At 32.4% G+C, this 60,948-nt stretch overlaps 3 protein-coding genes across 4 annotated transcripts; 1 reads left to right on the forward strand and 2 right to left on the reverse strand.

Annotated features, from left to right (window-relative positions):
* Positions 1 to 3,243: 3,243 nt before the first annotated feature.
* On the reverse strand, positions 3,244 to 5,204 carry LOC110111200 (U-box domain-containing protein 25-like). The gene has a single exon (XM_020842965.2). It carries the CDS (start codon positions 4,631 to 4,633, stop codon positions 3,437 to 3,439), a length of 1,197 nt encoding a protein of 398 aa, XP_020698624.1. The 5' UTR covers positions 4,634 to 5,204; the 3' UTR covers positions 3,244 to 3,436.
* A 27,900-nt stretch (positions 5,205 to 33,104) lies between these two features.
* Positions 33,105 to 56,145, forward strand: LOC110111209 (SAL1 phosphatase). 2 transcript variants are annotated; one of them, XM_020842983.2, is made up of 8 exons: positions 33,105 to 33,448; positions 36,035 to 36,110; positions 36,936 to 37,009; positions 37,102 to 37,304; positions 52,606 to 52,816; positions 52,899 to 52,997; positions 53,074 to 53,227; positions 55,821 to 56,145. In XM_020842983.2, exons 1-8 carry the CDS (start codon positions 33,143 to 33,145, stop codon positions 55,847 to 55,849), a joined length of 1,152 nt encoding a protein of 383 aa, XP_020698642.1. In that variant the 5' UTR covers positions 33,105 to 33,142; the 3' UTR covers positions 55,850 to 56,145. The 2 variants fall into 2 exon arrangements, with proteins under 2 accessions (XP_020698642.1, XP_020698641.1); XM_020842982.2 differs by lacking the exon at positions 55,821 to 56,145 and adding an exon at positions 54,928 to 55,342 and having other exon boundaries at positions 33,107 to 33,448.
* Positions 56,146 to 59,360: 3,215 nt separating this feature from the next.
* Positions 59,361 to 60,532, reverse strand: LOC110111207 (NAC domain-containing protein 104-like). Its single transcript, XM_020842980.2, has 3 exons — positions 60,059 to 60,532; positions 59,688 to 59,959; positions 59,361 to 59,612 (listed from the first exon to the last, which is right to left on the reverse strand). The coding sequence occupies exons 1-3, from the start codon at positions 60,225 to 60,227 to the stop codon at positions 59,466 to 59,468; spliced, it is 588 nt and encodes a 195-aa protein (XP_020698639.1). The 5' UTR covers positions 60,228 to 60,532; the 3' UTR covers positions 59,361 to 59,465.
* Between the last annotated feature and the right edge of the window lie 416 nt (positions 60,533 to 60,948).

The raw sequence follows: 60,948 nt of genomic DNA on the forward strand, positions 1-60,948 counted from the left end.
GAAACCCGCAAGACCAGCATTCCAAAAGAGACTGCAACCCTTGGCCACAACAACCTCCCAATAGTCAATAATAAGAAATAAAAGAATCTCCAACTAAGACAGAAGATAGCCTTGACCCCCAATTGCCAGCATAGACAGGCCAAAAAACAAAAAACTACTACTCGTGAAGAACCACCACATAGGAAACGTAAACCAGCCCGTAAAAAAAGAAGACAGCCTCAACCCAAGGACCAACTCAGACTAATACACAGGCACCAGAACAAAGAAAACACAACCATTTCAAATGTAAGGTAAACCAGCTTTATCCAGTAAAATCATACCCTTCAAGATCGGGTGTAAATTCTGCATATTTTTCTTTTTAATCATTTCTTTGATCTCCCTTTATATATCTTCTTGTTGCCATTTTTGTTATTGAAATAGTCCCATTTTATATGACCTAATTTTTACAATCAAAATAAATAATTTAAAGTTTTATCTTATAAAATATGTACCTTTTTATTTTTCTTTCTTCATGTCATTGGATTTTTTTCTTGAGAGAATTAATGTTTTTAGTGGTTAACAACCATGTTTAGTGATTCTCTCTCATTGTTATATGTGCACTACGATTAGTTCTTGATTTTTGGATTAAGCTCTTTTACTTGATTTAGGTTTTATTTGGGATAACTTTCATACTGCTTTTTAAAACGATTTTATAATATTAAAATTTCTTTTTTCAAAAAATTTTGTACTAGAATGCTGCCTTAAAAAATAGTAAGAAAGCTATCTCTCAAACTAAACCTTATTTTATTTGTGAATAGTGATCTTATCACCATCTAAAATTCATTAAAAACATGATTCACAAATTAATAAAAAGGAATGACTTTTGGCCTCTTCTTGCTGTTGTGTTCTACTGCTTTATTGGTTGGCCTACCAATGTTATAGTCATCCTCTTGGCATGCAGACCATCTTCTATCTTTCCTTTCTTTTTTATTTAATTTCTCTGTCATGTCTCATTTAGATTGACCGAATCCTTCATGTGGTGAATATGATTTCTCATAGTTATGAAAGTTTTTAAATTTCTCTCCAGTCTCAGTCAGACAGTCCGCTTTAGAAAATTATTGCTAACTTTTCTTCTTGGAGGCAAGTAGAAACGAGGTGCTGTAAACCTCATCCGAGATCAAAAGAAGTAAACGGATTCTTTGTTTATTCAACGATCCATTGTAGAAAATGCATTAGTTATGTGCGATAACGACCTGTACTGAGTCGGCCATATTGGTTTTAAGATTCGAGAGATCCATCTCTAAAAGTCCAGTCAAAGTTCCCATCAATGTGACCGTTTAATCTCTGATGCACTCATCCTAGTTATGCCCCACTCAAAGGAGAGATTACTCTGTGAGGACGTCAAACACAGTTCACTGTTTGGAGACCAATCAAAATGCGTCACGTTAGCGGTACTGAGCCGCGGTGCTGAGCAGTACGGATCCGGGTACAGAGGATTGGGCAACATGGAGCATTCTGATTGGCCTACGGATAATGTTCGGCATCCGTACAAAATAATTTCACCACTCAAAGGGGAACTTGACTTGGCTAGATTCAACAAGAGTAAGAACTTGCCCTAAAAAAGCTCACCCAAAAAAGACTCGACCAAAGAAAAAAAATGCCTCGGATAAATTTGAGTGAGATAGACTCACATCAACAGGCTTCCACCCAAGATAATCGTCTGAGACAAAATTGCCTCTTCAACGCTAACATCTCAGAAGTGCTCACCTCCACCACTAACCTCATCACCAGAAGAAGGAGATATTATTGTGTACGTGCAGAATCTGAATGCATTCGGAGACGAATCCGGATGTGTCACATCACTAGATGCACTGGGCCCCGAAGTGCATCCGGTGACGTGGAATGCGCTGATTGGAATCCGAATGCACGGATTCCACACACAATAATTTCTCTCGAGAAGAAGACGCTCACCTACCCAAACTTAGTTGTAGTGACTATAGCTACTTAGTCAAGACGTTGATCTAGGAGGCACTAGCTGAATGTACTAACCAGAGGCATTCATTGCAATTTAAGCCAAGTCCTAGTTAGTCCACTTATCTATAAGCCAAATATTATATTTTTTTATTACTATTATAGAAATATCCTCTTATTTAACCTTCCTAATTCTATAAATAAATTATTGGGAGGTATTTTTGGGCACTCTCTTTTTTGCGCCACTAGAGTTTATGTAATTGAGCACAAATTATTTTCTTCTTGTTCATCATCATCAGCTTAACTAGTCTTGCTACTAATATGAAGGTATTGCACATGCATAAATTTAATGCAATGAATAAATTTAAATTCAACAATGTTTTTTTTTTATAAAAATTGCAAAACATCCCTCTAAACAAGTGCATAATAATTTATATTTTCAAATATAATGAATAAAAATATTATTGCTTGAGAGTTTTTTCCTTTCCCTTAGAGTTCATTCACTTATACTTATTTTATCAAAATTAATACTATACTCACCATTCAAACAAAAGTTATTATTTAAGGAAAAAATTTTTTTTGATTGTTTTATAATTCCTAATAAAATATTATGTTATTCACACTTCTGATTTATACATTTTTTTTATCAAAAGAAGCTTATTTATGTAATAATTTTTTCCCCTAAGCCTGCATGAATGACTTTTCCATGATCACAGTGAGTGCAATCCACGTGATTAAAAAGAAAAAGAAAGCATTTCACATGGCCTCTCATACACAAAAGATATTTTTTTTTACATTCATAAATGTATGACCTTCCCACATGATCAAGCATAAAGACTGCTCTGATGTTGATGACTCAAGACCTCCAATGAAAATCATTAGAAGATTTTTTTTTTAGAACTGGGTATTCTATCTGGTACTACTAATCTCTCGGCAGAATCTAACGAGGTCATCCACAGACATATCGAGTCCACATTTGCTTTGCCCCACTGAAGAGATGAGATCATAGTAGGGGAGATTCGAACCCGGGATGGAGGTTCCCAACCGTTCTCACCCACCAACCACTCTAAACCTCAATGGATAAAGTTCTTATTAGGCTTTTACTTTTCCAAATTAAGCTGTATGAACCAATCAAATAGTTTATCAATCAATATTCGGCTGGCGTAAAAAATTCCAAAGATTTGGTAGAAAAATGAAAAGTGACAAAAGATAATGGCGTGGTTGTTATGAACAGTGATTTCAGCAAACTCTTTTTGCAGCTTTCTGGACACGACTGTTGAATGTGCTATCTGATTAAATCTGAAAAGTTTTTCTTTTTTGATGAACATAGCTCAATTTTATTGTATGTGCAAAACTAAATTTAATTTATATTGTTCAATGTTAATATCATACGACTATGTAAGCATAAAGTCACGGGGATCAAATTATGTATAGGCCGAATAAGCAGGAAAATTTTACAGCGATGATAATGAAAACCAAGTTAGCTTCACATCTCATTGTTTTCTTCCCAGGAAGATCTCAGCAGCTTGAGAAGGGCTCTGGCTTTTGCCTTTGCCGTCCCGCCGCACTGGCTCTGAAGCAATAGCAAGAGCTGAGTCACAGCTCCGGCCGCCAATGCCTCCTTCCTCGCCCGCGATGAAGCTCGGCAGATAGCCATCAAGGCTCCCACGGCTCGCTCGCTCCCCTCCTCCTTGGAGGACACCCGAAACACCCATTTCACCATTACTCTCACTGCCCCAACGTGAACCCCGGCCTTCCTCCCGTTTTCCTCTCCCATCAAAACCTCCATGGCCGCCAATGCGTTGGAGGCATTCCGTCGAACACCTGTCGATAAATACTCGGCGAGTCCCTCCACAGCTCCTTCTTTAATGGCATCAGATCGGCTGCTTTCGACAGATGTGCAGATGCCGGCCATGGCGGCGGCCGCTGCGTCCGACGCCTGCTCGTTGGTTTTGCTCTGTAAAAGCAACGAGACGAGAACCTGAAGAACAGTCTGGGATTGGCCGAGAAGGCTGCATAATTCCTTCGTTGTTGTCGAAGTGGAAATTGCTTCGATTAGAATGCACAAAAAAGTTTTCATCTTTGAACTTCCATGCTCGAGCAGAACCACAAGTGAAGAAAAGGCGGCGTCTTGTTTCAGAACGTTGAGATAGTTCAAATTATTTGATGGAGAAAGGCGTAGAATGCAGTCCAGAGCGAGCTCAACAAGCTCCAAATTGGCTATTTCTAATGGGCATTGGAAAACTAAATGTACGAGAACTGGGAAGAAATCTAACTGGATCAAAAAAGACTTGCCAACATCTGATTCAGTTGATAAAACTCTGACCTTTCTGAGCCCCTCAAGCTTCGCGGCGAGCGGCGTTTCAGAAGACAGAAGACCGGTTTTCAAAATGGTCAAGGAGATCGGGATGCCTGAACCTTGCTGTGAGTTGCGGTGGTCGGCGACGCCGCGGAGGAGCCACCGGTCGATGTATTGGCGGAGAGTGTGGTTGGGGACGGCGGAGAAGTCTGGGAGCCTCTGCATTGTGACAGGGCAGGTAGAGTTGCCTCCGGCGAGCCATTTCTCGATGCTTGGCCGGTCATACGTTTGGCCTGTACTTAAAGTCACTGGATCCGTGAAGAGATCAAGACTAATCGGGCATCTGAAGAGGAAAGGGATGCTCATTTTGTTCTCTTCATCCATGTTTGATGGTTGCTCATCAGATACAGAGTGCAATGGGAGATGGTTTAATTTCAGTGACTGTACTAAAAACGAGGGAATTGGTGGAGGAGGTTAAAGCTATGAAAATGGCGAGGAGATGATGAAACAGCAGAAGAGCTATTGAGCTTCAAGAGGACTAAACAGAAAGGCGAGGTGAGGAAATGAGAAAACGCAGGAGAGGCCTTTGAAAAGGAGTAGGATTGATAAAGAGTCGAGAAGAAGGAGATTTACTGTTGCAGAGAAAGTAATGGTGGGTAGTCGATCGTTTTTATTTTCTGTTTGGATTGAAGGACTTGTGGAAGAGTGAAGGGACTAAAATCAGAAAACGAAAACTACGAATTTTTCCTGCGGCAAAGGAGTGGAGGACTTCATGCGTCTACTTCAATGCTTTGTGGGAAGAGAATCGATAAGGGTTAGGGATAGGCGAGCAGAGAAGACGATAGGGTTTGTCTTAATCTGTAAATGAATATCTCTCTGAGCATCTTGAGATGAATAATTACACATACTGGAACTAGTCTTTATTGGAAGGTTTGACTGCTTACCAAAGAGTGGAATTTTGATTGGGAGAGAAAGAAGAATCAATAAAGATTTTATCAAAATTACGTGATAATTATCTCATAAATTTTGATGGAGCAGTTGCCTGTTTTAATATTTTAAAGTTTTTATGCAGAGATAAAAAAATAATAATAAAAAAAAATAAAATAAAAAAATAAAACAAAAAATAAAATAAAATAAAAAGTTTTTATGCAGAGATGTATAAAAAGCTGGAATTTCTTCCCAGAAGAATCGTGTAAAGAAGAGAAATTTTAAAAAATGGTCAAAATTTGCATTAGGGTAGGTGACAGCTAATTTAATTTACAAAATTTTAAAAATTATTATTAGAATCATGTAATTAATTTCTCATATAATATTTTTTGCTTATATTTAGTATTTACTAGACAGAATCAACTTAGATGATTTGGTCACTTAAGACTTCAACATCTCAATGAAATGTTAGGAAAATATAGGTATTAGATCTTGTTTATGTTAAGAAAATTAGAGTTAGGCCTAAAAGATTTGGTTAGAAGTTATTAAAAAAAATAAAAACTCAAAATAGTCATCGGCTATTAGCAAATGTTCAATTTAGTCTCAAACTTTCATAATGATCAAATTTAGTCTTCCGACTATTCGAAAATATCTCAATTTGATCTCAAGATTAAAAGTAGTAGTTAAAAATAATATTTAGAGTATTATGATGTATGTAATATTATATTATTTTTTATAGTTTTTGTTTTTTCATATTAAAATTAATATAAAAATCATGATTAAAATACCAGGTAAATAACAATAGTGAATAATTAATAAACGTAGTTAACTTTTATTATGATTTTTATATTTATTTAATGTGATAAATGATAAAATATATCAAAATAATAATATAATCTCGTATATAACCTAATACCTAAAATACCCTCACATTTAATTGTTATAGTTAACTTTAACTGTTACTTTTATTTTTGAGATCAAATTGAGATATTGTCTAATAGTCGAATAATTAAATTGGAGCATTATGAAAGCTAAGATTAAATTGTTATTTACTAATAGTATAAGGACTATTTTATATTTTTACTTTTATTAAAAAAAAATATTTTTTGTTAGATTTAAACTAATCTTTAACTTTTAACAGAACACAATAATTAAAAAAAAAAGATTTATGTAATTGATCCCTCACATATATGTCATAAGTTTTTTATGGCAATTCATAAATTGTTGCTAGTTACATTTCTATCTTTGAAAGTTGCAATATCATACATTGTCTTCACATCTTGTATTAAAAAAAATTCTAGAAGGTTGTGGCGGTTTTAACTGCCACAATTGTCAAGATTTGTAGCATTTTAATCCGCTGCAATTCTTTTGGGAGTTTATTTTCTATGAGCTAATTGTTGTGGTTATCTCCGCTGCACTTATGTAATTTTGTAGCGTTTTACACTGCTGTTATAATTGGAACGTGTTATGTCTACCTAGTAGTCATAGAACCGCCATAGAATGTCTTTGCAGCACATTACAGTCACAGTGGTCATGCAGCGGTTTTGTAACGGCTTTAAGAAAATTTGTAGCGGTGAAAAACGCTGGTAAAGATCTAATTTTATAGTGCAATACCCTTTTTCTCATAATGATAGTAGGATAAATACTTATTCTTGCGAAATCAAGGCCTACGGCAGTATAATAAAGAAGGCTACAGTAGCAAATTAAAAAGGGGGGTGGGGAGAAAAGGGTGGCGATAGATTATGATAGGAAGTAGTGTCTCGAGCCATCAACTTAATATGAATATTGGATCGTGCGTTTGACAATGGCTTTGGCTTACACGTGATGTCTATGAAAGAATCTCTGGATCCTACATATTTTAGGCTACAGTGAACTAATGATGGTGGGTGTAAACTAATTTTGATTAAGTAATATTTTTATTATATTTGATGTAGAGATTCAAAACTTGATTAGAATTGACAAAGTGGTCGTTTTGCCTTTGGAGGAAAAAGTGAAGGCAAAATTATCTTGTTTAAGTAATACTTTTTTTGTGTTCAAATTGAATTTAATCATGAATATATTAGGCTCAACTTTGGACCATTTTGGTTTTGTGTTTAAGGATTCGTACTCCCAATAAGTATAATTTGATCCAACTTTGAGGTGTTCTAGTCTAGATAACGAGCATATATAAGTATGTAATCTATCAAGTAGGTAAGCCAACTCTTGAGCAATTATAAGTAGATGAGGATGGCGAGTTAGAGGGAATCATAATAATTATAAGGAGATTAGAATGTAATACCTGTTGCTATAGAACTTGGTAAGAATTTTGTATAAGTGTTAAATTTGTAATTACGGAGTTTAAAATTTAGTTGGAAAAACTTGAGTGAAGTAAGAAAAAGTTTCTTGGGAGCATTGCGTCGCTTACATCTTCGTTTGGGAGGAGGATTTTGTGGAGCGTTTTGGCATTAGAATGGAGTGCTATGCCACTAAGCTCTCTATTCGGGTGCATCTTAAATATTCTGACATAGTGCTACAGTATTGTATGCTAGAATGAAATGAATTATATATATATATATCCATTTTTCTCATCCCTCTCACCCCTCGGCATGTTGGAGAAGGAAGGAGAAGAGGAGGAGGAGAGAGAAAAGAGAAAAGAGAAAAGGAAAGTCAAAGATCTCGAATCCAGATTCGTCCATTTGGAATGTTAAAAAGAATTGTTCTTCTCGAGATAGGCTCCCAATATACTATTTATGGTTTCAATTCTGATATTTGTACAAAAAAGTTATGAAATAAAGTATGATTTATATAAGTTGTAGAAACTTTCACAATGTAATTTCTGGTATATTGTAAAATGCTCCATTATGGTCAAATCGATAGTAAGAAATCAAATTTTCACTAATCAGTTTTCTCTATACAATTATTGAATATTTATGTTCAAAATGAAATATCTCTTATTTCTTACCGTTCATTAAAAGTCTTAATAAATGTTTTACATACCCTATGTGAATAAATCTCTAAATGATAAATATTAAGTTTATGTGCAAATTAGATATGTGTCAGCTCTAAATGTCATACATACATATATATATATATATATATATATATATATATATATTCATACTCATGTTCAATGTAATGTACACATGTTAAATCTATTAATCTCTACATGTGTGCATTCATGTTTATATAGCAAAAGTTTTGAAGTAGATGTTAAAATGCACCACAAATTCTATTACACGGATCTGACCTTTGGTTTTGTTTTGCTTATATATCTAGTCCCATCTATCATGTAAATATATGTGAGGTTATTTTTCACCACATTTGATTTATATAAGTGTGGGAGTTTCAAGAGAGTTATAAGTGGAAGTAGAGTTATAAGAGGAATCAGGTTAGGTCTCCGCCATCAATGATAAGCATTTAGGTTGACCTTGGTAGAAATTAATGAAAATGAGTTATAAGCAAACATCAGGACATATGCATATCATAATTTATATGGTGCAAAATTTGTTAAATGAAATAAGTTTAATTATAAATCATATTCTATTAATAAGTATACTCTGATGCTTCTGTGAAAATATAAATTATGTTCAAATAACAAGTGCACTTTCACATCCAAGTGAGACTACAAGTGATAGTATCTGTTAACGTTTATAATGTTCATATTCAAGTAACAAGTTATGAAAGTTATTTTTTATGTGCATTCAAGTTATGAGAGATTTAGATTTAAATTTAACTCTTTTATTTGGTAACACTTTGTGACCAAGAATATTATTATCATGCAATTATAATACCAATCTGGCACCATTTGTTGACAACATTAACACCAAAGTTAGCATAATCACCATGAAACTTATATCTTTGATGTGATAATTATTATAATTTATAGTTGTCTAGTAGGAAATCATAACTCACCTATTATGTTATTGTGGATATCAAAGGAGATGGGTTAGGGGGATAATTTGATATTTTGATTGCAAGAGATCCTTTGAGTTTCAACCTAAAGATATGAGAGTTTTTATTTTAGAGACGCTGATAGATTTATTAAGAGAGAGAGAGAGAGAGAGAGAGAGAGAGAGAGAGGATTTGGGATAGCATATTTTTTCTTCTTTTATGACATTTGCAAGAGGATGTACCTTGGTGTATGCTTTTTGTGATGATATTCATCTTGTTGATAAGACTAGAGAGGGAGTTGAAGGTAAACATGAATTATGGAGGTCAACCTTATAATCTAAAGATTTTCACTTGAGTAGATCTAAAACATAATATATGGAGTGTAATTTTAGTAGTAATAGACCTAGTGAGGGGATTATAACTTTGGGCGATCAAGTCATTAATAAGAGTACATGTTTTAGATATCTTGGATCTATTATTCAAAGTGATGGTGAAATAGATAGGGATATTATTAGCAGAATTCAAGTTGGATGGTTGAAGTGGAGGAATGCATCAGGCTTGTTGTGTGATAGAAAAGTATCGCTAAAACTTAAGGGAAAATTCTATAAGATGGTCGTAAGGCCTGCAATGTTTTATGGTGTCGAATGTTGGGCATTAAAAGAGAAGCATAATACTAAGTTAAGTGTGGCAGAGATGAGGATGCTCAGATGGATGAGTGGCTTTACCCTTAGAGATAGGATACGAAATGAGCATATACGTGAAAAGGTTGGAGTAGCTCTAGTAGAAGATAAGATTAGAGAGAGCCACTTTAGATGGTTTGGTCACATAAAATGGCGACCTTCTGATGACCTGGTTAAGAAAGTAGAGGTTTTAGATTTGACTTATGTTAAGAAAGGTAGAGGCATACCTAAAAAAACTTGGTTAGAAAATATTAGAAATGGTCTTTCTTTATTAGATTTAAACAAGAATTTAACTTTTAATAGGACACAATGGAGAAAGGATTCGTGTAGCCAATCCCACGTAGTAGGATAAAGGCTTGATGTTGTTGTTGTTGTTGTTGTATGATTTTCTAATCTTCTATTAATGTCATTTGCTACTTGTTCTATTATAGAGTTAAGATTAAAAATATTGACTTCCACTTAAGGTGTCTCTAAGTGTTAAATATGTAATTGAATTTGTAGGATGCTTTGAATTGATCATGATAAAACATTTTGATCATGAAAATAAAATTGGTCTCATTTGGTGTACCTTGATCCAAATGGGCATAATACTCTAAAAAGTTTATGACCAATGATTATTAAACTATTAATAGGATAAATGTAGGTTATTAGGAGCCCTTGGATTCTAATGAGACCTATGGGTAGAACAATTGTACTCAATTAACCCAGCTTGATCCATATGGACTAAATTGGGTTAAAAAAGCTAAAATATTCTTAAACATCAAATTAGTATAATATAGAAGAAATTGTGGCTTTTGTGGATATTTTAAACATGGTCCAAGGTTAATTAACTTAGTTTGACCATTAGTTTGATTAAAAATTATCAAACAAATTAAGTTTGCCATTAAGGAATATGAACTTTCTAAGGAGATATAGGTCATCCAATTAACCAATTTAGTGTAAATCCTTGACAGTGATTTGATATAAGAATGTTAGTGATAGAAACCTATTTTAGCTCAATTAAATTTGACCACTTAAAGAAGGTTAATTAATTAAAATAGCCTAACATATTGATAAGAGGAAAATTATTAAGTCCAAATTACATATATTATGATATTTGCACTTTTAAACCTTATATTTTATGAAGGAAATAGTTTAAAAATTATACAAATTAAACCAGCAATGTAGCATCATAGAGTTAACTCCCCAACACTATATCTTGCAGCAACAACCACCACTTAAGTGTTGCAGTGAAGATGCCTTAAAAAAATTGATGCAGAGATCAAAACTAAGGAATTATCCAGGAAGTACCATAGAGTCAGATCAAGCACAATAATTCCAAATTGCAATTGCTACAGTGGAAGGCAAATAGACTTGTGAACCGATAAGAAAAATGGTGAACCAATGTGTTGGCCCCAATAGTGCCGCAATACAATCAAGCCAGCATCGCGATGCCAGTTCAATTATTTTGTAATACTATAAATCATAGGCTTAGTGTTCATATTGAATTCTCTTCCATAGCAGGCTTATTGTCCAAGTGGCTTAATTTAGCCAAATAGGTCAAACTACACATATGAAACCCAATTAGGATTAATCTAATTTAACCTCATCCAAATAACCAAATTAAATGGAATTAATTTTGCTTTGAAAAGCTAAAAGGATGTAGTAATATCTATAGTTTATTTTAACTTAGTTAAAAGCACCTAACCCGAGGTTAATTATGGGTAAAACATTAAAAAAGGAACTAGCAAACATACAGATGTCCAATAGGAATTCTCTATTTTGATTAAAAAAAATATATATTTAGAGTATATATAGTTTTAAAAAATATTTAATTATCTTTGGGAAAAATTAATTTTTGAATTTTTGTTTTGAAATCGAACACAACATTAGGAACGATATATCATCTTAAACAGAGAGAATATCATTCACTAATTGGTTTGAATTTCAAAGCTTTAACGTTATCCAAATTATCGTTCAATCTTAAAGTGATTTTTTTATTCCCTTCCCAGCCAATTGATCAAGGTAGGTTCTAACTAGAGGAGAGTTAAGGTGATGGGAAAGTTTTGGATGAGCGCATCCAAATAGCTATAAGATCATTCAACTTGTGATGCCCTAGGATATAATTGAAGCAACCCCTAAATCTATACTTAAATAACTCAACCATTAATTAGAGAGAACTAAAGCTACTAAAATCTAAATAATAGAGTAGTAAACATATTTTATTTCATCAAAATATATATACATTAACCCATATCACAAATTTTATTTCATTTCATCAAAATATAATTACACTAATCAAGTTAACTTTCCAATTATCTATATATCAAGTAAATAAAGACTATATTACGAGATTAATACCTTAAATACTAAGACTTAGAAGCACTTGCCTCTACACTTTTCTACTCTATGGGCCATTTCCATTTCCTGAAATATTTAAAGAAATATAATGTGCACAACTAGCCCAATAGACTTCCCTTACCCATCATATGTTTCAATATTCAATTCAAAATACTAAATAATTATTTAATGAAATCATAATAACTTAAATGAAATACTAATATAACATAATTTCTAGAGTTCAGTGTACACCTGTACTCAAAATCCTTGCTTATACTTTTATTACCATTTTCACATAGGTTTTCAATACTTCACAAATCACATATTATTAGAAGATCACTTATTTTCATAACATTCGATTTAGAAACTCAATTGTGCTTAATTCATTAAAATATTAACACATGTGATTCAATGAATATAATGCACTTGTTTTGATGTTTAATTATAACTCCACCTCCACGTATGCTTATAATTAACCTCTGACACCTGTATGTAGCAAGTAGGGATAAAATTAGAACACAAAGATGCCACATAGCCTCCCACACTTGCTTTTAGTATGCCACATAGCCTCCCACACTTGCCTAAATTCCTCCCACGTCCATAATTGGCATAGCACTTTTATATATCATAACATATCTAGTGCCATATTATGCATAGTGCAAATATAATACAACAATAATTAAATAAGAAATTCAATACAATATTCAAAAAATGCATGAATTGCTAGTAAAAAATCCATATTACATGTGTAACAATGAATTCACTGAACTTTACTTGTTTAACTTCCAATTTCAGAGGAGCATCCACATGAATATTTTAAGACTTTCACATTTCTAATATAATTGCCAAAAAAACCCAAATTTAATTATATACTAAGAAAATTCACATAGAGAAAACTAGTTAGAGAAACTTTGATTTCATATAGCTAAAATGCTCAGAATAAAGGAAATAAAAGCATATTAAAAGTTATGCGGTAAAAATTTTATAAAAATCAAGAAAATCACATTTTTTATTACTATTTTTTTTGTAAACTTACAAGAATTAAAATTAGATATAGGGGTTCATAAATCACTAAAAGTGAAATTAGGGATAGGGGTTCAAAGTCTACCTTATAAACCATAATATCCTAAACAAACTCGATGGACGAAACTCAAACTTTGGTCGCTAAATCTTCTCCTTTATCTTCTTTTTCTCTCTCATCTTTTTCCCTTCTTTCTCCTCTTCTCTTCTATGGTAAGATGGGTGGGTGAGAGTTTTCTCAAATGGATTTAAATATCTTAATTATATAAAAATCACTAATTTGATCCATCATCGCTATATTTGATCCTTAGCGCAACAACATTGAGCTGAATCTTCTAGATTCCCCTAGTATCAATATAGGAAAATCAATTATTACCGGCGACATTTTTTCACAAAAAATGGCCATTTTTCCGCTGTTTTGTAAATTTCAGGAGGCTTTCTGACGGCAAATTTTTCGTCGGTAAAACACGCGTAGGAAAAATATTTTCGGGGGCAAATATTTTTGGCAATTTTTTGACGGAAAAAGGACGCCGGAAAATATCTAAAATTTAATTTAAAAAAAACTAAACGACAGCCCAGCCACCCCCGCCCTTTCCGACTGCCTACCAGGCAGCCTGCTCGTGCTACCTGACCAGCCCGAGCTGAGCTGTCCACTGCCCGCTACCCTCCCGAGCTCCCGCCCTGCCCACGTAACCCGCTTGCTGCCCGGTTGCGCGCCCTGCCCGGGATTCGAATAGAGTCCACTCATTTTTGCCAAGTCCAAACCATTTTGTTGAGAGGTAAAATGTGTTAAAATTCTTATTGTCAATTATTTAAACTATATCATACCAAAATTATAATTAAAAATTAACAAAAATAAAATATTAAAATAATAATTAATTAAATATGTTATTATATTAATAATTAATTAGACTAAGTTATTAAATTAATAATTAATTAAAATAAATTAAATCAATCAATGAAAATTGAAATCCCTATACAAACACCTAGAATTAAAAAAATAATTAAAAATTAAGAAAAAATATTAATTAATTAAAATAAATAATAAAAATAATAAAAATTTTAAAATAATTTTAAACTTTTATAATCATCCCTAAGAGTCATCAGTGAGAGGTTTGGAGTTAATTTGGAACAAAAAAATCCTCTCTAATTAAATAATTCATTAAAAGGGATAAACTTTAAAAAAAATTATAACTAAATAAAAAAACTCCAAATGACTCAAACATAATAACATTAGACTGAACTCTGGGTCTAGTATTTTAAAAAAAATAAGAAACTTCAAAATTTTAAGGTAAAATAAAAAGTCAAAATTTATCCAAACTTAATTAACTAAACAATTCAACAAATATGAAATATTTAATAAGTTATAAAAATTTCAATAATTCATTAACTCAATGAACTAGATTAGATGAATTATAATCATACTTCGTACTCTATTAATAAAGTTTTTAGACTAGACTACATCGATCTGTAGGGTTACATGTCCTAGGGAGGCCTTAGTCCTCATGCCCATTATGAAAGCTCCACGAATGAGTTAATGAAATGTAAATGTTAAATTATAAACATTAAAACTCATTAATAGTCAAACATCAATATTATTCCATCCATCAATGAAGTATTTAGGCTCGATTATCTCTAGCTCTGGGGCAATGTGTCCTAAGGAGGCCTTAGTCCCCTCATGTCCGTTATGACAACACCATGAATGAATTGATGGAATATAGTTGCTAAAATATAAAACTTAAATCATTAATCAATAAACTACATTAATTAAAATTTTCCAACTCATAATAAAACTTAAATAAATAAGTAATTACTGGGTAATTCATCTTATCAGGCTATTAAATTAGCCCCAAGGAGAGTGAATAAATCTCATATCCATGGTGTAAAGAAAGACAATTATTAAATAACCCTTTAAATTAGTAATAAAATATTTAATCTTTGAAGTGCTCATACACCTTGCTTAACTTCTTTCACGGTGACAATTGTGTATTAGATTGAAAGCAATAAATGGTTAGTTAAAATATCTTAATCAACCAATCGATAATCAACTTTAAAGATTAAAATAAACTCTAAATAAATCTCAAAAGATCATAACACTAAAACTTAAACTCAAACTAATACTCCACTAGCTTTCAATAAACCAAATTCAACCCTAAAATTTTTAAATAATAACAAATTTAGGACATATTCAAGCCACATAGCCTATTACACACATTGTAGATGGCTTGTTAAGACAACCAACTCTTATTTTAGGTTAGGCCATTATTCTTTTACATATTCTTTTCTCTATGATATGGATTAATGTGGATTTATATGTGAATGAGAGCTGATTGTTATAATTTGATGTGATGAATTCTGCAATGCTTATAATTTGTGGCTTCTAATGTGATATGTGATGAGCATCTAGATTTTTCTAAGTTAGGAGCGCATTGGATAATTATCATTAATTAGATTTTTTACAAGTGGTCATGCTTATGCAGGGCTATAAAAAGGGGGCTAAAATTAATCATGATTAAAAAAAAAATATTTTTTTTTGCAAGTTCTTTTTGCTACTTAGTTGCCTAATCATTAAAAGTATAGTCAAGTTATAGGTTGCTCAAAAATTAGTAGATAATTTTTATGATTATGATATTGATTTTCATATATTTAATTGTTTTACTAATATTTAGGGAGTATTTTAAGTCTTTTAATTTTTAATTATATAATTTAAGTAAACAGTTCTGAAAGTTTGGAATAAGGCATTTTCTCCAAATTATTAGTGATACAAATAGAAAAGAACATCCTTAATTGGATATTTTTTATTTGGATATCTAATTGGGTAAACATACAAGAAAGAAAGGAAGAAAAGAAGATGATTTAAGAAGAACTAGAAGAAAAAAACCAAGTTGAAGAAGAAAAATTAAAATGTCTTGTTCTAATACTTGCGTCATTCTGTAAGTATAGAATATAGGTTGTTGTTGATGAGGCCTAGCTACATTTACTTTTAGCAAACCTTGGGTTGTAATTAAGTAGCACTTGCCACATTGACTTTTAGTACTCCATGCTTTAGTTGATGATGTGTTTACATTATTTGAATAATAAAACTTGCATACTTTTCAAGGTTTCTTTTTAGCATGTGCATGTGCCTGAATTACGATTAGGTTCCTAGAAATGAAAAGTTTTCGACTCATAATTTAAAAGTAAAATCCTAGAAATAAATAACATAGTAAGATAAATCCTCTAAAAAAGTAAATCAGAGACCATCAGGGTTGCATGCATATTAAAGCTTTTCTTCTATCCTTATTTTAGACACTTTCTCTCCCGAGGGTAAAGTTCAGATAATTATTATTATTTTTTAATTAAACTTATATGATTTATGATATTTTAACCAACATGTATTTCATTAGAAATAAACTAAAATTAAATTTTAATTACATTAGCTTTAAAAGTATAAATATTATTCATAAGTATAAGGCCATTTAAGATTTTCTTTAGATGTCGATCATAAATTTTAAAAACTTAAATAATACCCATCTTTTATAAAGATCGGATGGCATGGCTTTGAAGTGATAATGTGGTATAGCTGGTTTTCCACTCTGAGCAAATGTAGGTCTAAAAATTCATACACTAAACTTAGAATAGGTTTAGGTTACTATTATACAATGCCCAACTTAAATATAAGTTTTTAGGCAGACTTCAAATCATAAGTCCTCATCCTCTGGGAATATAATCTCAACTATCTAATAAAATACCAACTTAAATATAAAGTCTTCTTTTTAAAATATTAAAGCTCAACATATGATAGATTGGAGTGCTAGGAGGTCCCAGAATTCTAAAGTGTTCCTTACTCTTTAGTCCTTTGACTTCCAGAAAGAACTACTCCAAATTTATCTAATCTGCTTTGAAAAATTATTCACCCCTCATTCTTATCTTAATTTTTAAAGTCAAAAGAATATCTTCATCACTACTTTAATTGAGAGTATTCTTAAGATATTTAATTTTCATAAGATGTGATTAACCATACCTTTATGGGGAACAGGTAGCTCTAGATTGAAATAAATCACATCTTATTCTCATAAGATAGGGAAAATCTATAGGAAGGTAGATGATTTTAAAAATCCATTTTTATATTTAAATCACTTTGTAAAATAACTTTTTCACCCGTCGAAGTGATAAGATACGATCATTGTGATATTTGATAACAAAAATGGAGAATGTTCAAAATCACATTTTTCATCTTTAAATATTGTTGTGGAATGACACTTTTGTCTTTTGAGATGATACATCATTCCCCTTTTTGTATTTAATTATGAATGTGAATGATTTCCAAAACTCTATTTAAATATTCAAATCCATTATAGAATAATTTGTCTATTTTTTAGATAGTATTTAATTCTCAATGCAATATTCAATTACAATAATAGGAGTACTTCGAATCTGTGTGAACTGTAAACTAAAAATTTATTTTCTCATAGATAGATGACATTTTGGTTAGTATTACAGGGTGGCAAGATATTGTTTCAAGTGTAAGTAAGTTGGACACATGGTAACTAAGTGTTTACAGGTAGGTCCCGATTGACATTCTTTACCCCAATTTGGGAGTTCAATAGATCTACTTGAATATCAAGGATAGTTCTACTTCATACATTTTCTAAGGAGTCGTCTAGTTAAGGTAGTGGTTTTAGTTTCATAGTAGGCTCAATAGCAAGTAGACTATCTATAGGTCAGAGAGAGTTTAGTAGTTTTAATGTACTAGCTCTATTTTAATCATATGTATAAAGGTTGACTTAGTATGAGGCTCGAGATATCGCAGATGTTGTTATAAGTATAGTTTATATCTTTAATCAGCCTTATCAAATTTTGTTTGATTATGGAGCCTATCATTCATTTATTTCTTCGCACTACTTTGATTTATTGCACTTGCCTTCAAAATTACTAAATTTTCTTTATCTATTACTTTACCAACTAGAGAGGGCATGGTATCCAATATAGTTTACTTTTGTGACTTAGAGATTTATGATAAAAATTGGAGGTCATGTTTGATTTTGTTACCCATTTCAACTTTGATGTTATTTTAGGCATAGTTTAGTTGAGCCAATATAAAGCTCATATGATTATTTTAAATAACGAGTCACTTTGTTTCTGGGTAGTGGGAGTTATTTATTTTAGGGAGTTAAGGGAATTTTATCTTATGTGATTTTTATTGTGAAAATAAATTATCTATGAAAGAAAGGGTGTATAGTATTTTTGGCATCAGTTTAGAATCATAGAGTAGAGCGTGGATCTATTTCTGAAGTTCTTATAATGTAGGAGTTTCTAGAAGTTTTTTTAAGGATTAGTCAGTTTCCCTCCAGACTTTGGTGTTGTGGTACTGTAGGCTCCTAGAGGGAGTGCTGCAATGCTTAAAAAGTTTGGTGCCATAACATTCAACTGAATTTTCTTATAAATATATTATTTTTCAATATTCACTCCACTAAATTCTTATGCAAGGCAGCTAGCTAGAGAGAGGAGCGATATTTTTAGAAATAGAAAGTCCATTTTTGACTACTTTGGGTTTTTAGCTATCAGCTTAGTTATGAGAGATGTCCGGATCGATGTAGGTTATACTTTGCCTATCTTAGTTTTTAAAAATCCAAAAATTTTATAAATTTTCTAATTAAATTTATGCTTTCTTAACAAAAAATTTGAGGATATTCCTACTGGTAAATCTTTCAGCAAGTAACTTTATGTAAATTATTAAGATAGATTCAAAATATTTAAGTATATTTTGAAAAATTTTCAATAGTTATTTTTTTAATTATGCTATTTTAATTTATTATAAAATATTCTCGATTCTAAAAAATAATATTAGTCCAATTAAGAATTAAAAACCATATTTAGCATAATCACTCATAATTTGGTTATATTCTAAAACCAAGAATTTTTTGCATAATAGTGTATTATGTAGCCTACCATTATGACAAATTATAAAATTCTATAATGAGTTTATTTATATTTTAATTATTGTCATGCAATGAATTATAAGTTTATTTGATTGAATTATATCAATTGGAAGAGTTTTAGTGTGAATGGGCAAAGCTATATTCTATAATGACTAGTCATGACTGTACGGTATATGTGGCATTTACTATAGTAAATCATTGTATATATATTGAGATGAGCAATCAAAGTAATTATATGGATTAGTTTATTTTTAATATATGAAATGTTTTTAGTTGCTCTGTGATTCCTTGTTTGTTTTAAAGTTTATTATAGAAGAATATTTATGAATAACTTTTAAAACTTAGATCTTGGGGTTTGCTTGTTATAAGACAACATGATAGGACTTGTTTAGTCTGAGGATCTTATTAGGTTAGGTTATGACACCTAGTTCCCAAGTGCATAGACTTGGTGTCTAGGCACCCAATATGGTGCAAAGCCTAATATACCAAAATTTGGAGCCAATTTCTTGCTTTTTAGAGCAAAATTTTGGAGGACACATTGAAAACATTTTTTCATGAGTTTAAAGGTTCCTTTCTAATATTCTTCATAGAGCCTTTTTAAATTTTAAAGTAAACAACTTAGAGTAGTTTAATAGTGGATAGGACAAGGAATAATATAAAGATTTTAATAGTGTAAAGTAAGAGCCTAACTCATAGAGTTTTTCTTTCTTCATATTTACTCTTGTTCCTATTATCCACCATGTATTTTTTATTTTTCTTTCAACATGTCATGAGGTAAACCCCCTTTCTAATGGTTGGGCATAATCAATAATAAACCTATGGATTTTTGTTGTATGCAATCCTTTTTTTTTATTTAGGCTCATTCATATTGCTATGTATTTATGTATTATGTTTCATGAATGCTAATTGATTGTTAACCAATTAGAGGTTTAGGAGGTCTATATGAAACCAAGAGGTGGAGAGTGGACTTATCATGAGTTAAATTTTACAATGAAATATAAGATATAGATATCTACATTAAAAGTATGTGATCTATTAGATCACATGTGCTTTTCATAAAATCATTTTTAACATTAAATTTAATGTTGAGAGATAGAAACTTTGTGTAAGATTAGTGGCCTTAGGCTTTTGAGAGAAAGGTGGGCTCCAACATATATCTTATTATAATAAATATTTATGTAACTTGTTGTTTAGATTCGAAATAAATATATGGAAGGAACATGGTGAATCCCAATCCCTATATCTAGTCATCTTATTTATAACACTGTATATTTTCTATTTTTGGTTTTAGTTAAAATTTACTTTTCTTATTTTTTTCACAAAATGCCACTAAGTTTAATTGTATGAATAGTTTGAAATAAACTTGATTTTAATAATAGGTCGACAAAATATATGTGATGCAATACTAGACCATTATCATTTTATTACTTATTCAATCATGTAATCATATATGCTTGTTTGGACAAAACATGAGAGCATTCCTTTCACAATACCATTCCTCTCCAACAAACTTTTATTTCTAAAGATCTATTATTAGTAAAATAAAGGTAATTTACAAGCATAGTAGAAGGGACATACACTAAAAAATGATAAATGAGCTTAGGTTGAATGATGAAGGTAAAAAATTTTTACTTATATGAAATCCACTTTATCTATATTTTTCCACAATAGAAAAAATAGAAGTTATTACATTGTCCTTCATTATAAAAATCTAAAAGTTCCTTATGAAAAAAATGGTCAAAAGAAGAGCTAAGAAGAATATTAGGCTTCATTTGGGAAAGCTCTCATTGATTTCTAAAACAACTTTCTAGTACAAAAATTTCTAATTCGAAAAAAAACTAAAATACTGCTTTAGAAATCATTTAAAAAGAAGTCCCAAACGAAGCCTTAGTCTCCAGAAGTCCAATGATGACAATTACACTCTCGTTGATAAATGTCTTGGAATCATGTATCTTGATATTCCCATTCTAGTTACTGACATTCCAAGAAAAAGTAATGGAAAATGTCGTCAAAGGAAACTATTATTTACAAATACAACAACAACAACATCAAGTCTTTGTCCCACTATGTGGGGTCGACTAATGAATCCTTTTTCACCATTGTGCCCTGTTAAAAGTCAAATTCTCATTTAAATCTAATAAAAAAAGATTGTTTCTAATATTTTCTAACCAAGTCTCTTTAGGTCTACCTCTACCTTTCTTAATATAAGTCAAATCTAATACCTCAACTTTCCTAACCGAGTCATTAGAAGGCCCCATTTAATGTGACGAAATCATCTAAGGCGACTCTCTCTAATCTTATCTTCCACTGGAGCTACTCCAACCTTTTCATGTATATGCTCATTTCGTATCCTCTCTCTAAGGGTAAAGCCACTCATCTACCTAAGCATCCTTATCTCTACAACGCTAAACTTAGTATTATGCTTCTCTTTTAATGGCCAATATTCGACACCATAAAGCATTGCAAGTCTTACCACCATTTTATAGAATTTTTCCTTAAGTTTAAGGGGGACTTTTCTATCGCACTACAAGCCCGATGCATTCCTCCACTTCAACCAACCAACTTGAATTCTACTGATAATATCCCCATCTATTTTACCATCACTCTAAATAATAGATCCAAGATATCTAAAACGTGTACTCTTATTAATAACTTGATCGCCCAAAGTCACAATCCCCTCACTAGGTCTACTGATACTAAAATTACACTCCATATATTCAGTTTTAGATCTACTCAAACGAAAATCTTTAGTCTCTAAGGTTGACCTCCATAATTCAAGTTTACCTTCAACTACCTCTCTAGTCTTATCAACAAAAAGAATATCATCAACAAAAAGCATACACCAAGGTACATCCTCTTGCAAATGTCTAGTGAGAACATCCATGACTAAAGCAAAAAGATTAATATGTTGTTTACAAATAGAGGGTTTTTTTTTTCAATTCTTCCTAACTTTAGTAGGGGCGTTTAACGCCAATTTAGGGTTAATGTGTTGTTTTTTCAAATTTATCAACTAAGAGGATATATCAATTTGTGGAGAGAATGAACTAGTTGTTATGGAAGAATGCTTATGGTTAATTAAGGTATTTTGGTCTTTTGTGAAGAGTGAAAGAGAAGCTACATTTCTTAGTGATAGAAGAATAGGACAATGAAATATTGGTAGAGTTAGGGAGTGCTGAAGGTAAGTTAAGTTCTATGTTGATGATTGACCCAAAGGAGACCTTAGGTTTTCTAACATCATGATGCATTACATGTCTAGTATGACTATTACTACATCCCAAGTTTTGAAAGCATTTTAGGTTGGTGGGTGGGAGATATGAATTTTAGAATAACAAGTCATGTAGTGGACGAATGCATAATTAGCAAGAAATGCTATTCCTCCATTCATATGTAACTTGTTGCATAAAATGTTCGCCATTATGGTTCAGAGATATGATTTGTAAGAGGGGACTTTATAGAAATTTTTACACTCACTTTGGTAAAGCTATATCTTGACTTTGAAGAAGAAAGACTGTTCATGGCTAAGAGGTAACTATCTTACTTTTTGAGAATCTACTTTTTATCCAACAAAAAAGAGATATTTTAAAGATTGATCCAAATAGGATTAAAACTCTAATATCACTTCTAAAAAAATGAATGGAAGTCCATAGATGAACTAATGATCTCCGTTACTTACTAGCTCAAAATTCTCCACACAAATAAATTTAAACAAGTAGAAATTCTCTGCTAAAGAAAAGAGATCAAATGTATCTTTGAGCTTCCATTTATTTCAATGCAATGAAAATGATTACTATAAAAGGTTTTCAACCAACTGCTTATTCATCCAGTGCCAATTTCCCGTCCTTAGCATGCTTCACAACTTCCTCATTGATATAACTAATCTTCTAACCAACACATGGCATAAGCGAAAAATTAGCACTTCTTTGTACTTGAGAAGTTAGTCCTTTGAGTTTGTAAAACGGAGAAAGCATGCTAGAAGGGGCATTTGTGACTAGAAGATAATTATACAAAGGGGTAGGATAATTGCCACGAAAGCCTATTTAAAGTACTGTGAAAGATATATTTTTTAGTAGTATAAGTCGGGTATAGATGAGGGAGAAAAATCAAGCAATATAAGAGGAAATCAAGCAAAACCTAGCTTAAGATCCTTGAGTGGTAAGGAGAAAGTTAATCAATCATAATCAGTGAGGTAATCCCATAAAGTCAAAAAAAGATCCAATACTCTTATGAAAAAAGAATGCGTAGGAAATCTTACAAGAGCAAACACAATATCCTCTAACATTTAAATAGATTAGAATCTCATAATAGTGAAGTTATTTTTATTTTTATTTTTATATATACTATTAATTCACTTTCAAAATATACATATTTTGTCTAATAGTAATTGTGACAGCCTAACTTTGCTTATAAATTTGGAAAGGTCCATATCAACGACCGAAATATTTCCCAACCTATTCAAATAATTGAAACCCCGTCAAACTTATTTCACAAACGTTTATTTATTCCTTGGATTTTCTCAACTTTGTCGCATTCCAAAACAAGTCGGGTGAGTTTAGTTAATTTTAAATTAAAAAAATATATTTAAAAATAGTTTCATTTACTAATTATTATAATTATAATTAAAAAATATCAATGAAGATTTGTTTTGGGCAGCTTATATTTTCCTATTTATGTTTTTAAAAGCCTTTTTTTTCAATCATAGTTTTAAATATATTTTTCAAAAAATAGTTTTTAAATATATTGTAAAAGCTAGTTTTCTTGCTTAAAATTTTATTTAAAGCAATGTGAAAGTAATAGGCTTCATTTAGGGAAGCTTTCTTACTGCTTTCTTAAAGCAGCTTTTTAAAGCAAAAATTTCTAGCTCAAAATATTTTTATACTAAAAAACTGCTTTAGAATGTTGTCTCAAATGAACATATAATCAAATAGAAATTATGATTGTAAAAAGTAAAAAAATAAGAAACTTATCCCAAACATATCTTAGAATCTAAATTTCATGCGGTTGAACTAACAAATTTTGACATGTATTGGAATAATGAGTGGACCAACCCAACAATTATTGTCACCAAATTGTTTAAATATTTGGAATTCAATTAAGTGGACAAAATAGCGTTCAAAAAAGAACAATTTGATAGATCAGTGTAGAATATTGGATTCTTTATCTCCCCACTTAAGTTTTTTTTTTTTTTTTTGGGTGCTGTGATAAGTATAATAATATATTTAATTTATGCTAATTATTTAAATTTGTGTAGTGCCAATCCCTCCAAAAAACAACTTGTTGAGTATTTAGATATCAAGATCTCCATGTTTTGACTACAATTACCAATTTGAGGCACAAAATGTTTATAGAATTTAAAAATTATATAAAGTAGTAGATGGGAATATAAAATTAAGAAGAAAATAATTTATTATTAATTGAAGAAAAAAAATTTAATTATAAATATTTTTTTTTTTGAGTTTTAACCATCTAATATTTTTATATTTATGTTTTTTACTATACTTTTTTTTCTTTATTTATAATTTCATTTATTAATTTAAAATACTTGCTTCTAAATACTTTTAATGATTTAGATTGATTAAATTTTATAAATTAAAAATGTTAGAAGGTTGATTTACAATTTCATTTTTTTATATTCATTCGAAATTAATGTTAGTGTATAAAATAAAGTAATATAATTTTGTGTTAGTTGCTTTGTTGTTAAAGGATTTTTGCATTTAAAAATATAAGATATTTATATTTGCTTCCTCGATTGAGTAGCTGCTACAGTGAAGAAAAAGCAACGTATAGTATTCCAATGAAAAGGAGAAAAAAAAAAAAAAGAAACAGATTTCCTTTGAATCAATTTTATTTTTATGTTCTATTATTACTTAAAAAAATTTATTAGTGTTTTTAAATTATTTTTATCTTTTTTTTAATAAATCTTATTATTTTTTAAAATACCCAAAATAAATTTAAGGTGTTTTCTAATTGCTTTCACTATTAATACTGACACATCACAAATTATATATTACACGTGCCATGAGCTGGTAGGTGCATGTTTGGCTCTAACTTTAATATAGCTCTTGTTCTTAGAGCGAGTCCCCTAAGCTAGTTTTCCCTTGTGAGTGTGTTGAATAAGTTCTTCAAAAAAGGGCATGCTGGACAAATTTGTGTTGGTGAGTCCTCTATATACTAAAGTGAGTCCCTAAAGGCTCTATGTTGAACCCTAGGATACAAAGAGCAAGTCACTTAGTGTGATGATAATCATGAATTGAGGACTATTTGAGTTTGAGGGGCGATAGTTATAGACCTTTGAGGTGTGCAATTCCTATAATTGGATTAGAAGATGCCCCATTGGAAACTTGTTGGCTCTATCAATGATGAATGACCTTTGGAAGCTAATATCCATTAAGATGTGTGCCTCTATCATGCCATATTAATTTCTTTCTATAACTTGCTAGGTACCTATGAAACACCTACATAAATATGGACAAATATACATTTAGTTCCCCAATTAAAGCAAGAGGAGAAAAGGACAAGTTAATTAATAACATGCATTTAATGATTCTACCAAAAAATTAAAAGGTGAGTAAGTATAAGTTATTAACTTATTTTTGCTCTAGTCTCAGGGTTATGTAGATTCATCATCATAACAGTTATATGACTCACGCTCACTTCTTTCTTTTATAAGTACTAGCTTGAGAGGAGATATCTCCTTACATTTAAATCTTCAGTAGCAATTGACTCACTTAAGAAGGTGGCAATAGACCTTATTAAGTTGGCAAAGTTCAATTTCAAGCAAGTTAAGAAAACTATTCTTTACAAATATAAATAGGAAGAAGATGAAGAGAGGAATGTGGGGTTACTGGGGAATAAGTATTGAGGTGAGTTCCTCTATGGGCCCAAGATTAGTAGACTTGGTGATTTCTACATGTGTTATAGTGGTGAAGGTAAAGTCAAGAGCAGCATCATCGACTGATATGCCATCTGTCATAGTACCGACAAGTGTGATGATGCTGACTATAGAGAGCTCGGGGAGAGCAGTCCTTTCCTCTAGCTTCAAATGAACACTTGACCATCAAGAAATTGATATATACCTTCACTGGGTGACTAAAGATAATCATGGTTGCTGAGAAGGTTCCCTCTATTGAGATGATGTGGTTCCCGTGTTAGTTGAGCCTATTACTAGCCATGGTGGAGGTAAGAAAAATTAATTATAAGCACCTAAGAGAGATTTATCTAGTAATCAAGCTTCATCATCCACCAGTGATCCAAATGTGTGCCTCTCCTCAAGCAAGTTTTTAAGACAATCGCTAAAAGAGTTTAAGGCGTTAGTATTATCACAATGGGCTCCTAACTTATATGTGAAGATGATGGGCCTCCATGATAGACTGCTAATTGTTCTTTTAAGATTTTTGGATAGATAATTTTTCATTATTGATCCTTTATTATTGAACATAGGAGTGACACCCCTGACAATAAGAACTCATAGTAACCTATACCACTATAAATAAAAGTTAAGTTAAAGTTGAATCCATTAAATCCTTTAGGGATGAGGACATTAAGGGATTAAGGGGACTATACTATCACCCAAAATTTAAAGACCTCCATGGTCCTACCTTTGAAGAATTTTTTAGTGTTAAAATTCTCCCTTTCAATTAGTTTCATGGGCAATGGAGTTCTAGCACAAGCATCACCACCTTGGAAGGATTAATTGAGGAAATCAGACTATTAAAGAAGGTCCTTTATACATAAGTCATACTAGGTAAGAGAACTTGGAGCACATAGAAGCCATATAGTGGTAACTTTGAGCTCAATTGTGGAAAGAGGTAGAGACACTCTAAACTAAAATAAATAAGACTCATCACTCTGTTAAGATGAGTCCTTATATTGCAAGGGGGAGATTCCTCCTACAAAACTTAATAAAAATTAGGGGTGTGCCTCCATATATTATATAATATGCAATGTACATGATTTTTAGTGAGCACAAGTAAATTCATCATCTTTTCTCTTTTCTATTATAAGTGAGTATTGTAAAATATATTCTAAGTTATTAAATTATATTTAGTCGATTACCGTACAACGCATTTGGATTGTATCTCTACATTTGATGTTTACCTTATTGTGTTATTGTGGTGACCATCTTGATATGCTTGTATAATGCATTCCGTCATTCTTGTTGAAAATAATAGATAATGACAAGGAGTTAACAAAGACTTTTTTATTTTTGACATGACTAGTTACACATTATTCCTCAAGTGGTGAGTGCGTTATGATTTAAGATTGTGGTGAGTTTGGTGATGTCAAGCAAAACATGGATATTGAAGACTATTCACAGAGTGAGGTGATAGAGTGCTCTATTTTCAGTTTTATGATGGCTATTGAAAAGTACCCTAACAACAACTATGCTTGATGGTGAGTAGGATGACATGCACTAAAATTTAAGTTAATAATAAAAGTATGGCCAATGGCTGTAATATAAGCATTAATTATAGATGGGACTAGCGCATCAAAATTTTTTTCACCACCACTTCCTATAAACACTCCATCTGATCACAAAAGGCACGATCTCTTATTATGTAATTAGCCTTTATCTTTCTCCTAAAATGAATGTGGCATATCTCAATGGCAGCTCTTCACAAATGCTCCATGGATTTCATTAATATAGAGTGTTTCATCCAAGGTGAACAAACTACATCAGTATGGTGCAAATCGACTCTTACTATGGAAATGCAAACCTATGTGTGCAAGTTCGTCATGAGGACAATCATTTAAAAACATTTTATCATGAGGAGTTGTGTATCTCATATGAAATTTTTAATTTTTAATTCTATTTTATGTGGAGTTTACTGATATCCTAAACTCTTTTGGACTCGTTCCCATGGAAATACTCCCAAACTTGGTGGCAAGTGTCATCAACTTCATCTCTTTCTTGTAGCTGCACAAACTTCCTTGGATGTTGACTCTATTCAAGAAAGTCATCTCTACGAAAGCATTTAAGGATGTGCGTATCAAGTTCTCCTCTATGTCCATAAAAATAAATGGGTTGATGAACAAGATGAGAGATTAAAAGCCAAGTTTCTATTCATAAACTCGCTCATAGGTTGGTTGGTGCTGACTACCCCCATCTCCACAAAACACAAGGTACTTGCATCTAAATTTAACTAGGAGGCGCATACTATGGCATTCCTAACTGGAAAGTCATTAATCATCAACCATCACTTGGGTTTATATGCATAATAATTTTAATGGTAAGTGATGTATTGTTCTTTCTTACTTTTTTTTTTTTTTGAAATTTGACTTATTCTTCTGCTCACATTGATAATTATTGTTCTCCCTTATAAGTGGCATGTTGAGTTGTTCTTATCCCAATGAACCTAAGGCACTCAAGTTCCTCTGTGAAAATCCTCCTATTGAGGGCGCTGGGGGGGGGGGGGGGGGGGGGGGGGGGGATATAGAGGTTGAGCAAGAGAAGCTAGAAAGTCAGAGGAAGCTTACTGGCTTTCATGGAGCCCATATTGAAGAAGTATGCTGAGGGAGCTAATCCAAAGCCTTACCTAAAGAAGGATAAGGGGCTATGAGCGCGCCCACGGTGAAAGCGCACTACTCATAGTTTTGGAACCTAGATGATTAGATTTAATTTGGTTTACTCCTAATATATACTGATTTCATTTTAAGATATTAAGTTATTGAGAGACATATAAATCCAAATGAATATAGAAATGTAATAGAAAAGAAGGGGAAATAGGAGGTCAAGTGCTTTGAGGAACACTATGGAAATAATAGTGGTAGCATCATGGCACTATCTTTTTTGTATTATGATGAGAAATAAGGGAGCATTATGATGTTAGGGGTCACTGCAGTGGCATTGAGTTCTCAATTTTGGGGAGTCTATTATAGCCTAGTGCTACTCATCAGAGCATCACATCACCATCTAGTGAAACATGTTATTATATGTATAAATTAAATCCTTTTCCTAAACCATCCCCTAGCTACTTGCCGAAGAAGAAAAGAAAGATGAGAGGAGAAAAGGAAGGAGAGAGAAAGAGAAGAGAGAGATTCATATGATGTAGCTTAGGATTAGTCTGTCATGACAATTAGGGGAATTGTTCTACTTGAGGTAGGTTCCTATTATCCTATATCTAATTTTAATTTTAGTGTTCTTATGAAATGATTAAGAGTATTTTTTTAATAAATATAAATAAAATTATACCATGTAAGTTCTCGTATGTTATAGAATGCCCTATTTTGAATATTTTGATTATAAGAAATAAAATTTTCATTGGTTGGTTTTACCTATGTTAATTTATGATTATTTTCTATTAAAAATGGCAAATATGATGTCAAGTATAATTCCCTAAAAGTCTTCTAAATGATTTAAAAAAGTTTATTTACAAATAATTTTCTAAGTAATGAAAGTTAAAAAAATATGAATAAGATACACATTCATCGTTCTCTATACTATGGTATATCAATGTTCATGATCATGCTTAGCTTCTTGTATTTATGTTAATTCTATAAAGTTTTACGTACACATTTATGATCGTATGGCATATGTTCTAATGCGGGAGGCTGATAAAGTGCATTATAAATTATATTATGTAGTCCCAACTTTTTTTTTTATTCTATTTTTTATTGTGGCCCATCTATCCTTGAAGGATGTGGGATATTATTTTCAACCTCATTTGCTTATTTTAGGCATGAGAAGTTCAAGGGAAGCATAATGGAATGGAGTTATAAGAGGATTCAGGATGGTCTGCTTCACTTAGTAGAGATTGACTATGGAAGGCATAAGTGGAATGAAGTTATAAGAGGATTCAAGATGGTCTTCTTCACTTAGTAGAGGTTGGCTGTGGGAGGCATAAGTGGAAGTGGAGTTATAAGAAGGCATCAGGACATGCCTATTACTACATATTTTGTTAAATAAAATAAATTGAATACCAATGACATCTTGGTAAAAATAGAATAATTTTAATTATAAAAAAATGTTATGAAATCAAGTACGCGATGTTATTTCTTTTATAAGTGAACTTTTAGGCTTTTACAAAGATGTAAAAGAGTTTACATACTCAATTATGTTATGGAAACCAATTTTCTCTGACACCCATATAAAAGTACAAGAAAATTGTATACATGTGAAAAAGTAAATTCTGACATATTTCTCAAAAACTTATAGTAGTTTTATATTCATTTAAACCTAATAGTCAAATATTTTATTAATAAAAAACAAACATGGGTATTGAAGTCATAATAGTACTTGAGTATGCCTAATTAGTTGAAATGCTTATTCTATTGACGTTTAATATTTCAGGGAAAGGAAACGACTTGTTAAAGTAAGGTCATAGGGAGTAGATCTGTTAGAACTCTCTGTTAAAGGTATCCTTTTTGTAATATAGTTTTCATATTTTGATGCGTAGAATGCAATTGTATTGGATTATTTATTTATTATTCTTTTTGAAATAAAATTTGAAATGTTTTTTTTTTATTATTTAAAGTTTTTTTTTGGATTATTTAGAATGGCTCTAGTATATTATTTTGTTGTTTAGAAATTTAGGTTTAGGAATTCAATTCTTCCCTTAGATCTAGAGGCACCATAGAAGGCGGCCCCCCTACACTCAATATAGCCTTTTTTGAGTCGAGTGAGGCTAAGAAGGCGGTGATGAATAAAGTAAAGTTGATTGTAGTGCCTCCCCTCTAGGGAACAAAAGGATTATCATTGACAAAGAAGTCTTTAGGCAACATGTTCAACATAATATCCAAGGCTATGATCAAAGGTGAGGGAAAGAAGGTCATATGGTTTCACAACCTTCTAATTATAAAGAGCCAACTTACTATGAGGAAGAAGAAGATTTTATCAACCCCCCAAGAGGGAACTACGATGATGGATGATAGTCTACTCAAAGTCATCAGAGGAGGACATAAAAAAAGTCTCAAAGGATGAGCTTTGTCTTCATAACTACGAACTCCATGTGCAACATGTGACAAAACACTGTCACCTTAACTCACAGTAATTGGTGACCTACGGTGAAAGTAGGGTCTTTAATGAAGGCATGCTCATCGATATAAAAGCAGCCCAAGAATGAGAGGACTACACAGCTAGATGTAGAATGCCAAGTTCATCTTTTGTGTGTTGACAAGTTGAGAAGGATGCAGCTCACTAGGAGCTGAAGAAGGTGGTTGCTCTGAGAGAGGCTGCAAATTTGGAAAACAAGAAAACTGAGGCAGAGATAAACAAGATGACAGTAGAATTCAAACCTATTGAAGAGAAATATGTATCTTTCTCCAAGTCCCATATGCATTATGAGATACTCGATAGAAATTTCATACATGGAGTCAAGTACTACCTACGAAAACCGATCTCTTAGACGGAACTCAACAACAAGTTTGAAGATAAGGCAACTTCTACAAACTAGCCTCTGACGAGGAGAGTAATGGAGTGAGTGCAACTGGTGATTGAAGTCACCTTGCCTTTTGCATTCTTTTCTTTTTTTGGGTGTCCTACAAGACAAATGTATATGCAATAGTTTAGAAGAAATATAAGGAAAGAATGTTTGTTTACTCATCTTTTTTGTTCTTCATTTGTACTCTCCTTGCTATGCTTTAAAGATATAAATTTTTTCAACTTTTAAACTCGATTCTTGTGTATGAAGGGTAGATTTAGCTTGGTTAATGTAGTAGTACTCACTTAGGAAAATTTTCTCTAATTCTTAAACAGGGCTATAACTAGGTAATGAATACTTTAACACTTAGATTCTTAAGAAAATAATTTAATACTTCCCATAACAAAATGAATACAAATAATTTTAATGAAAATAACATAATAGGTATTGAACTCATCTTTGATCAAAAGATGCATAAAGTAGGGATTAAGCAAACTAAACTTAAAGAAATGAACTCGGCACCTTGTTACCAAGTGAGTGTACTTGGCTTGCCTTGAAGGTAATTGATGAATATATTTAAGGTGATCAATTCCTTGGAGAACTTCATTCCCTCATCCTAGCTAGTTTAATGAATAATAAATATCAATTCCTAAATGAAAGGATTTTTTCACTTAGTGTGCAACTTGGTAATTTAAAATATGAAATCCAAATTCTGCAAACTCACATATCGATTGATGGTGTTTATATAACAAAGAATCAACACTTTTTGACGAGAAATCTAGATAATAATTACTTGTTATTGCTCAATGATGCTCGAATATGTGAACTTGAAAATTTGCCACCTTAAGTGGGCCTCATATTACGCCAAGCCATTTAGTCTTCATGGGGGTATCAACTTAAGACTTGCAAACTAGGAGGGACTGGTATGCTACACAGTACGAATCTTATTACAAAGGGGGGATTCTCCTTCTAAGGTTGATTACCTATATACGACTCACTGTCATCCTTTTAGTCTTCAAGGAGGTAACCCCATCCAAACACACAAATTGAAAAAAGCTCATGTGTACATTGTGGATTATGTTGCAAAAGGGGAGTTGCCTTCTAGGGTTAAGTTGATAAGTGAGGTTTGCTTTTTACTGAGATTGATACAATATTGATCATGAATGTGCCAAATTTTTTATTTAGTCCAAAATTGTGCAATAAGAAGCATAAAACCTCAAACTTCTCTAAATTAATCCACAGACACACACACACACACACACACACACACACACACACACACACACACACACACATATATATATATATATATATATATATATTGTACGCTAAAAAAACAAATAAGAGACTCCCCAATATAATGTTTGCATATAATTCAAACATCTACTTGGCATCCTTTGCCCTAACCAGTTTTAAAACTTCAACTTCCATGTCTCTTGTATTTTTATAACATTTTTGGGATTATGTTGATCATAAATTAACTTTGAATATATTTGAGAAAATAAAATTAAGAGAATTTATGTTGTATTTATATATATCTTCTATTTAAATTTTTATAGATATTTATATAACATCATAATCTCTTAATTAAATAAAAGATTTATTAATATTAATTTATCTAAAATAAAAAAATATTTTCCTATATATAATTTATTGTTATTAAATTATATAAATATAAATAAATAAATAAAAATTTAAAACCGCTGAAATCATCGAACGATCATAAATGTGCCACGTTATCAAAATCAGGACGCCGCATAATCGCCGAACCGAGCGCAGGGTCGCCAACATCACGAGGGAATGGCATTGGGAGCAGGACTGTCAAGACTGGTTGCAGTCGCTCCCTCTGTAAACCCGTCGGCCTCGAGGTCGAAATATTTTTCTCACTTCTTGATCCCTCCATCTGGAGCTGGACTTCTCCCCCGTCAACCATCCGGTCGCTCTCTCTTCTTCCGGTGTCCGCTGCCTCGTTTAGCAGATTCCACTTCCGGCTATCGAGGGAGAGTTTCCTTGGCCGCCATGTCGTCGTCGTCATCTTTCTCTTCTTATGAAGTGGAGCTTGCCGCCGCTAAGAAGGCGGCATCTCTTGCTGCTCATCTCTGTCAGGTGTACAGACTTGTCATTCCTCTCCTCTTTTGGACGATGTTGTAGCGTTTTAATTCCATGGTCGATTTTATTCATTCTAGTGGATAGCGAGGATGGATTGTTTGTTGTTATTATTTGCCTCTCATGTGAAGTAGGTTCCCTGACTTGTGGTGTGCTTGATTTTGAATTGTATTGTGGTTTGGATTCGTTGTTTACGAGGACAATTATTTGGGTAAAATGCTTAGTAGTTCCTTGCCGGTTTGTGCAATACAAACAACGAAGAAGTATAATACACCTTCCAGTGCTTTACAAGTTTATTTTTTACCTTGACATATTTGTTAATGGTTATTATATTTCGCTATTTAGTTTCCCCTTGCATGAATATTTTTTTCACTTTATTGTGTTCAAAATTAGAAGAGAATAAATACACGGAATCAAAGGTTCGAATGAGATGAAATCTACATGTTCTTTCGATTGTCATTCTTTTGCATGAAATGTTATGAATGTGAGGTGAATAAATGAGATAATGGTTGCTTGTTTAATGCATTGGAATGATTTTTTAAGAGAAACTATTGAGTTAATTTTTGCAAATGTTGCTAGAGTAAACTCAGGACAATTATGTTGATCAATTAATTGGGTCTGTTTGGTTTGAAATAAAATGGGTGTAAAATATTTCAAATGTAGGGGGTTTGAGAATTTTGGTGTTTGGTTTGAAGAAAAATTAATGCAGTGTTAAATTTTGATGTATTTGGAATGCACCCTTTACCTTAAATTTCATGTATTTGGAAGTCATTCTGTTTAGGCGATTTTTAAATACACTTGTTGTAACCCGTCACCATCTCCGCCACTAGTTGTCGCCGCTCATTACCTGCCACCGCCATCACTGCTATTTACTAGTCACCATCGCCTTCGCCGCCTGCCGTCGCCACCATCCACCACCATTGTCACCTGCCGCCATCACCTTCCATTGTCTTCAGTGTCAACCGAAACCTTTGTTGCAATCGGCCACTACTCGTTGGCTCCACTGGTGACCTGCCAGCCACTGTTGGTCACCGCCACCACTGCCGGCTATCAACCACCATCATCTTTTGACTTTACACTGTATTTATTTTACTTCATCTAAATAAAAAATAATAATCATCAACGTTTATTTTAAACTCATCCAACTAACTCCAAACACTTTCAAATAAGCTGACAAATCAGCACCTAATTAGATAATTAAAGATTGTTCATTTAAATTATTTGCTTACAAAGTTTTTTGATGTTTAGTTTGAATTAAAGTTAGTGAAGTAACAGATAGTTGTTTTATCGCATAGTTCATTTACTTCACAATTCTCAATTAAAGTAAATGCTAACAATTTATCACATTTACTTTACATTGCATTTGAAAAATGCACCAAACCAAATTGTCCAAGTGATGCAAGATAGCTTAAGGTCTAGGATTCCTGAAGTAACTGGATGATATGATGTATGAAAGTAATTCATATTGGAAATTCTCCGGTTAAATGTCACTAATTCGCAGACATTTACTTAAAATGCAAGAAATCTGAAACAAACAATAGTCTAATTATCATTTAAATCAAAGAAATTAGTGATGAAATGAAACCTTAAAAATATAGCTTAAATGGGATTCACACAGCTATCGGAAAGCCAAGTTGGTGTCGGAAGTATTTAAAATTAAGAATGCTAACAAAATCAATTACAAAGTATTTAGAAGAAAAGAGATAAGAATTCAACAAGTAGAGAAATCTAGGCATCAAATCGGCACTAGGAGATAACTTCCCATGAAATTTAATTATCACACTATCACTGCACTAGAAGAAATCCAACATCCAACAAGCAGAGACAATATTAAAATGAAACTTGAAATTTTATCAAGGCAAAAGTTTCGCCCATACATATCCTAAGATTATGTGTTTATGCACACTAATTCATCAGTTGTTTGCCTCTAAAATCTGACAAGTTCATGTGGAGGGTGGTCGTAACAAAATGCACTAGTTTTGTTTCTTCAATTCATCAGGGTAAACAAGTGATGCTATAGGCAACAAAATCACAAGTACAAGATGCAAGTAGAGCTGGACTCACAGGATGTCACATGAAACAAGAATCTTAAAAGCTGCAGGAACCATAGACATGACACCGACAATGCAAAAAAAACCAAAATCTGCTTTAAGGGAGCACCTACTAACAGGCTACAAGAGATGAAATGCTACAGGAGCCATGCAAGGTTATAGGAGCAGTACCCAAACAACATGAAAACAAAGGATTCCAAATGCGCCAATTAATTACTGAAATAGCTCCAAAGTGAAGAACACCACATTCACTAATTAATCCAAAAACAACACCTACAACAATAAGTATAAACTAGCAAATCTTGCTCAAATGATCATTTATAAACTTGTAAATCTCCATCAAATTTATTAGATGGAATGAATGAGTGTGCCTTCGCCAGTGCATAATTCATAGCAGTTTCTTTTTGGGTGGGAGTTCGCTTGGGGGGTTGGGGATTCAATGCATCATCTGTGGCTGTCACATTTATCTGTTTGCTGCAATGCATCATCTGTCAGGGTCATATATCAAAGACTTACATGTATCTCCCATTTTCAGAAAGTGCAGAAATCAATTTTGCAATCAGATGTCCAATCCAAAGCGGATAGAAGTCCTGTCACAGTAGCTGATTATGGTATTCTGCCTAATTTTTTGATATGAATTGCTAGTTTTTCTACGTATCCCATCATCTTCTATAGTGTATGCACGTTATGAGAAATAAGATATTCCAAGGAGTATACAAGTTATAGAAAAAGGGGAAAGTAGTTTTGTAAATATAAGAAGCCACTCAAAGGGGTAGCAATGTTGTAGCAATTTAAATGTAGAATTCTTTGGAAAGTGTAGCATTACTTATTTTTCTCAATGTTGCTCTTTTTATCTTCCATAGTTGCTATATACTCTCCTCTCTCCTTTTTATAGATATCTCCCTTTAAATGAATGCTGAGTGAATTCAGGCTGATTGAGTACTGGTTAAATTGCCAAATTCACGTCTTTTTTCTTCAAAATTTCGAAGCAATCATACTTCTCTTTCAGTCTTGTGTAATGCACACTGCATTTACTAGCTTTTTATCTTATTGTATCCTGGTCATTACCCTCGAAGGGCCAATAAGATGCTGAAGACCTCAAGGGGTTTTGGTCCATATTCTCTACTCCCTGTGCCTTAAGCAGGGATATAAGAAAGCATGAATTGTGCACTCCTGCTTTTTTATGGAAAAAATGAGATTTTAAAAACTCTTTTTTCCTGAAGAAAATGAATTACATTCTAGGATTTTACATTTTATTATCTATTACACGGGCTTTGTTGTTTGTTATGTGGTAATATGACTCTCTAAGATTGATTAACGTCAATATTCTAAATGTATGTCTCTGGATAATAGGTTGATCAGGAAAATTATTAACTTCCATTATGTAATTTGACATATTTTCTTTTAGAATATCATCTTTCTACTTTTGTTTGCAGGTTCACAAGCATTGGTCAGCCTTGTACTGAGGATGGAGCTTCCATCTAAGTCATTTTCGTTGGTGGCCGAAGAGGTGCATGCACTTCTCTAAAAATTATGCTTTAGATTCATGCGTGGTATGCACCCCAAATTTGTATGCAGCTATCTTATATTACTCTGCCATAGGATTCAGGAGACCTGCGTAAAGATGGTGCCCAGGAAACTTTGAAACGCATTACCAAGCTTGTAAATGAAACAATCACAACTGATGGTACATATAATCTTTCCCTGTCTGAAGTGGATGTGCTTGATGCCATTGATAGTGGCAAATCTGAAGGGGGTCCATATGGTCGGCATTGGGTTTTAGATCCAATAGATGGCACTAAAGGGTAATCAGAATTGTTTTTCTATTGAAATATTGGCTTTGATCTGTTTCTCAACAGCATTCATCTTTAATTAGCTATTGCAATAATGCAAATATTTTCTATTTTTTGTTTTTTTTTTTCTCGTAGTTGCTTGCCTAGAGATAAGTAGCTTATTCTGGTATCTATGTTGAATTCATCTTTTATTGATATAAGATATGTAATCAATTTTTATTAATATAATCTATTCATTCATATGATTTTGAATATGTTGTTAGATGATAAATCATTTGTATGGTTTATGCATAGTCTTTCTTTTTTCAGTTCTATCCACTAATTTTTTGCTTCATTTTTACTAAACGTTTGCTGTATAAACTAATTCACTTTCCCAGATTAGTCATAATTTAATAGGTTTTAGCTTTGGGTGTATGCATGCAATTATGCTTCATATGCACATCATTATGTGTGGACGGGGATTGTTTTTATTATCTGCATTTTTGGGATCATATTATTCTTTATTTGACAAAGCACATTTTTCACGTGAAACCTACTTCATGAGCCACTTCAGAAGGACGTGTGTGGTGCTCAATTTCACTTCAAAAGGATGAGGATTTGTTTATTTAAATTCACCTTTCTTCAAACAATTAGAAATTGGAGCAGAACAACTATAAAAAGTGTGTTAGACACCTGTGAGGTGGAATAGGCTTCCGCCTGTGAGGCGGAACAGGTTCTATCTTTAAGTGGTGTGGGGCCCAGCAGTCCAACAACATTTAAGGCTAACAATTAAGAAGAAATTAAAGAGGGAATTAGGAGGGAAATTCAAATTAGGAGGGTTTGTTTTGACATTAATTATATTTTGCATGTTTTAAATATATTGTTTACCCTAGGGTTAGGTTTTATCTTATGTTTTCTAAAATTGGAGAGTTCTAGGTGTGCTCTAGCCGCCGGCTAGAGTTGGGAGAGCCAGATCCTCCTCTGGATCCTCCTCTCCAATTGAGGATCCAATTGTATCTTATTATTTTCTTTCGTATTACTTGCAATAAAAAATTTGTGGTGTGTTCTTCCTAATTTTTTCATTATGGTTCGCTCATTTGGTTGAAAGAGCACCTACTTCATATCAAATTGGTATCAGAGCAATTTCCTGGGCAAAAATAGAAGTCTTCTTTACTGATTTCTGCTGCATTTCCTCTATGATCTTGTTGTTTTTCTCTGATTGAAGACCAAAACCATTATTTTTTGGCCGTTTTTAATATTTAGAGTTGAGATCCGGGTCCTCATGGCAGGAAAAAAATGTTTCAGATTTCAAAAGTCCATTGATCTTCAAACTCAAGTTTCATATATCAAAAGTCAAATTTCAGCTGTTCATGAGAAGATTGATGGAAAATTTCCCATCTTGGAGGAGATGTTGAAGAAGTTGCTCAAGGGCCAAATCAAAACGACGTCGTCGGAGACTGCTAATAGTCAAGGAAGTGGGGCAAACCCTAATCTGATAAGGCATAGAGAAGATCAAGAGGCGGAAATTGTGGACAGAGAAGAGACAATGCTTCCCCTAGAGCATATTCCTGAGGAGTCGGGTAGAGGATATGAGGAGAGGCATGAAGGGGTAGGACATGAACGGAAGGGTATTGAATTTGTAAGAAAAAAGATTGAAGTTGAAAGGAGGGGTGTTGAATTTGAAAGGAGAGGGGCTGAATCCGAAAAGCGAGGGCTTGATTATGATCAAAGAGATGTCGAATTCGAAAGGAGAGGGGTTGGGTATGATCGAAGGGACGCTGAATTTGAAGGGAGAAGGTGGGCTTTTATGAAATGTTTAGGTATGAGAGGAGAAGGGATGATTGTCACAATTTGGGGAAACCACCCCCTTGGGGAATGTAAAATTTTGGACGAAACTATGGTGACAGAGGAGATCTAAGGGTGAGGAAGATGAAAATGCCTATTTTTGAGGGAGAGGATGCACATGGATGAATCTTTAGGGTGGAAATGTAATTTACTATCAATAGGTTGACGGGGAGGAGAGATTGACAGCAGCCGTGATGTGTTTGGAGGGGAAAGCTTTAGCATGATACTAGTGGAGGGATACGAGGTGACCCATATGGACTTAGAGGAAGTTTAAGGACTACTTGTTGAAACATTTTTGGACCGGCAGCGGAGGGGACTTCTATGAGCAATTTTTTGCTCTAACGTAAGAGGGGACAATGCTAGAATACCATGAGCATTTTGAGCACTTGGCCGGCTGATTGGACCGGCTTCACCAGACTGTACTGGAGAGGAACTTTATAAAATGGCTCAAACCAGAGATTTGGGCGATAGTTAGAGTGATGAGGCCTCATGATTTGGTATAGGCTATAGAGCTAGCCTAATTAGTGGAGGGTCAGAAGAACTTGGAGAGAGGGGCTGGAGGTAGCAGCTCCGAAGAATCATATAGGATGACTACCACCCTTTTGACATCAAAGGAGCCGACACTAGGTACTCTTAAGTCGACCTCGAGAGATAAGAATGTAGGAGAAAGACCAGGAGAAAACTTCAAGAAACTCACAGAGACGAAACTAGAGGAGAAGAGGGCGAAGGAGCTATATTTTATACGTTAGAAGAGGTATACATCGGGGCATAGGTTTAAGGACTGAATTTTTCAGGTTCTCACTGTTTGTGATGACGAGGAAGTTGAGGAAGGAGCCGTCTTTTCACATTGCGGACAAGGCGGGTCTTTGGGAGGGGGTATTGTTAGATGACTGTGAGACGGAACATGCTTCCACTTGTGAGGTGGAATAGGTTCCGCCTATTTAAGTGGTGTGGGGCCCAACAGTCCAACAACATTAGGCTAGCAATTAAGAGGAAATTAAAGAGGGGATTAGGAGGGAAATTAAAATTAGGAGGGCTGTTTTGGCATTAACTATATTTTGTATGCTTTAAATATATTGTTTATTCTTGGCTTTGGTTTTTATCTTATGTTTTCTAAAAAAATGGATAGTTCTTAGATTTTGTTTGGGCTCTAGCCGCCAGCTAGAGATTGAGAGAGCCGGATCCTCTTCTTCGATTAATTATCCAACTGCATCTTGTTATTTTCTTTCGTATTCCTTGCAATAAAAAGTTTGTGGTGTGTCCAAATTTTTTAATTACGGTTTGCTAATTTGGTTGAAAGAGCACCTGCTTCCTATCAAAGTGTTAAGCCCACTGACAAGGGAGTCAATTCATTAAGGCTTCTTTTGGGATGGCTTCCTTATTGCTTCTTAAAGCAGCTTTGTAGTACAAAAATTTAAATTTTTATGCTAGAAAGCTGCTATATGAAGCAGTAAGAAAGCCATCCCAAATGAAGCCTAAGTGGGATAGAATGAGAGATTGTAAAATCACTTGCGTTAGTGATGTAGAACTGTTAAACATTGAGTTGCCTTTTGATGTAATATTGATGTTTAACTAGAATCTCTAAAGTTAAAGCTGCTTATGTTGGAGCACACTTTGGATGAGTAACTATCCTAAGAAGCTATACCAAGAGTACAACAACATGACGCTTATGATAATATATTAGACAACATTTCAATGATTAAGAGTTAGAGACTTGACAAGTTACTCCAATAAGTTTTCAAATATCGATCGATAATCTTATTAGGATCTCCTTAACTTTATGTATCTTGTTTAGTATTTTCTTGCTTTGTTTACGATGGTATTCTAAAATAATTTATTTCCTAAATTTCATCTCTCATAATTTATTTTTATTTAAGAATGTTTTATTTTTGCTTCCTAATCATTATAAAAAGGATTCATGTAGCCGAACCAATGTAGTGGGATAAAGGCTTGATATTGTTTATCTTTGTCTCCTAATACATTCAACAAATTTTCTAGTTTTCTAATCTCCTTTCTTAACTATTTTATATATTTAGTTTTCTCTTTAGTATTATATAAATTATGAAAAGCTATAACTTTTACTTAACTTCTTCCTTTTTTTATACTCATTATAAGTCTTAGAAGTATGTATCTTTCACTATTATTTAAAGCATCTCTTTCCCCTTATGGTCTTTTGTTCCTTCCTTACTTCATGGCCAAGTGACTTTGTTTTCTAATGATTTATTTTTAGACTCTTTTAAGACTTCTATAATAAATGTTTAATTGAAACTAGCCATCTTTTCCCATATTATGTTGACTCAACTAAAAAAAATCAATTTTCATATCATAATAACCTATCTTGAAAGATTAATAATTTCTTATTTTAATAAATTTCACTATTTTATCTTTAGGAAATTATTTCATTTCATCATTCTCTTTAGACTTCTAAGATATAATTCTATATTTATTACTTTATTTTGTATGTGAAATTATTTATAATCTTTTTAAAATAAGTGATAAATTTGTATTTAGAAATCTAACATGCAACATGAATCCTTTTTCTCCATTGTGTCCTATTAAGAGTCAATTTCTCATTTAAATCTAATTTAATATTTTATAACTAAGTCTTTTTAGATCTACCTTTACCTTTCTAAACATAGGCCAAATCTAATACGTTTACTCTCCTAATCGGGTCATCGGAAGGCTGATGTTTTATGTGAACAAACCATCTAAGGCGACTCTCTCTAATCTTATCTGCCATTGGAGCTACTCAAACCTTTTCACGTATATGCTGGTTTCGCATTTTGTCTTTAAGAGTAAAGCCACTCATCCACCTGTGCATCCTCATATCTATAACAATTAACTTAATTTTATGGTTCTTTTTTAATGGCCAACATTCTGTGTCATAAAGCATTGCAGGTCTCACTAACATCTTATAGAATTTTCCCTTAACTTTGAGGGATATTTTTCTATCAAACAATATGCCTGATGCATTCCTCCACTTCTACCATCCAACATGAATTTTACTAATAATACCCCCATCTATTTTACTATCTCTCTGGACAATTGACTCAACATATTTAAAACGTGTACTCTTATTAATGACTAAATCACCCAAAGTAAAAATCCTCACACAAAATCTATCACTACTAAAATTATACTTCATGTATATAGTTTAGATTTACTCAAACAAAAATCTTTATTCTTTGAGGTTGACCTTCATAATTCAAGTTTACCTTCAACTCCCTCCTAGTCTTATCAACAAGAAGAATATCATCAGCAAAAAACAACAGGGTACATCCTCTTGCAAATCTAGTTATGGTAGTGAATTTATAGTCATTATAATGAATCAGGTAAACAACATTCAGGTGCTTTTGTAAAATATTTAGCAAATGTGACATTATTCATCGATACATTATATCAAGGACTCTAATTGAGTGGCAAAATCAGATCATATAGGATAAATTAATCTTCTTTGTTAAATAGAAGCCTTTAAAACTATAGTTTATTTCCTTAATGAAGTTTCAAGCTTAAGCTTAAATTTCATATGGGCTATGGATTGAAAAGGATTTTAGCATTAGGCATCTTTATGTTTGGGGATGCCTAGTTAAGATTAAGCCATACAAGTCTAATAAAAGAAAATGAAAAGAAAAAAAAAAAAGAAGTTTCTGCACTAGGAGATGCTTTATTGCTAATAGTGATAAATTTGCTTTGCTTCAATGCCCAAAGAATAAAATAAAAACAAAAAAACAAAAAAAAGAAGGAAAAAAAAACCCTTATGCATAAAATAAAAGTGAGTTTTTTATATTCTCTAGTTTGTAAGCTTTTGAATATTATATGCATAGTTGGAATGGTTGGAAGATATATAAGTGTCCTAAGAATAAATAATTAGAAAATAGCAAAATGAGTTATATGATACCTAAACAACAACAACATCAAGCCTTTGTCCCACTACGTGGGGTCGGCTACATGAATCCTTTTTCGCATTTGTGTCATGTTAAAAGTCAAATTCTTATTTAAATCTAATAAAGAAAGATTATTTATAATATTTTTTAACCAAGTCTTTTTAGGTTTACCTCTACCTTTCTTAACATAAGTCAAATCTAATACCTCAACTTTTCCAACCGGGTCATCGGAAGGCATCTGTTTAATGTGACCAGACCTTATAAGGCGACTCTCTCTAATCTTATCTTCCACTGGAGCTACTCCAACCTTTTCACATATATGCTCATTTCGTATCCTATCTATAAGGGTAAATCCACTCATCCACCTAAGCAACCTCATCTCTGCAACACTTAACTTATTATTATGCTTCTCTTTTAATGGCCAACATTCGGCACCATAAAGCATTGCAGGTCTCACCTCCATCTTATAGAATTTTCCCTTAAGTTTGAGGGGTAGTTTTCTATCGCACAACAAGCCCGATGCATTTCTCAACTTGAATTCTACTGATAATATCTTGATCTATTTTATCATCACTCTGAACAATATATCCAAGATATCTAAAACATGTACTCTTATTAATGACTCGATCGCCCAAAGTCACAATCCCCTTACTAGGTTTATTGCTACTAAAATTATACTCTATATATTCAGTTTTAAATCTACTCAAGCGAAAACCTTTAGACTCTAAGGTTAAGCTCCATAATTCAAGTTTACCTTCAACTCACTCTCTAGTCTTATCAACAAGAAGAATATCATCAGTAAAAAACATATACCAAGGTACATCCTGTTGCAATTGTCTAGTGAGAACACCCATGACTAAAGCAAAAAAATATGGGCTTAAGGCTGATGCTTGATGTAATCCAACCAAAATAGGAAAATACTTGGTCAAACCACCTTATGTTTGAACACCAGTAATAGCTCATGCATACATATCTTTAATGATTTGAATATAAACATTATTAACTCTTTTCTTTTCAAGAACTCTCCATAGCACTTCTCTTGGAACTTTATCATAATGTTTCTCTAAATCAATAAATATCATATGTAGATCCTCCTTATTCTCTCTATATTTCTCCATCAAACCTCTCAATAAATGTATGGCTCCCATAGAAGACCTACCCTACATGAATCCAAATTGATTTTGAGAAACATTAGTATCACACTGCAACCTACGCTCCATAACTCGCTTCCATAGTTTTAATGTATGACACAGTAACTTAATTTCTTTATAATTCGCACACTCATGTGCATCACCTTTATTCTTAAAAATAGGAATTAACACACTCATTCTCAACTCATTGACATCTTTTTAGTTTTCAACACAGTATTAAAAAGTTTAGTAAGCCAAGAAATTCCTTCATCTCCTAAGCATTTCCACATCTCTATTGGAATATCATCAGGTTCAACAGCTTTTCCACACTTCATTTTCTTTAAAGTCTCTCTAACTTCGACTTTACTAATACGCCGATAAAAATAAAAATATTTATTTTCATTTAGGGTGCTAAAGTTATTAAAGTCAAACGTATTTTCACAGAATTCATTAAAAAATTTAGCAAAGTATCTCATTCACCTTTGATGAATATCATCTTCTAAGAAAAGTGCTTTGATCTTCTTCCTTAGTACACTTCACTTGAACTAAATCTTTACTACTTCTATCTCTTTGTTTGGCTAACTTATGTATATATCTTTCTCCCTATTTAGTATATAATCTATTGTATAAATCATTAAAAGCTAATCTCTTTGCATCGCAAATATCTTTCTTAGATTCCTTACGAGTCTCTTTATAGCTTTTCCAATTATCAGAATTTTAATATATAAACCAATTTTTATAAGAAATCTTTTTATTTTTTATCTTTTCTTATACATTTGGATTTCACCATTAACTATTTTTACTATTAAGAGTTTTTCCATTCGAAACTCAAGAACATCGTTTGCAATATTCTTAATATCACTAGCTATTTTTTTTTCACATAACATTAGCTTCCTTATAAACAGATAAAATCTTAAGATCTAAAATCTTGCTCTCAAAAATATTTTTGTTAATATGTTTTATATGCCCCCATCTAATCCTAGAATATCATTTTACTTTATTTTTTATTTTTTGCCACTTTATCTTAAAGTTTAAAACTAATAATCGATGTTGAGTATATAAATTTTCTCTCAGAATAATTTTACAATCTAAACGATTTAATTTTGTTATAAGAAAATAATCAATCTACGTTTTACTATATCTATTTTTATAAGTAATAAGATGCTCATATATTTTTCTTAAATAATGTATTAGCTATTAAAAAATCATAAGCAAAAGAAAAATCTAATATAGTCTTACCACCTTTATTTGTCATTCCAAACCCATGACCGCCATGAATGCTTTTAAAATCTACCTCTTTACTAACATGTCCATTTAAATCTCTTAAAAAAAAAAACTCCTTCTTCAAGTGGTATTTTTGTATTAATTCTTCTAAGTCATTTCAAAATTTTAATTTTGAACCCATATCCAAGCCTACTTGAGGAGCATAAGCACTTATAATATTAACAATCTTAGCATCAACAACAATCTTTAAACCAATAATTATATCTCCAATTATGTTAATTTTTATAACATTATTCTTTTAACTCTTATCTATAATCACACCTACACTATTTTTAGTACGACTCTTACCTGAATATCATAGTTTATATCCTAAACTATCAATCTCCCCAGCCTTCTCTCCAACTCATTTAGTTTCCTGAATGTATAAAATATTTATCTTCCTATAAATCATAATATATATTAATTCCATTATTTTTCCTATAAGGGAGCTTATATTCCATGTTCCTATCATACTTTTAGTTTCTTGGACTAGCTTCTTTGTGCACATCCGTCATTGATGTTGGAACCCTTGTCTATTTAACACTGCACCCGGGCGCCGGTGCAGTGGCCCTTTCACACTTGTCACTGTATTCGGGCCATACAGTGCGTTGCTTCTTGTAGACGCCTTAGCATTAACACAATTTTTTAAAGGATTCATATCATGATTATTTGACAAGTTTGACACTGGCTGTCGACTACCCAACGCAACCCTCTATTTTTCTTATCCAGGATTTAGGACCTGGCAACAACAGTGATAATGTTTTATGCTCACAAATCAAACATCTAATAAACTGAAGACCTTGGGGGTACTCTGAATCAGCCTTTGTTTATTGCCTCGTTAGTAAGAAGATTTACTTAAAGCTATGTTTTCATTTAGCTAGAGCTGTGCCTTGGAAGATGTTAGTTGATCACTTGTAGCTTATTACACTATGAAATTTGAATTTATAACTTATCTTGAGGCATTAAATATAGTATATAACTACAAAATATTATTATCAGACTATATATTATTGATGACATTAAGAAATGGTTGACGATAATTTTTTATAATATAGCCGATGAGTTGTATTTGATATAATATATTTTTGTTGTTAAAGAAAGAGTTCAGTCTCTTCAAGTGTATATCAAACATATTGAGAAAATTTTCATATTTATGGATTCGCATGCTAAATGTTTACCACCTATAGTGTTGCATGAGCCTTTGGCTTGTATAGTTGTAATCTATCTTAATGATATGCTTTATGTTTACCACCCATAGTGTTGCATGAGCCTTTGGCTTATATAGTTGTAATTTATCTTAATGTTATGCTTTTATAGTGAGAGCTTTTTTATTGATGATTAATTATTATAGATGTTTTTAATCTGACAAAAGTATTATTATTCTCTTATTTGTTGAAAACTCTAAAATGAAGTTTATTGTTTCAATTGATGTTGTGTATAAAGTATTGAAACTGTGTTGATAACTCTTTTGCCTTATAATATTGGACTAGTTCAAAATAGAAATATTATGAGATCAAATTATATGAAATCTTCATGCTACACATTCATATTTAATGTATGTCTTTAATCATATTAATATAGTGATTGTTAATGGGTTTTGTTATAAAAAGTTGTGATAAAATTTACTTTGATTTTTTGTTGATGTTATTAATGGACTGAATTATCTAGAGATATTACTCTATGAAATTAGTAAATAGTATGCTCTTAAAGTTATTTAATAATATATAACTATCAAGTAATAAATGTGCCTTAACTAGGATAATATTTGAAAATTTCCACTATATGCCCATATGTATAAATATTTATTATTTATTAGTCGAAATCTAGTTTTTAAGCATATTAAGATCTTAATTAAATTGAGAATTAGTTATTTTTTGGCTTTTGATATATCTGATTAATTTGTATGAAATTTAGCATGAGTAGATTTTTTCTTAAAATTTTTATGATGGATCAAAATAAACTAAAATATTCTCCATTATAAATAAGGTGTTGGTCCTCAATCTAAGTGTGATTCATTTTGCTCGCATCCCCATTTTTTAGTGAAAGAAGTCTCTCTCTTTATCAAACATCATTTTAGATGTAAAAGATCGAAACCCCAAGTTTGTTTTTTTTTTGTGAATTCGCGTATACTTTCTTCTAAATCTTTTTGATGTTTTTGGTATAAGATCTTGGTAAGATCAACAATACTTTCATCTTCAATTTTTAATAATATTTCCATTTAAGTTTCCCTTAATAAATATACTTTATTCCTCAAATATACATTATCAATATATTTGAAAATTTTGATTTTCCTAATTATCTTTTAATAGAGTTTAAAAAGAATGAGAATTAAGTACATTGATAATGCCCTCATCAATCACCCTATCACTATCCCTATTCACATCGATAATTGCATCTTTTACCCTCTATCCACTTATTCCACAACTATGTCAACTCCATTTCTTACTAACCTTTCAAAATTAGAATAATTTTTTTCCCAATTTCCGTGGATTCTCTTTATCTACTCATTCAAAGTCATGAAATTATATATTGTATATATTCCTTTACACACATACATGCATACATATGTGTAATTATGTATGTATATATATTATATTATAAATTGCAATTATGTTAGTTATATTGTATGGATTAAGTATTGAGTTGTAAATAAATTTTTTATAGACGTTTATATCATGACAGCTCTGTGAATATTATGATGGATTAATGGTAAAAATATGAAGATTTATTAAGGAATGATTATAATTACGTGCCTTGGGTATGTATAAGAAGGGTAGATTTACACATATAAGATGAATAGACAAAATTAAAGGAAAATAGGTTGTGATGATGATGATTATGATATTCAAGTCTATATAAAAACATACATACATATATACTATATAAATATAGATGTATCAATGCATAAAACCTAAATAATAATAAAATACAATATATAAATAAATAATACATTAGTTATTGATTTTTACATATTATATTATTGTATTTTATAATATTATAATATAATTAAAAAATTATATATTTTGCATGTATGTGTTAGTTTATGGGTGTATATGTTCATGAGTGGCATGATGACTATGCAAAGAGGTGAGTATTGCGTTTAATTACTTCCAAAGTAACTTTAGAGCTATGATGCACTGACACAGACATGACACGACACGGAAACGGGACACGTCAATTTTTAAAAATATAGGACACGGGTGCGGCGTGGACACGGCATAATAATTGTTTTAATATAAAGATATACTAAAAAGTTAAGGTGACGTCATTAGTAGGTAAGAATGACAAGGCAACAATAAAATCAATTTCAGTGATAATGTTGGTTTAGCTTATACATACAAGATGTTTGAGTACAAAATGTCTAATACAACGCCAAATGAAAAACAAAAAATTCATTTAGTACGACATTGAAAGATGCACAACTACTCAATAGGAGGAATGATAGGAAGATAATATGTAGATGTTGGTCTTTTGGCCTTCAAGTATCATGTCATATTGAATATCATGTCAGCTGTCAATGCTGGTTCATCTAGAGAAAGAATTTTGCAACCTCCAATACCATAATTATGCAAGGTCAGTCGAACCCATCTCCAGACATCCAGCATTTGGTATCACCGTGTTAGTATAAGTGGGGTGTTTCTTGAAGCAAGACGAGAGATTTAGTAATGATATAACTAAATCTTTCAGCACAGTTGTGGAGTTATTTTAAATGCTCTTCATTGATTGAATAAATGATATGTTGCTGCCAATTTTCTGCAATCAACAAGAGAGAGGTTGATCTTTAACCAAGGTAGTTTATTGCTATTGTTGTGAAGAGAGCGTGTGCATGAAGTCAATGAATATAACTCACGCACTTTTTGAATCCATCATCATACTATGAACGCAAGATTCTTGATCACGCAAAACCTCTAAAATAAGCCAATGAACTTTGCAAGTTGAAAGCTATGACTTAATTTTTTCTTCTCCTCTCTCATTTGGAATGAATTTTTTCAAGCTATACTCTTTTCATAATTGAAACTGATAAATCTTTTGTGGTGAGACAACGTATGAGGGTCCTTACTTGAATGGCTATTCTTTACTTGAATAACTTTAAATAAATAAAACAGTATAGAATTTATCTGTTATTTACCAACAAATTTAAAGTTATTTAAGAGTGAATATAATAATACCCGTTGGATTTAATGAAGTTGAGCCAAATAATGCAAAGTGTGTGTGTGCTTTTGCTCCACCTATTTTCAAGAATGGTATAGACAATGCTCCAAAAACTTGAGTCTTCATCAAGTGACTTTCTTTCATGTCTGGTTTATAATTTCTTTCACTTTTGCTACATATATGTCTCACATCTCATAAATCAAAATGTAGGCATGATTTATCTGTGTCAGCCTCTCTCACATATTCATAAATTTGATCAGTGAAAGCAAAATATAGTGCTATATTATCCCACCAAAATCATCTAAGGCCTTTTCTTTTAACATATCTTGTTCTTCCCAACATCATTTTAGATGTAAGCAAGACAGGTTTCAACTAATCACGATGAGATTAAGGAAGCATTTTTAATTTGTTTGAATTTCTCAACATAATTATTATAAAGGCAAACGAGTTTCAGCAACAGCTAAACATTTTCAAGTGGGAGAAATCATTAAACATTGAAAGTCTCATCGATGGTTCATAATAACCATTTTGATTAGAACAGCGTCATCATGTAACCACTGTTATCAAATGAATTCGACATAGATAGATTTCATTTAGCTTCTGTAATTCTTTGCTGGCACAAATATTTTTTTTAGAGACAAGATTTAAAGTGTGCACACACAGGGTGTCCAAAAGTATGGGTATGGTTTGCTCCACCATTATGCATCAGCTCTACACACCCGGTGCATTAATCTGTAATAACCTGCACAACATTTGAAAGGTCCAATCATAACTATCACGTCTTTAATCAAAATTGGCAATAAAATGTTTATCCTTATATATTCTCCTTTCACAATTCACTGCTTTAATAAACATGTGGGTAATTCTCTATAACGGCCATGAAATTAATAGGGGTCTTCTTTTGAGGATCTGTCAACCATCACATACCAAACTAACACTTTTTTTTTCCACACTTCCTTTGTTTGGTTCAAGCAATGTCTCAATATATGTGCTCTTTCTCTTTCCAATATTTCGATCTTAATGCAATTGTAGGCCAGGTGGAGACATATCCTGCGAGGTTGTTGTTTACATGCAAAAATGAATACATTTTTATAATGAGGAATTCCTTGAAGATTGAAAGGAAGTCCCGCTGAAAAAACATCCTTGCTATTTTCACCATCCAATGTCCTCTCGTTGCGGCTATGCAATTAAAGCTTCTTTAGAGGACTACTGGCTACTTTTTTTATTTTCTTTATTTCATATCCTTCACTTCTTCTAAATGATAAAGCTTGATCAATTCTCACAGATGAGGAATGAAGTGGTGGGATTGAGCCATGAGTAGATGGCAAAGGTATTCTTTTAGGGAGTGTCCTTTGGATCCTGGGATTCAGGCTTCATTAATTAGTTGTTATGTATCATTCAACTACGATGTAGTAATCTTAGACACATTTTTGTATTGCCATTGGCAGGAAATTTTAAGTAGATTTGGCTTTTCAACCGCTAGAGATAAGAGTCCTTTGTAGGTGTCACCACAATAATTGCATTTGAATGACACATTCCCTCCTTCAAATGTTTTTCCTAACTTTGTAACATGAATCCATAACGACTTATCAGTTTCTACAGATGACTCTTTTAAACCTTCACCTAATCCACTTCCGCCAGTAGCAGAGCTCATTTTGCTACCAAACCAATCATACATATGAATACATTAAATTAAATTGATATGAAGTGAAATCAAAATATCCTAATAATAAGACAACATGAATACAACAATATACCGGTCTACCGAGGGTCCAAGGGGGCGCTGCCCCCTGGCGGGGTTCGACCTGCTTGTATGGGAAGGTACCGAGTATGTACCTAGCAGTACCGAGCATATATTGAGCAATATCGAGCATGTACTGAGCGGTACCGAGATGTATTGAGCGGTACCGAGCATGTACTTAGCGGTACCGAGCATGTACTGAATGGTATCGAGCATGTACTGAATGGTATCGAGCATGTACTGAGCAGTATCGAGCATATATTGAGCAGTACCGAGCATGTACTGAGTGGTACCGAGCATGTACAGAGCGGTACCGAGCATGTACCAAGCGGTACCGAGCATGTACTGAGTGGTACCGAGCATGTACATTAGGCTTTTCAACAATGAAGAGAAGAAATTGCGAAATCCACTTACAGGTCTTGGCTCTCTTGCACGCAGAAGGTGCTCTGTTTGGCCTTGATTGCGAACTTCGCCTCGGATGACCGCAGAAATCACGCAAGAATGAAGGAATGGGAAAGACGAGCTCTGCTTGGCCTCGGCTCGAGCAAAGATGACGAAGGAACGGGAGGCGAAGGCAGCGGGCTCCGCTTGGTGTCGACTGCGAGCTCTCTCGGTCCGCCCTAGAAGATTTCTTTCGTGGATCGAAAAAATATGGCTTCTAGTTCGCGGAAAATGCTAAATAGAACGAACGATTTTATCATTTAATAACCGGACATGCATGTCCGACACGTGTGTCCGATTTTAATTTTATAAATTGCGACACTCCAATGCCGTGTCGGACACGTGTCCATGCCGTGTCCAACGCGTGTCCGTGTCCGACACTACATACCCTCTTTAAGAGGTGTGTCGGTGCATCATAGCTTTAGAGCATGCGAGGTCCAAGTGAATGGGCAATGAATCCTACGTATCACTTTCTGGGGAACACGTCTCTTCTCACTTGCACCATTAACCTAAATAGTCAACATTATTCACTTTTCACTTCTCATTTCTTACTTCATGTTTAATGTGACCAATTAAAAAAAAAAATCTTATAAAGAAATAGTGGAAGGTGGATGCTTCCGAGTATGGAAAAGAAATCCCACAATCAGGGATTCTTTTAAAATACTTTTTTTGTTAGGTATTTTAACAAATAATAGCAGAAGACACCCCATCGTCAAACTGGTGAATTCCTAGTGTCAAGGGCCATATGATGGTGTTTCCCCACTCAAGAATTTCTCCTAAATTATAAAATACTTTTCTATGAATTTTTCTGGCTCTTGCAATATAATGTATTTGCTTTCTGACTTGGTCCAATCTAACATAAGCTTTTCCTCGTGAAGTTTCGTGAGAGGGGATCAATACGCAATTGCACTGGCAATGCTTGATGAAGGAAAGGTGGTGTTGGGTGTCTTGGCATGTCCAAATCTTCCCCTAACTCCAATTAGCAGCACTTATGAACACTCTTCTAAAACTGAATTTGGTTGCCTTTTCTCCGCTAGTATTGGTTTTGGAACAAAAATGGAGTCATTGGATGGCTCCACAACTACTAAGGCTAGTGCTGAGCATTTGTAGAATTTACTACACCATTCTTACATTCATTATCTGTGTTCACTTACAATTCCTTTAACTACAGGTGCACATCAGCACAGTCGAGGAACCAGCTGATGCATCCTTCTTTGAATCATTCGAAGCAGCCCACTCCATGCATGATTTATCTAGCTGCATAGCAGAGGTAACTAAGGATAATCTCATTTTCTGTGGTGGTATAAGTGCATTTGGTGGTTACTTAACTTGTTTATTCCTCTTAGAAACTAGGTGTTAAAGCACCACCTGTGAGAATTGATAGCCAGGCAAAGTATGGTGCTCTTGCACGAGGAGATGGCGCTATTTATTTGCGCTTTCCTCATAAAGGCTATCGTGAAAAAATATGGGACCATGCTGCTGGTTTCATTGTTGTGTCAGGTATGAATAGATAAATCTTGATTGACATCCTTGTATGGGTTAGGCATAAGATGATAATATGTATGCAGCTGGGAGCTTGAAAATGCTCAGTAGTTGTTAGTGATCTCTTCAAGATCTTTATATTCTAGCTATTCTGTAGAGGCTGGTGGTATTGTGACTGATGCATTGACGAATGATTTTGATTTTTTTAAAGGGGAATTTGTTGATCTTGACACTGGCATCAGTTACTATACCACCGGTCCAATGATAATGGAAAATTACCTTGCAAAGATCTCTAAAAATTATACAACAACAACATCAAGCCTTTATACCACTACGTGGGTCGGCTACATGAATTCATTTTCTCCATTGTGTCCTATTAAAAGTCAAATTCTCATTTAAATCTAATTACGAAAGATCATTTCTAATATTTTCTAATCAAATCTTTTTATGTTTGACTCTACCTTTTTTAACATAAGTCAAATATAATACCTCTACTTTCCTAACCGGGTCATCGAAAGGCCGCTGTTTTATGTGACCAAACCATCTAAGACGACTCTCTCTAATCTTTTCACGTATATGCTTATTTTGTATTCTATCTCTAAGGATAAAGCCACTCATCCACCTGAGCATCCTCATCTCTGCCACACTTAACTTAGTATTATGCTTCTCTTTTAATGGCCAACATTTGGCACCATAAAGCATTGCAGGCCTCACCACCATCTTATAAAATTTTCCCTTAAGTTTGAGGGGTACTTTTTTATCACACAACAAGCCCAATGCATTTCTCCACTTCAACCATCCAACTTGAATTCTGCTAATAATATCCCCATCTATTTCACCATCACCTGAACAATAGATCCAAGATATCTAAAACGTATACTCTTATTAATGACTTGATCGCCCAAAGTCACAATCCCCTCACTAGGTCTATTACTACTAAAATTACACTCTATATATTCTGTTTTAGATCTACTCAAGCGAAAACCTTTAGACTCTAAGGTTGACCTCCATAATTCAAGTTTACCGTCAACTCCCTCTCTAGTCTTATCAACAAGAAGAATATCATCAGCAAAAAGCATACACCAAGGTACATCCTCATGCAAAAGTCTCATCCATGACTAAAGCAAAAAGATATGGGCTTAAGGCTGATCCTTAATGTAACCCAACCGAAATAGGGAAATACTTGGTCAAACCACCTTGTGTTTGAACATAAGTAATAGCTCTTGCAAACATATCTTTAATTATTTGAATATAAGTGGTATTAACTCCTAGAAAAATTATAAAGGGCTTATTTGGGATCATTTTTGCTTATTTTTTAATTAAAAAATTATTTGTTTAATGGGTTTTCATTTACTTTTTTATAAATGAAATTTTTAAAGACACTCACAATAACTTTTAGGCATTTTGAGTGTTTTTAAAGTATCACAATTGGCCAATACCACTACCCCTATGGACCATCATAGTTGTCACCGTTACAGGCCATTGCTGCTGCGCCGCTAGTGACTGCCGCCATCATCACATAAATTAACTTATATGGTATTCAATAAAAATAAAAAAAATATATTTTAAGACATCAATTTTATTTTATTTAATATTAAAATATAAATGAAATAAAATAAAAAATAAAAGTGATTCGTAATGGCCCTAAGTATTTTCAAAATGCTAGGTAATTTTTAGTGATCTCTGCTATGTAAATTTGTATTACTGTTGGCCTGCAGAAGCTGGTGGTGTAGTGACTGATGCTTCTGGGAATGACTTGAATTTTTCAAAGGGAAGATATCTTGATCTTGATACTGGCATCATTTGCACAAACAAAAAGTTGATGCCATTGCTTTTGAAAGCAGTGCAAGATTCTCTAAAAGAAAAACTCGCATCACCATCGACGCTGTAAATCATTTCTGAATAATGAACCATTTCTCCCCTGGTATTTTACATTATGTTATTTCACACTTCATAGTTTGAACAAGGCTGATAGGCACATGCATTATCCATTATGTGAGCAGATAGAAACCTGATTCTGTAAGTCGTTTGGACATTCTCTATTGATGTTGAAAATGATATTTATTCTCATTGAACCGCTACTTTTCTGAAGAAATTGTTAAGTCAGAACTACGGCCATTTTCTTATACAATATAATTTGTCTGCAGCCTGTAATCAGTTTAGAAGAATTTGGGTCCATTTATATATTTACAAGTATCTATTTAGACATATTTGGTTAACCCGAATTCACCTAATAAAAACATGATAGGGTCAATAAATATAGTGATTCATTTGATTTGAATTACATGGATATTATGAATAGTAGTTTATATTATACAAATAGTGAGTACTAAGTGCTTAATATGATCTTTAAGAGTTCTTTTAATGCTATAAATGCCTCCTTTCGGAGAGTATGAAGGAAAAGACTCAAGTTTCTTTCTTGCCATGACTCTTCTTCCTCCCCCTCAATCCCCCTTTTTTTGAACTTGCCGATGAACTGGAATGATCATTTATCTCTAAACACTCCGGGATCATATCAGAACATCTCTCTCAGCAAATTGAACCAATGAAAGTTTGCTTTTTTTTTAAACCTGCACTTTGCCTTGTACCCATTTGATAAGTTGGAATCCAGGTTTTGTAATGTTGCAGAATGAATTTTAGAGTACAATGCATCAGCAGAAAGTCCAGGTCATGGCTTGGGTGATGATATGCGAGTTGTGATCATTAGCAATCTTCCTTCCAAGTAAGCTTGAATCAGCTTTTTCAATTAATTTCTCCATTTGATCCTTGTAGAATTTTACATGTAGTTTCACCAATGTGGATCTTGTTGCTCTCTTGTACTCTGTTTCTTAGGGGTTGCTTGGTTCATGCATTTAATCACAGTAGATTAAAGCACCCACCTTAATTACCTTTCTAATTATCATATAATTGCAGATAATCAAATTTATCTTTTTTAAGTGTGTTTTTCTCCATTGCTTTCTCTTGCACTATTGTTTTAAAACTCATTTATTATTTCAATGTTGGGCTTCATTTGAGATTAGGAGTGTCAATATTTGACACGACTTGAAAATTTCAGGTAAGGGTCAACCTGAACCCGAAATGGGTCGGGTTTAGGTTCAGCAAATCGACCCATTTCAAAAATAGTGTTGGATTCGGGTTGACCCAGTAACCCGAAATTGATCTGTTTTGACTCAGAAACCCAAGATTGACCCGTTTTTGACCCACTTTAGATCCAAAAATTGGAGATTGACCCATTGTTTAAACCGAAAATTAACAATTTTTTGTCTATCCCGAGTCATTCGAGTCATGTCGAGTTGACCCGAACCAGAAGCCGGTCGGGTTCGAGTCCGAAAAACTGACCTGTTTGCCGAAACGGGATGGGTTCGGGTTGACCCGAATAGCGTCGGGTCAGTTTTAGGTTTGACCCGAACCCGTAACACGAAATTGACACCCCTATTTGAAATCGCTTTATTATTATTTTTTAAAGCAATTTTTGATATGTAAAAATTTTTGAGCTATAAATTTTTGTACTAAAAATCTACTTTAAAGTTTAAACAGAAAGGAAGTTGTCCCAAACAAAAGAAATTATTACGTGTGGAGTTCGGACGGGGAGAACCGACCGAATTTATTGTGTATTTACTGAATATTTACTACGTATTTGTAAATACTCAGTAAATACTCAACAAATATTTAGTTGTGAGTATTACTGAGTTTATTGTGTGTATTTTGTAAGTATTTGTTGATTTACTACATATTTACAAATACTCAGTAAATATGCAGCAGCTCGGATGAAATCGCTTTCTTATTGTTTTTTAAAGCAATTTTTTAGCTATAAATTTTTGTACTAAAAATCAACTTTAAAGTTTAAACAGAAAGGAAGTTGTCCCAAACAAAAGAAATTATTACGTGTGGAGTTCGGATGGGGAGAACCGTCCGAATTTATTGTGTATTTACTGAATATTTACTACGTATTTGTAAATATTCAGTAAATACTCAACAAATATTTAGTTGTGAGTATTACTGAGTATCTTGTGTGTATTTTGTAAGTATTTGTTGATTTACTACATATTTACAAATACTCAGTAAATACGCAGTAGCTCGGATGGTTCTTTCCATCCGGATTCTGCACAGTAATTAATCCCCACCCCCAACAGCCATAATTTTACTCGTTAAATTTGATTGTTAATTTATATTAAGCATTAGGTGGGATTTCGCCGTACTCAATATACCCATCAAATTCCCATATGTCATTGCTTGCCTCACAATTATTAATATTTTCTTGATTACTTCTTGGAACTTCTGCTTCTTACTCAGTCCACAACTGACAGCGCTGTTTCCATTTTACATCACTTTCTGTCTTGGTTGCATTATGATTGGATTAATATTTATTATATGTGTATTTTTTTAATGATTATGCATTGTTCCTGCTAATTCTTTTTATGTTTTATTATTATATTATTAACTGTTATTAGATAACTGTATATCTAATAATAATTATATTATATTTTCTTCTACTGACATAATTTTTTAAAGATATCATATAGCATGTAGATATTAAGATTTATTTATTTTACTCAGATTTTATTTATATTTCTTTTTCAAATGATTATTTATGAAATCTAATAATATAAAAAAAATTTGATTCCGATTATTCTGAATAAATTTTGTCTTTCGACGTATTAAAAATATTTTTTGAATGCTTGGAGGTTGGTGTAATAGCGCAGCAGAAATAGGCTAAATTTTAAGTACGGAAATATTAACGCTTTTTTTTGTTGGAGTCTAACTAAAAATTAATTAAAGCAACAGGGGCAGGATATTTAAAAAATACAAAACAAAGTAAAAACGTAATCTAATATAGCATCTTTATAAGGAAATGTTAATTCAATTAGCGTTTCTTAAGAAAAAAAAAGATTAGTCTCTAATATATTAGCAATTAACATAAAATATAATACATCATTCAATCAAATTTAGTTACAGACATATATATAGAATAGAAGAAAGTACATCAGAATTTATTATAGAAAAACAATAATAGTAATAAAGTATTATTCTAAACTAGAGCAAATTAAATATACTAAATTTTTAGATTAATTATATCTAATAAGATTTAAAATAATTAGCTCTAACTACTTAATAAATAACATTTTCTCATTACTCTCATACCTTTTTTTGTTTTTACTAAATTATATACATTTTCTTAAATTCAATAGATATTGTTTTGTCTGTTAATTCAATGAATAATTTATTTAATCTGTTTTAATATTTTTTAAAATAATTCCATAGTCAAACACCATTTTTTATCTAATAACTCACTTTATAATTTGATTTCATTTCCCCTACTTTTATATTTAATATTAAAACTGCTCCTTAACCTCCTTAATCTTTTTATTTTTATACAATTTTTATACATAAATAATTTGGATTAATTTCATAATATTATATAATTTAATAATATTAATATTAAATTTTATTAAATACAAATTTTTTTATATAAAACAAAATGTATAAAATGTGGTGGTATTTATTATTAATGAATATAAATAAAACCTCCTTATTAATTTTACATATTTATTACTTACAAATATATATGTATAATAATGTAAATTGAATATATATCAAATAGTATAAGTTTTAATTAAATATAAAAAATATATGCCACTTTTAACAATATTTTATATAAAAAATTAATAAATATTATTATATTAAAAAACACAAACGTATATTAAATATTAAAAATGGAATATAAAAATATTTATTATTAAATTCAAGATATATATTTAGGAATGTATTAAATAAGATTTATTATTTATTTATTATTATAAATAATTTAAGGCAAAATTTTAAATAATATTAATTTATATTTTCAGTGTTCTAGGTTTGAATCTTACTTAGAGCAAAATATTAATTTATATTTTTAATGTGATTTAGAAAACTGAATAGTATAAAAATAAATATAAATTTATGCTTTAGATATATGAATACATAATAATTCTATGGCAAGCATTCAAATCATTATATATAAAGGATGAAATATATGAGAAAATTTTTATCTAAAATTTATTTATAAAGTATATGACATGCATAACACTTAAAACTATCTTATTTACATATTCAACATTTGAATCTTACTAGTTATGTAATATAACATTCAATTAACCTAACAATATCCTCAAAAATAAAGAGGAAATCATGATGAGATATAGCTAAGAAGGATGTAGATGTTTAAGGAGGGCATGATAATAGCTATATCACAAAGTCCAAAGCCTACGCTTGCTTGTTAATTTGGGAAGCTCACTTCATCATAATCGTCAAAAGATAAGAAAACCTGATCAAGACATGAGAGCTCCGTCCCATCTTCTTCACTGCTGGGTTGAAAGCCGCAGCACGTCTCATAGACTCGGCAAACCACCCACTTATCGCCATCCTAATCGTTCAAAAGCAGAAGGAATTCAAATAATTTCTTTGTTCCATTATCTTACAGAAAACTAGAAGTACTTACTGCTACTGTGGAATACCCTTTCTTCTGCGAGCTCTTTCTGCTACTACTCGAACTTCCAAAGCTATCAACTAAGCAGAATTCGTCCATTACCCAATCCTTCTTCATCTCCTCCAATCCATTTCCAGCTTTAAAAACAAAAGTTTTCCTAATACCAACTTCCTTGACAGGCTCATCAACTCCCACCTGCTTCCAGCAGCCGTTAGGTGTTTCTCTGTTATGTGTTCTCTGAGTGAAAAAATACCAGTAGTTTCCTGCTCCATTGAGAGCTTTGCCTGCTTGTTACAGAAACATGCACATCGATACCATTATGTGAACAAAAAAAAGGAAAAAGACTGGAAGGAGATCAAATATGGATGAAGATATATACTAACAATGAAGGTCCCATGGGTCGAAGAGATGGAGATCAAGGGTGGGGATAATGCTGGGATGGAAGGGGAAGAGGGAAGTGACCTTGTTGTGGAGAAAGTGGTTTACGAGCTCGTCGTCGGAGGGGAGGAAGTGGAAGCCGGGCGGGAGATGGCCGGCAGCTTGTTCTGCCATGATTCAAGCTTGGCTTTGAGGAGTGAAGGATGATGGAGGAGATTGAGGCAGTGATAAGGCAGGCTGATGAGATATAAATAAGGAGAGTTCATCACCTACTTAAATGTTTTTGTTTCAAGTCACTATTATTGTCCTCATAATAATAATAATATGTGTTTTGGGGTGATTAGTATCATGCCTTTTTGAGAGGTCTTTTTTGTTTCAATAATTGATGAATGATATGTTGATTATGTACTAATAATCTAATGAAGAGATGAGGCTTATCATCTTAAACATTTATATCTGACCAAAATACCTCTTGATGAAGATAATTTTGATCTCCAATTATTTGGAGAGTGAAAGCAAGCATGTGATGAGACGTGTCATGTATCAATATTCATACTCAACATTATTGGTGATCAAAAACTAAATCAGATAGCTTAATCTATGATAATGCACATGAGATTAGCATCAACCAAAATTCCAATTGTTAACTAGATATTTAAGCAATCTTTGGAAAATTAAATGACTTACAAGGTTAAAAGAACTATCATCTCATCAATCTAATTCTGTAACAATATTCTGAGTATGAATATTGTTGCTTGATACGTCTAAAAAAATAGCTTGGATTAGGCACAAATCTTGAGGCATATTTGACTAGGAAACTTTCAAAATTAAATTCGGGATCATTTGAACTCCGATCTCAGCAAACTTATGGTTAAACCGGACATTTTGGCAAGAC

This window comes from Dendrobium catenatum, unplaced genomic scaffold (assembly GCF_001605985.2).
Source record: "Dendrobium catenatum unplaced genomic scaffold, ASM160598v2 original_scaffold_197822, whole genome shotgun sequence".
In the NCBI taxonomy this organism is placed as follows: Eukaryota; Viridiplantae; Streptophyta; class Magnoliopsida; order Asparagales; family Orchidaceae; genus Dendrobium; species Dendrobium catenatum.

Coding starts and splice junctions, on each gene's coding strand:
- LOC110111200 (XM_020842965.2), bottom strand. CDS start 4,633: ATGGATGAAGAGAACAAAATGAGCATCCCTTTCCTCTTCAGATGCCCG.
- LOC110111209 (XM_020842982.2), top strand. CDS start 33,143: ATGGCATTGGGAGCAGGACTGTCAAGACTGGTTGCAGTCGCTCCCTCT. Junction 37,010..37,101: donor TTTCGTTGGTGGCCGAAGAG/GTGCATGCACTT, acceptor ACTCTGCCATAG/GATTCAGGAGACCTGCGTAA. Junction 53,228..54,927: donor TGGTTTCATTGTTGTGTCAG/GTATGAATAGAT, acceptor GTTGGCCTGCAG/AAGCTGGTGGTGTAGTGACT.
- LOC110111207 (XM_020842980.2), bottom strand. CDS start 60,227: ATGGCAGAACAAGCTGCCGGCCATCTCCCGCCCGGCTTCCACTTCCTC. Junction 59,960..60,058: donor CGACCCATGGGACCTTCATT/GTTAGTATATAT, acceptor TGTAACAAGCAG/GCAAAGCTCTCAATGGAGCA. Junction 59,613..59,687: donor AAGGGTATTCCACAGTAGCA/GTAAGTACTTCT, acceptor TTGAACGATTAG/GATGGCGATAAGTGGGTGGT.